The sequence below is a fragment of the Xiphophorus hellerii genome, chromosome 8 (assembly GCF_003331165.1).
Source record: "Xiphophorus hellerii strain 12219 chromosome 8, Xiphophorus_hellerii-4.1, whole genome shotgun sequence".
Taxonomy (NCBI): domain Eukaryota; kingdom Metazoa; phylum Chordata; class Actinopteri; order Cyprinodontiformes; family Poeciliidae; genus Xiphophorus; species Xiphophorus hellerii.
Window position 1 is genome coordinate 21,032,393 of NC_045679.1, and position 55,623 is coordinate 21,088,015.

The window sequence follows — 55,623 nt, forward strand, 5'->3', positions numbered from 1 at the left end:
TTAACTTTGTCAAGCAAAATCGCAAAAAGATAATCTTAAGCACAAACCTTTTGTTCAACCTTTTACTAAATTCAGGGACGTCAATAACTAGTTGCGTTCAGAAATCCGTCTGACAAATTTTAGCAATCTAAATCTGGTTTTGCGTGATTCCATTTTAAACCATGAAGCCTTTGTGAAAAACGTCACACACACACACAAAAAACCAACCCAACACTGGTAGTAGCAAGTTTATTTCACCAAATTCATTATCAGACTTCACATCACAACACACAATGACTATACACGTACCTCTTACAGCTAAAACGGCATTAAACACCCGCCGGCAACAGGTGAAACAAACGGGCGAATTGCTTGAACTAAATAAAGACAATAAATCAAATGCGTGTGGACAAGGAGAATAATCAGTGATGTTCCTTAAACATTCACCAACACCGGAGATTGCTAAAGTGTTTCAACTGGCTAAAGTGACATGGTAGTTTCAAAGTCGTGCAGCTGGCTCTGAATGATACCTGAGAGCTGTCCCTGGAGGTACATTAAATAAAACTTGATCAGAAACGGACAGAATAGAGACTTTTAGACAGCAAAGGCCGCAAGAGACACATGCAAGCAGCATTCGTTTTTCTGGGGCAAGGCAATAAAAACAGTTCAATCGTACAATCTCCGTCTCGCTTCAATATCATGACTAAGGTAAACCATCACTCTGCCTAATGAGTGGAATACACACCAAAACAGTCCCTGAAGAAAGACACTTCCCTCTATTAAACTGTTAATAATGACCTAATTCTTTTAAAGAAACAAAGAAATAAAAAAACCGTTACAAAATGTTTTACAAATGAGCACACATCCCAGCACCCGATAGGGAACACAGGCTGAGCTACACTAAATCAGCTTATCTGGGGATACAAAAAAGAAAAGGACACAAAAGTCTAACACAAAAATAATAAACCTCAGGTGTGGAAATCTTTGGATAAACCAGATACATTCAATCCCTTTTGCCTTTGTTCATAAATGCCCATAAGCCACAGTTCAGACGTCTTTGTGTGCCATGTTATTATACCTTAATACATCTTCCTACTATGAGCAGGTATGAATAGGGTTAAAAACCTAAGGAGATCAAGAGTCTGAAACTTTTAACAAAAATGGATCAAAGCCCATAAAGTCAAAACTGTTCAAAAAGTGAAGGGAATACAAGATTTCTCATTTGATCAAACAACAAATTAAAACAAAAGACGAAACTAAATACAAAAGCTGTGACAGAAGACAGTGAAAAGGTTAAGGAAACACTTTAGGTTTTATGAACAGAGGTCTCCATATTTACTTTCACCCCTAATAAAAATGCACTGAAAGCTTTAAGATATATTTTAATTATTGAAGAAGCATAACCTCACATCGGAAACTGTCCTGAAGTTCTCAAACACTTTGAATCAACAAATTGGTGGGAAAATAAACTTGGTTCCTCGTCTAACACAACACCGTTTTTTTTTTTAAACGTTCTAATTATTGTTCTCACTGTATATTTTATCCAAATTTAGCAAAGAAACCCACCTGCCTGACAGTATGTTTTCATGTTTTTTCCCCCCATTTTGACATTTTTTTTTTGTAGGAGACTATCGTGGTGCGGTAAAAATTTTATTCACTTTTGGGCTTTTTAAACATCGTTTCCTTCACTGCATCTGGTTTGATTGGACAATTTACAAATATCAGTTTTAAATAAAAACCGGCACAACAACAAAAACAAGGAATAAACTAAATCAAACATCATTCTAATTTATGAAATTGCACTGCTCTACTCCTCTTTTATTTTAAAATTGTCTTTTAGTTACAGAAAGCATCAAACATTTAAACTTCCATGTAGCGGGCAGACCTGTGGTTTCTTTTTGATACACTCAAACTTTATAAACAGAAGCATTTCTGCATGTGTACAATTTTGTCATTATCCTTCAGACTTTATTATTATTAATATTATATCCCCAGTAACACTCAGTAGTTCCAAACAACAGAATTTCATTTTCCCTAAAATGCAGCCACACATCTCTGTAGTTATGTGTAGCCTTTTCACGCAAGACCAGAACATTTTAACCTCCGCACCACGATCCTGGCTAGCTTGGCTTTTCGCTCCAAGTCAGGTGGAGGTTTCATGTAAAAATATATATTATACAGTCAAATTTGTTTGTTACAACTGGTGGGATAACTACCACTGTAAATGGGTTTTTCTTTTTCCCCCTGAAGAACATAAACTCAGTTCTTACCACTCTTTAACGGTCATATTGTCATTAGTGAATAATAAAAATGTCAAATCTTTTGCTGGTGAGCTTCTGCCCCGCACTGCATTGCTAATAAAAATGCCCAACTGCATGTCTCTACATTGCCTGAATAAGCTGAGCTCAATTATGTTTTTATCACAATCATTTCACGTGTAATTTACTGGAAGGCTTTGGGGAAAAAACTAAGTTTTTGTAAAGTAAATGTTTGCTAAAAAAAAACAAAAACAAAAAAAAAAGCAGAAAAAAACTAAAATCTAAAGGAAGAATTTAAAGCATAACGTCAAAAGCGTTGAGCCATGGTGATAAATTCCATCTTTTAGATTGGAGGTAAATAAATAAATAAATTTGTTGACAGTATTGGATCAGAACAAAAAAAAAATACACCAAACTAAGCAGTTAAATAAACAACTATGTAGTTTTGACAAAAGGTAGGTTGAACCTGGAGGTCCAAGTGTAAAAACTGCAAAACAAGATGAGGGGAGGAGGAGAATCAGATGCCTCACTCCGGAGCTCCATTTACTGTCCCTGCCGTCCGCTCTTCGTCTCCCTGCTTCTGGTGCTGTAGTCTGGCATAAGTCACAGCGTCTCCCCTGAGAGGGCAGGGGGGAAAAAAAAGAAGGAGAAAAAAAATAGAGGAAACGGGATGCGAAGGAAGGGTGGTAATAAAAATAAGTGGAAATAAAGAAAAAGCAAGTGTACGAGAATCAGAATTAGAAGGGATTAGTACAAAACTCACTCAGTTTAAACCTATTTGCATCACAAAAAGGGAAGGTCATTAGGGTGGCATTGTGTTAATTTATAAAAATGTTGTGAACTGCATTTAATGTGAGAGCCTGTTATAAGGTGAGTCATTGGGGGAAAAAAAGACATGTTTAAATATAAAGGTGTAACGTGTTGCATGCTTTTAACCTATAGAAGCCATCTCACTTTTTGCCTAAAGACGCAAGTCCATAAAGAACTCCTGTGGCAAAGGCGATGGCGTTTCCAAACAGTGTTGTAATGGAGAAGCTCAGGAACACGGGAAACAGAGCCATCCTGAAGAGAAGCGACCAAAAAGGACATTAAGCAAAAGACAAGAGTTTAGAACATGCAGAATTGTTGAAAAACAGCACTTTCGTGTACAAGTGTTTATGCTTAAAAGTCCAGATTTCTCAGATGTCAGCCGCTTTGACAATGGATGCTTGTTCTTACCCACAGTAGAAGAGGGCTTTCTGCCAGGGCTTGAATTTGTCTGCGCGGGCTGCAATCGCATTTGCAAACTCTATGAACTGGCAGCAGAATGGGACCTCACAAAGGAACAGCACAAAGGCATTCAACCTTGAGACGAGAGGGCGGGGCCACAAGCACAGCAGAACAGGGAATTATTGGGAGCAGCGCGCCAATCTCAGACACAGAAACACAAATCAACGAGAAGAGAAAATAACAAATAAGCTGTCAAAAAAAATGTCTTTAGCATAATATTAATGATGAATATGCCTCGCAAAACAGAGGCCGTGAACAAACTTACAAGTGACTCTGTTAGGGTGTGTTTGTTGGAAGGCTTTTTTTGTGATTTCAAACAGACATACTTTCCTGTTTGGTCGTGGCCTTAATGCTTAATATTTGATGTACTATTCTAAATGTGAGCCCTGAAATTAGAGGTTTGACTCTCAATACACATGAGATCGTACAATAAAGACATTCTATTCCATCTACGCTTCTCAATTTTTATGTTTTGACAATGAATCCCAGTTAGATTTAGGTCTGGACTTTGACCAGGCCACCCTAACAAACAGAATATACTTTCATCTAAAGCAGTGGTTCTCGATCCTAGTCGTCAGGGCCCCTTCATGTCTCAGACCTGCATCTGTTCCTGCACACGTGGTTTAAATAATTACACTACCTCCTGCAGAAGTGTGTTAATCAGCTATTTTTTCGTAAATCAGGTGAGCCCTCAGGGAAACACCTAAACATGAAAAGCAGAGGATCAACCAGCACTGATAAAAGATTCCACTGAATCTCTGGCTGTAGGTTTATTGACGTCCTGCTGGAAGATGAACTTTCACCCCAGTCTGTAACAGTTTTGAGTACTGGCCATGCTTGCTAGTAATGTGCAGAATGAGTAAATATGTGCATGAAACAGCTTTATTATAAAATTTTACCTGCCCAGTATTGGTTGGTTGGATTAATGTTTAGAAAAAAAAAAACAAAGATTTTTATTTTGTGCTCAGCAAAACAAAATAGAAAAGAAAAAAAAAAAAATCACATTCAGGTGAAAATTTCCAAATACACCTTGAGAAACTTACACCATCCATACTCCAGCAGCGATGTTTAAAGGGTTCACAGTGACGCAGTTCCACACTCCCGAGACAGCGCAGGCTGCATGCAGAGGAGACAAAACAAGACGGCTGTTTTTTGTGGTAAAACAGATGGTGGGTCACGGGATCAGACACAAAACATTACGGCGCACCACAAGACATTGATCTGTGCAGTAAACTCCTCAGAGGAGAGGGGATCGCTAAATGGCCGATGAGGCTATGAAAAAAATCAACGTCAGCCACTTTTGTGTTTAATAAAAACACGACAAGTACTGCAAACAGCAGGATGTCTCTTGAAATCAGCACATTTACACTCCAAACACACCTGGAACACACCGACATACATCATATGGGAACATTTTATCACAAATTTCACTTCAAATAACTATAACAAATAAAAAAAAAATATTACAACTGTTTCAGAGTCTAAATAGGTTTGTATTTTATGAGTAAGACTAACCACTTCATGACTAGAATGACAAATTTTTACTAACAGCTTTTTAAGCTTTTCTTATTCTTAGCTTTATTAGCAGAAGAGGTTATTCTAAACAAAATCTGAAAAACACAACATATATACCATCAGAAATGAATACGTGTTATAATATAAGCTGATTGAATGTTGAAAAAAAAGCTCATATGTTCTAGGAAAGCTGTGGAAAAAACTCTCAGAAACATGATCAGAGTGGGAATTAGAGGGAGAGGGTGAGAACTGGCATAATCTCACATTGCAGAGGCGTGTGAGATACAGCAAATAAGAGCAGAAAAAGAAATAATGAGATTGTGTAATAAACTCCTCTGACATTCAATTACTGCACTGCAAAAATGATAGTAGAGAAACTTCTAAATAAGGATAAGGCTTGAGATCAATTACGATTCAACATTTAGAAGGAAAAAGTCACTGTGTAAACCAAGAAACATGTATAATCTTAAGTATTCTAGCATAGCTGCATGTCTCCATCCGTTTTGGGGTGGAAATCTGAAAAATGATTCATGGCTTAGCCTCGAACGCGACTTCCGTGATGACAGAAAAAAAGCGCTGCAAAACATTTCTCAAAAAATCAAAGCATATCAATGGTCATTAAGGCTGCCATTGATATGTTTTTTTCCCCAACTGGAATTAAACAATCCAAATGCATATAGCTGAATATAACAATATTGCAATATGGATACAAAATAACTGTATGAGACTGAATCTGAATCGAAGTATTTGAAAAATGTTAAGTGATTTGAACTGAATCTGGACCAAATTGGAATCTACAGTATGGATCTGAAATGGACATGTTAGCCTTCAGATGACATTTGTTGTGAATTGGCAGAATATAAAGCAATTGGAACTAAGTGTAATTGAAGATTTTCACACCCTATTAAAAACAAACATTATGTACATCTTAATATTAAAGACATTTTAATTTACTTGAAAAATAAATGAGCCCACCTGCCACCTATCTTTTGTATTTTCACCATCCACTTTATTTGAACATATACTTTTATTTGCTTCGGCACCAAACCTCACACTGTCTCAAACACTGGAAAAAACAACGCAGCAGACCATTGCTCCCTTACACTGTCCATTCCTCTTAATAATACAGAAGTCATTGAATATGCAGTGGTTAATGTGATACAGGGACTGTGACTCTGGTGTCACTGGGGAGGAGACGGAGGGCTGCAGTGCTGCTGGAAAACTGCAAAGGCAGCTCCAAGTCTGTCTCATGCCGAGATGGATTGTGCTTTTCCTGAAGGGAATATTCAGCAAATTTGATTTTGTGTCACTCTTCTTCAAGAGTTTTAAGGCTGGGTGAAGGGGGAAAGCAAACAAAACAGGCGGCGCCCTACTGCAGTGAGGGGACAATGAACAAGCAGCAGGGACAAAAGATGAAGCAGTATTTACACGCTCAAATGTCAGACTCAAAACGGATCCTGTCCCAACCCGGCCATGAGTAAATACACAAAGCAAATATATCAATCATAAAGACAAGAATAAATTACCCGGAAAACAAATATATATATTGTAGTCTGGCAAATAATAAAACTACACGTAAAATGTATAAAGTGGAAGACAGTAGGACGACTCTGACAGCTACTTACATATTCCTCCCAAAACCCCAGCGATTTTGCAGAGCCATCTGTACCACCAGGTCATGCCATCATCATCCGGAGCGGCTTTGCTGGGCGCTGCTGTCTCTTCGGAGCTCATTGTGGGGTTTTGTTTTTCTGCTACGGTTTTCAAACACCCACAGGCAGATCTCACAGCCTGAAACAACCCAATAAAATCCAAGTTAAGTTCGCTCCAGGCAACAAAACCAGCTGCCGGCTAGCCTAATACGCCACTACGCTCCAGTTCGGTGAAACCAGGTACAATAACAACTTTCTAACCTTTATATATATATTCCTTTTGTGTGCTGGTGTCAGCTGACTGATGTTACCAGCTGCCTTCGCCCACGGTTCTCTGTCCCCGTCACTCCGAGCCAGCTAAGCCTGGGCTAGCTGACGATCACAAGCAGTAGCATCGCCACCAGCAGCCGCTAGGAGCGGATATCACCGACGCACATGTCTTGGAACTTCCAAGCCGCCTTATAAATGACTAAAATATCGAATGCAAACACCTTATTACATCGGATAAGAGTCAATTTAACGCGTTTGGATTAAATAAAAGCAGCTTCGTCTTGTAGCTCACGGTGGGAGCTCTGCCAGCGTCAGCTGTGCGTGGTGGGAGGGGCTTAAAATGCGTCATCCTTTGTTTACAGTCGGCACATTTCCAAGAGTAGGCTTGAAACTGAAGAAACCCCCAAAATGCAACATTCAAAAAATTTGAATAGTAAATAACACCATTAAAAAAAAATTTCAACGCAGAAATGTTAAAACATAAGGAGCTGCTCAAAGAGCGCTCCATCCAAGGATCACCATGGAAAGTTCAGTGGAAGGAAAACATGAGACAGAAAAAAGGTACACAAGCAACGGGGATTGTAGAGTGCCATGTCATTTGCTGATGTTGGTTCCCTGTGTTTCATCAAGTTCTACTGACACACTTTCTGAGGTCAAATTTGGATTTGTAAAATGTCAAATATAGAAATGTGCGTATTTAAAAAGGTTATTTTTAATGGCACTATTAGACTTTATTTTTTTTTAAATAACCTTGAAAAATATGTACATTTCTATATTTGACATTTTACAAATCCATTATGTTGTACTGGGGGGGAAAAGCAGTTCTTATGCAACATCCCTCTGTAGGCTTGGACTGTCTGAGATTTTAGAACAACTCTGACCACCATAAAGCCAGAAAGAGTGTCAGTACCACCCCAGATTTTTGTATGTGCACATGCCTGCAATGTTTTAAACAATCAAAAACATTAGTGATGCTTTAAATTTATTTTTTACTTTTTATATCTTAGGCTACTGAAAATAGCAGAGGTGTTGTAGTCATTCTGGGGAGAATCAAAAATTTTATCAGCTCTATGATTTAAATCAGTTCAGAGTGAGACTTCTGGCACATGTCCAAGCTCAAGGTACTTATTGATAATATTTTGCAACCTATCAAGTTTAATCCTCTGCATATGATTTTACACTCAGCATACAATGACACCAAAGAAATTCTTAATTTTTAAATTTTGTTCATTTCAAATCTATTTTATTATTAAATATTTGCTCACCTTTAATCACTCGCTCATACATCTACACCAAATATACAAAACACAACGCTCCCAATGTTAGGATTCTTGGAAGCAGATATAACACAAATACGGTTATACTTTTTCTTCTTACAGAAGTTTCAGCAAGTGGAGACATGGAGCCAAATACCTGTCAGCAGAGCATACATTTCTTTCAGAGATGGATAATCAAAGGTAATAGGGATGTGCAATGTATCTACAGATTATTGATCTGACTCCAGGAATTATCATAGTTTTGATTTAAACACTGTTCTTTTCTTAGAGGTACACAGCGGTTTCAAATAACCATTAGTTATTCTACTTTTTGTTGACAATAAGATCATGTCTGAGCTTGTTCCCAGGTCAGAGATGATCTTGATCCCAAGACCATGAGAACATGAAGAGATTTGTGTTTGTCAAATTTGAAAAAGCTCTTCAAAATAACATAATAATAGTAATACAAAAAAGTACTACTTCAGTTTTATTTTTAGAATTTAACACTTTCCTGTCTGCGTGAGGTAAACACCACTGACTTTCATGATTGTGCTGGTAACAGAGCCCATATTAATAGGGGGCAATAACATCCCAGAAATTTCACATTATAGTTCATCACCAGTGAGAGAGTTGATTCTAGGTGTTCGTCTCTGGCTTCACTCTGACAACAGATTGGACTGTAGAGACCTCCGAGTCCTTCGGCTGGTCCTCCTCACCACCTCCATTACAACCGGTTTCCTCTTCCCCGTCGGGACACGGCACAGCATGTCGTCGAGGGTCTCCTGGGTCACCTGACCGGCCTGTTGGAGCTGAGTCACCACCTGCTCCGCTTTCATCTTGAATGGTGTGCCTTCACTCCTCAAAACGAGCAAATCGACCTGAAAACCGGCCAACAGAAAAAAATAAATGCACATACCTTGTCACATTATAGCCTATCATATCACAAATCTGACACCGTTAGTAATCACTTACCACTTCCTTGGAAAACTCTGGCTTTTTCACAAAAAACGACCTACTGGGCGATATAGCTGCCGACAGCACAGAAACGGCCCCTAAAACGTCTCCTGACATGGTAAGTATCATAGCCTATAACATAAAAACAAATAAAAATATGTATACTTGACCAAAAACCGCCAATAAATATGTATACAGTGGAATGACAGGCTGCACACTTACGTTAAAGTTTTGGCACAATTTGCTGTCAGTGCTCATAATTTGTGAATACATAGAGTGTGCCTTTGCTAGGTCATTCTGACACAAAAACAGAAGAGAATAGAATGTTTTTCGAATAATTTGCACGTATTTCTGCAACATCATTAAGAGAGCACAGATCCAACTCACCCGTCTGAGTGCTAATGCTACAGCAAAGCAATATGCATGGCGAGTGATGAACTGGCCTCTGGTCTGTTCTTCTTCTATTAGTGACATACTGATTCTGTAGCATTCTGCTGTGTTCTGAGCAACAAATAGCAAATAACAAAAAGATCAAACTCTACACAGAGACAAACTTGGGATGGTAAAGTGCTAAAGCATGGTTAAAAAACACTCTTGTCTTGCAAAATCAATAATAATCCATTAACTTTTCCACATTTTGTGATCTTAAAAAGTAGCTTTGATTTATTTTAATTAAATTTAAGGTCATAGACAAACACAAAGTAATACATTATTGAAACATGTATTCAACTAATTATTAATTAATCAATATTAACTAATTATTATTTGTTTCCTCATAAAAACTGCTCTGTCTAAAATGAATTCTATTTACTATTAATGTAATTTTATTTTGGGCAACTGAGGCTGAGGTGGGGGGTCAATAAAAATGCATGCCGCACTTTTCAGATATTATATCGTCACTCCTCTTCACAATTGTAGATTATTAAATTTGTTCTTTTGCACTGCTCGATCCCATAAAATCCCAGTAAAGAGCACAAATTGCGGCGCTGATGAGACAAAATGTGAAAAAGTTTAAGGGGTGTGAATACTTTTGGTAGGTACTGCGATTTAATCATTACCAGTTTATAGCAGGTAGCCATCGCTAGTGTGAGTGTGTCTTTGTTGAATGGTACTCCTTGGCTCCTCATTGTTCTTAAAACGTCCATAGCGCCTAGAACAAACGCTTTTTAGAATATTGCCTCCATGTAATGATACATGTAGGCTGACCTGTTCCTTACTTTCATATGAGCCTTTAACAAACAACATGTTGATGGCGATGTTAAAAGAGGTTGAATCAATGAAAAAGCCTTCCATATTCTGTCCAGAGTAGAAAGAAAAACAAAAACATTAATTGTACAAGTTGTTTCTATCTTGTGTTGTAATTTAATATAATTATTTATCATTGTTTTGACTTGTTACCTTATCAGTTAAAGTTGCAGCAGCCATTCCCTCCATGCCAAGTTCATAGCAAAGTCTCATGAAAAGTGGGCCAAACTTGAAGTCTCCATACAAAAGGTTCCGGTTCTCCGCATGATACCTTTTCACATTTCACAAATTGGATTTTTAGTTTTCTAGAAACAGTGAAGGCTTCAGTCTAACTTGTGTCTGGGACAGAGTAGCACTTACCTATAGATGGCTTTTTGGGCTACTAGCATATCATCTGGCGTTTGACACAGGTGGAGAAGCAGCTTTAGGTCGTCTCGCAGAATCAGCTCATTTCTTTGCATCTTCTCTCTGAACAGCTCAATATAATTGCCTGTGTAGGTGTGTTGACAATTTTAATTTAAGCAAATTTCACATTAAAATTTCGGCATCAAACAGTTTCTCACCATCTGATCCCGTAACAAGGTGAGCCACAGCTAGCTTTTTTTGCTGGAAATCCTGCAGTTTGATAACATCTTCTGACAACAAATGCCTCTTAGCTGTGGATAGAAATGAAAACAGGTACAACTAAGTGTGGGGCTTTTTTTATTAGTAGCGTTTCCAGATTAAAAGAAGGTTGCAAAACCTGCCTGAATTTACAAGTGAAAGATCAACTGTTTTTCTGTTAGTAAAATTAGCAGAAAAATCCACGACTGCAATAAGTAATGCGGAATATTGTGTGTATTATTAGATGATATTGATTAGCAAATATTACCAAAGAAAAAGCAAACATATTGTATAAGATGGTTATCAATCACTTGGTGAAAAAATGTAAAAAATCTGCTTCAATAAACAAGACAGGTTTACAGATGCGAAAAATTCCACGTGAGGTTCCTCAAGGTTCAGTGCTGGTACTCATGTTGTTTCTCCTGTATACTTTCTAAACTATCATTTGTAGTGCTCAGATGAAACTGAATTATTATGCTTTCTCCACTTTTGCTATGGGGGAAGAGCTGAACAATATCAATAAGTTAACTTTAAATGTGTATTTGTGACAGAATGTTCAAAGGGCCTCCACAAAGGAGTGATGTTTGGCAACGCCATGCTGCTTAACATCTATGGAGAGGAGTACATCTATGGAACACTTTCAATAATTAAATTAACGAATGCAAAAGATTTCAATATACATTTTTTTTCAAGCATCGAGGTTTAAACGACAAAACAGAAGATGATTACTTGTGGCTTAAAGTCCAACCATAGGAATGTTTTAAATTCCAGGCCACTTTGAATTGACAGCTAACACATTTTACAATCACTCCATTCGCCTCAGCCAGTGCAGAACTTTTACAAGCAACTCAGGCCTGTAAGAATTTTTTTGAAATGCTAGTATTTCTGAGTTTACTATGAATGAACATTTGCTATGCTTTTTTTCATGGTCTACAGTGGAGGCGCTTGATTTACCCTGTCCTGTAAGTTTCTACATCCATGTGTAGCATGAAACAGGACAGTCGCTGTCGGGTTTCCCTTTGTTTCTCTTACCTCCAATGCAGCCCTGAGTCCAGCTTGGCCGTAAAACTCCACAGAACAGCCCTTTGCAGGGTTTAGAAACTAACGACCGACAACATTTAGCAGCCAGTGTCCCCAGCAGCGCCATGACACCAGCCGACCGAACCGTGGACATGAACACAGAAGGGGTGGTGTGTGGAGTCGAGTTCCGATAAGTAAGTTTACTTACGTTCTGAAAATTATTCATGAACTGCATAAAATAATTTAGAGATTACATTCATATTAATTCTATTTTTGAACAAGCAGTACCACAGTTGTTTGTCAGTTTCTGTTTTGCAGATAGAGGTTGGTATCTTCCAACATGGCGCCACACTCTGTAATGTAAATGTTCTTATTTCTCAAACTCCACCTGTAGATGGCGCAGTGATACCATTTCTGGTCATTTCAGAAAAACGTTACAATGTGCACACTAAACATCTGTATTAAATAATAATAAGAATAACTACGTAAAGACCCAGATTTTTCCTTCTTAATTAAATTGTCCAGATCGACAAAAATGCCACTTAGCCATTTAAAATGATAGACTTAGATGGTTTCATGTATTTAGAGCTTTAGAAAAGAAGACGTAAAAAAAAAAAAATCAAAACAGCAAATGAATCAAACCTATAAAAAAAGAGTATGAATACATTTTCCCCCTACATTTAAGGGAAATTTCAGAAAAATAAACATATTATATTCAAATGACTAAAGAAAAAAAAAACGTGTTAATTTTTTATTTCTTGCACCATCTGTGTTATTCTGTTGTGGAATTTCAAAGCAACGAACAAAGAAAAACTACACTTTTTATGATCTTTATGTTTAAAAACATTGATCTGTTATTTATCAATTCTAGTCACTTTCGAGAGCTACCCTAAAAAAGTAATGACATTACATACTATTGCAATTGAAAAGAAACTTCATGCCATGTATGTACATATCTATGAGTACTTTATAACTAATGATAATGCACAATAATTTATAATTCTTTTCATCCATGTTCAATATTTTATTTAATACTTTTTATAGTTTATCATTGTATTATAATAAGCTTATGTCTTTTATAAAAAGTAGACTTAATGATTTAAAAACTATGAAATAGGAAGGCTAACTGTAAATTTTGAGCTTTGAGATACAATAGTGGAATACAATCTGATACAAATAATTGTGTCAATCTGGTGTAGATCTACTGATACTTCATTACAGGAGGCTGCAGGAAGCAACACTTCCTGCCTTTTTAGGTTTGTGCCCCCACTGACCTGACAGGATTATGTAACAGAAAAGGAGCGTCCTTAAAAGGTTTCTGCTGTATTTTCCTTGTAACTGCTTGACGTCATCACACATTTAAAATGAAACCATGCCTTAAAACAGGTTGCAGTCTTGTTGTTTATTACTGCATATTTCCAGTATGTACGTCACAAAACTAAAATGTATCGGGCATGTTCTCTGCAGGTATACTGGAATAAAGCTGTAATATCTTGATTTTTTTTAATGCTTTCTATAAGTCCTGTACAGGCTTTGGTGAAATTACTATCAAATTTGCCCCCATTTTGAAAAAGCATTCTGGTAAGTTTTGAAGAATGAACTCTCTACATTGGATGCTTCCACAATAAACTCCTATGATAAACAACAATGCAGAGCGAAAGAACTGGGAGGTTCCCCACTGTTGCCCTAGCAACATGATCTCAGCCCATCCAGCTGAGATAGCTCAGCCAATAAGATACAGGTCCCTTGGATAATTTATGGCATCCTGGAAGGTGTATGAGCCTCTTTTTCTCCCAATTTATCCCTCTGCATAAATATGATTCCATACTAATTGCTCATCTATACCTAGAGGCAAACAATTCAAAAGAGAAATATCATCATTTATGTGGATATTGTAACACCTAGAGTCTGATTTGACCAGACAAGCAGCCAGGTTGAGCTGAGGGTCCGCAATTTTTAGATCTTTGATTTATCCTTACATGCACCTCCCTTTGGTTTTGGAAAGCGCCTTGGGTGTCCCGTCATCATTAATAAACGTCCCCACTGAAACGGTTTTGCAACAACCTGAAAACAGCTGGAGCTGACTATATCACTGCCCTTGAAAGAAAAAGACAAAGCCTCCGTCTGTAGAAAAACGGAAGATCTAGGTTTGTTGGCAGATGGTTTTGAGATTCACATTGATAATAAATGCCTGCTGGTGTATGCTTTATCTAGAGAAAGTCTGGGATGTTGTCTCATTCGTATAATTTTTTTTAGAATATTATAGCACATGAAAGGAAATAGAAAACATATTCACTTAATGTACCTGTCAAAATAGCCAGAAGATTGTAATTTAGCTTTCTAAATTTGCTGTAACTCTTATAAAACAAAATAAATAGAATTACAGTGATTCTCATTACTATCTGCACAACTGTTATTTTTTATATCTAAATCAAAATGTATGTCAGCTTTAAGCACACAGGAGCTGTTCAATACATCTCGAATTTATTAAAGCTTTATTACTTCATTTCCTTCTGAGCTTTGGGGGTCTGGAGCCTGTCTTAGCTGTCACCAGTGAAGAGGTGGGATACAACCTTCACAGATTGCCTGTCTATCACAGGACCAGAGCAGTCATGCACGTGACAAACAACCTGACTTTAAGGTCAAACTAAAGCTGCCAATTAACCTGACATGCACACTTGCAGCTGCATGATGAAGCTAAAGTAACAAGGAAATAGCCATGGGCTTGTCATGAGATTGTTATGGTCTGATAACCTTGACAAAAAAAAAATATGCCAGTTTCAAGATATGTAATGTAATGTAATGGACTCATTTTCAACAGTGGCATTTCGAATAGACAGTTCACGTACAGCTTTTAAAAAATATATTTAAATTAATAAATAAATGCAGGGGAAGACTTGCACATAGAGGTTTTAAATATTTACATTTTCTACAGTGCAAGCAGAATTCAGAAGACACTTTTAGCTCATCTGCCAGCAGTAGTTAGCGGAGGAAATTTAGAAGGAATGGACATGTTGTCCTTTTTACCAGATATAAAATAAAACTTTATCTCTTGATGTTAACTGTAAACTATTTCAATATTAGAAACGTTAATGGATAGTTAGAGTTATCTATTCAAATCTGTATCCTAATTACTTCCCAGTCTTTTCAGTAAAATTAATAAACTCATATCCTTGCAGTTTTTCTCAAATCAATTCCAATTTCTACTTTTTCTTTCTCATTTGTCTTCTGACTGTCTGTATTTTATTGTATACTTTAGGCACAGAGCCCTCTACATTTACTGGCACCATTGGTAAAAAAAAAAAAAGTATATATGCATAAAAATGCTTACAAAAAATATATATTTTATTGTAATACCATAAAGATACACTGAAAATTTTAGGAAAATCACATTTTTAGAGAACATTTAGGGGAAAAAAACAAAATTTAAGTTGCTTTCAGTGAAATCACCAGTCACACAATGATTCGGACTCCAAATAGTCAGTATTAACATTTGATAAAATAATCCATTGTTTAAATTTTTTTTGTGTGGTATGAGAATGACTTGACACAAAGTGACACTTGTCTTAGCTTAGGCCACTTTGGCTGGATGATAATGACGATAATCATCTCTATTCTGACCAGGAATGAAGTTCAATTAATGATAACATTACAGTAACTGTATCCTGTAAAAGCAGTAATATCAACGCTAAAGAGTTCAAAGTATGGCCCATGCCACCAGTAAAACAAAACCTGTGACTCTGGTTCATGCTACATCTCACAGTGGGAGCATAGATTCATCTCTGTAGGACTGTCTGGCCTTCATAGCTCAATTTATCAGGAACACTGGAAGAAAAACTCTTCCCCCGGGGCTACAGTGTCATGTACAGTCAGTCATCTTTGGCCTCATGTCATTAACCTGTCAACACTTTGGTTCTCTGACATTATACTATTACCAGCCATATAATTTAATTTAAATAGAATAGGAGGGAATGCTCTATAAATCACATTTTAATCACACACCTGCTATAAATACAGACAAATAGGAGACAGATTGATAAGGCAGACTGGCATGAGCACATTAGGATGCATGAAACTGGGGATTAACTCAGAATTTCATGTCAGATGAAAATTGCTTTAGTCAGTCCAATGTCTCGCAATATTCTTGAACAAGCATTCAGACATTTTCCGTTTTTCCATGACACCTATACGCTGTTCTTGTCCCCATCAGCTGGACAAGACGCTGTCAGAAATGTGACATGAATAATAAGTACTGAACAAGTTTTTTTGTTTTTTTTTGGCTCAGAAAATATATTTCCCTGAAATTGAAAAGTTGAAATCTGCCACCAATCAGTGCAAATTAACATCAGCTGGTCAATTGATTATATAAAAAGTTGTGACATTAACCAAGGCATGTTGGGTAAAACCTAAAAGCTTCTTTAAGATCTTTGCAACCGTTATGCTGTAAAACTTTTAAATGGTACTGGTTGCATTTCTCACATTCCCAAAGACGAAAGAACATAATTTTAACATAAACCAGCCATGGTCAGGATGGTGTTGTACATTTACTCATTTTCTCCACTTTCTTTGTATTATTTGTTAAGAAAAAATTGTCTTTAAACACTGAAAAAAAAAAACTCAAGAAGACAAATCTTTATTCTTTCACAACAGATTTTATTGTGGCTGTCCTTTAATTTGTGGTTACTCTTACATAAGATTTGCCATAACAGGTACTGTAGAGGACAGATAGCACACAAATATCTGAAAGCACTAAGGAAACTAATTGCTATAGGTTACATATGAGTCTGGGGAAAGGGCAGAAGGGATGCCAGAATCACAAGACAAATATATCACACAGCTGCAGACAAACATTTTTAAACTTCTTCCGAGAGAAAGACATGGTGGGAGAAAAGGCAGATAGAGAGTCAGAGAGAGAGAGAGAGAAATAGAGGAAGTGTAGGGAAGGAACCAGAGAACAGAGAAGAGAAAATATCAGTTCAGTTTGACAGTACGTTCGTGGTGATGTGGTGGTTTTGAGGTTCCCCTGCGGGAAAACCAGTCTGTGGTGGTATCATGAAAAACTGACGTCATTTAAGAAATACCCAATGAGATTTCATTGGATAGCCCAAAATACCAGAGCATGTAATCAGTATGTGGTTGCTTAAATGTTCCTCCATATGCTGGCCTGTCAGAGATGATTAGTGGCCAGTTTACTGTAAGCTTGATGTGAGCCATGTTTGTTCTTTAAAGTGTCAAGTGTTGAGTTTTACATACTTTTGTCAAAAAACACACAAGCCATTCACTCTCACCTCTGTGTGCTGCCTCCCTCGTGACCGAGATTCTTCAAGAAGTTGGTTTGTTGTCGTTCTCACCCATGTTTTTTTTTGGCTGAGAATGAAAATGTATGACACATTGTGCCCCAAGTCATGTTTTCTGTAACTACGGTGCCACTGGTTTTGTTGGAATTTGTGTGAAGCACATATGTCACTGAAAACTTGCAAAAATCACTGATTGAGTGCTTTTTTTCCCCCTTTTCAAAATTAGTCTTTTGTTCTCTCATTGTAATTTCTTGTAGCTCCTAAAAGCAAGTGTGAGCAAAAACCTGATTAAAAGTAAGAAAAGTTCCAGTATAGCATAACCCATGCATGCCTCCCAACCACTCTATTGGCCACAAAGCTATTTATAATTATAGTACAATTTAGAAAAACAAGACATTTGTAAGGATTATGAAAATATCCTGCTTTGCCAGCTTTACAATGGGAAAAGGCTTTAGCTCACTGATCACCTAAAAAAAAAACACTTCTAAGAAATAAGATAAGGTTCCCTTTTTCTTCAATTAACATAAAATCTGTAAGTAAAACAGATATTCCAAAATTAAAGCCGTTCGTCAACATTTCTTTTACAGACAAAGTCTATAAAATGATTTTGTACACACTAGTTTTCTGAACCCATTGAATGATGTAAAAAATTAAATAATCATAAACAAAAGTTTTAATTTACTGTTATAGCTCATTGCAAAACATATTAGTGGCATAGTTAAATAAATAATAAAATTCAGCTAACTTAAAAATTAAAGGAAAAAAATATTCTATTTTTAGCAGCTGTCATTATATTAATGATCATCAATCTCAAGCATCCCAGTCTATTATCATCATTTCTCACTGTAGCTATCACCATTTAGTAATTATTGGGTCTTCAGAGTTGTTCATCCAATCAGGTCTTCTACATTCACTGTGACTCTATAAGGCAGTTACAGAAAGACTTTTTCCTCCCATTTGGTGTGGGAGGAAACCACACCAAATATGGTTTCCTCCCACACCAAATGGAGCTTGTTAGAGTTAGAGCTTGCCAAAAAGCTCTAACTGAATATTACAGAGTTTTACGATAATACAACAGAATCAATAAATATTGACCAGGAGGCTTTGAGGAAAAAAATAAATTAAGTACTATCATTATGAGACTATATTAAAACCGGCAGGTCTGGACATTCAAGGGGTGCTGCTGGTTTATTTGGGTTTTCGTCTCTTTGCCATTTGATCCTTTTATTAGGATCAAGCCGAAACATGAAGGCCCTAATCTTCTTCTTTTGGTAACATTAGTTAATGGTCATTACAGGTTTTCATTTCATTCAGTGTTTTTGTGTCAGTTCAAGCTTAGTGCTACATGAGTTTGGTTTTCTTTGAAGACAACATTCCTTTCTGGTGTTTAGTACAAGGCTACAGCTCTATCTTACAAGCTGGGAATGACTCATCTTGCATGACAACTGTGCTGCTGCTGGCCAGAACCATGATGTTCAGCTCCTGCTGCTTGTCGTGGGTCTCCTGGTACCACTCCCTCATCACATCTGTGTCATGGGTTGGAATTAGAGTAACCTTAAGGAAGCAAAGGGAAATTATTTGATGAGAGTGCATTTCTCAATCTGGTCAGTACACTGATTGCAGGTTTAAAGGAATAGTGCATATTTCTGCTGCGGGGTTGTGTGGAGTAGTTTTGAGTTGTCAGTGACTTAAATGCAATGGACAGCACCTCAAACCTCAAGAGTGTTGTACTTGTTCGTTTTTATCATGAAGTTACTCCGAGTATTATTAATCTCGGAATTTATTAGCAAGTTTGTCATGAGACAAACACAAAATCGTCTCATTTTATGATATGCAAATTAAAAAAATCAATATTGTGCAGGACATTGGTAAAAGTAAGGAATATAAAACCACAAATTCAATGCATGTTTTTCAGTTTCATCTAAATCATTTGCCATGATTTTATTGCTTTCTAATTTACTTAACATTCTCATAGAATATTTACTGGACAATTATTCTACTTTGAATTTATAAGACTTTTTTAATGCCAAGGTTTTCCATCATTACACCACAGTTAATATTCTGATTAATCTTAATTAGTCCAAGAAAATCCTTCTTCAAAAACAATTTAGTTTTTTTTAAAATCAATGATGAATTTGTTCCAATTTTTACAGGTTTTAGCACTGAATATATTTACAAGCTCACTGGTTACTTAAAACTTACCTGCATGCCGTTTCCCCACTGGGTTTTTCCTTCAAGTAAAGCATCCAGGACAGCTCTACTGGGTTCCTGAGCTGATTGATTGTTGCCACTGACTACATAGTAAGAGGAGCGGACACGTTTAAAGAATTCAGCATCCACATTTTTGGCACTGCAGTGATTGGGAATGTAAACCAAATCCATGTACATAGGAGGGCAGTTGGACAGCGGTGGCACTTTCCCACTTCCGGTACCTGAAATAGATTTTTTTGTCAATTAATCAAATTCTCAACTGCATCAAATACTGTATGTAGGACAACACAAGCATAAAAGACGATTCTGATTAAAAGAATACACACCTAATGCAGAGCTTTTCACACCTTTGGATGCCGACGTATTGGTTGCATTTTTGACATCTTTTCCTTCTCCAGCACCCTTCTTTGGAGAAGCAGTCTTTGAGTCCTTAACCTTTGACAGACCACTCTTCCTGGCTGGCGATGAGGACTTTTTTGATAGCTTTTTCTTTTTGGTCTTGTCTCCGCCATCTGTATTTGCATTATGAAGGTTTTCTTCAGCCTTTAGGGCTTCCGGGTCCACCATACAAACATCATGATTACCTGAAGTTGGAGCAGAGTCCCTGAGTGTCAGTGGAGGTGGATCAGCATGCCTGTATGTCAGAGTTCTGTCACTGGGCAAAGTTTCAGAGTCATCTTCAGAGTCAATGTTTGCATCTGCTGTGATGGAAGGGCACTCTTCTGTTCCCGGAGGTACGTCTGAGTCTGTCTGTGATGGGGCAGATTCACTGATGGATGTGGGTGGGGTATCCTCACATTGCTTGGCAGAAAGCTTACCTCCTGGTGGCGGGGGTCCACCACCTGACTTGGCCAGGGGCTTCTCCTCATCCAAGGCGTTTTCTTCATTAATAAAGTATTCTAAAGGGTTTGGGTTGATGAATGACGGTGACAACTCAGTCTTGGGGTGACGGTACTCACAAGATTTCACAAGGCAAAGATCAACATCTGTCTTAGATGGAGCACAGGGGCTCTTTTTAATGGAGTCTGGTTCCCTAGAGCCACAGGGAGAATTGAAATCGTAAAGCTCAAAGGAGAGAGGTAGTTCGGATGGTGAAGGAACTTTTGGACTTGTAGAATTCTTTTCAAGTATAGAGTCATCACATTTGAATGGATTCATTTCTGTTTTGGGGGAAGGAATATCTTCTTTTGAAATATTGAAAGATGTAGATGGAGAAGGGACTTTGGGAGGTGATGGTGACTTGTCAGGTTTCTGCTCTGAATCCAATTCGGCTGTGGTTTCCAAGGCTGGACTTATGCTTGTATTAGCCGGGGGACCTCCTAACACTGGGGAGGATTCATTGGAATGGGGAGACAGAGTGAGAGATGAGGCCCTTGGGGTGGATGGAGACTTATCTGTCTGCTCCACAGCAGCATGTAGGTTCTCTGTCATTTGACATGGAGTTGTAACAGAAGACTGAGATGCATCTGAAGGGGTTGCCGAAGTGGCTCGGGCTGAATCACCTCCTTCTAAATGCAAGGGGTTTTCTGCACATTTTGGTTCTCTAGATGCCTTTACCTCTGTTATATCTGAGGGACTGTAGTCCACTTCAGTTGGACCATTTTCTGTAGCATGAGAATTGCTGCCCAGTGACTGGTGCTCTGGAGATTGCTTACTGAAATCCAGGGCTAAGGAATGATCGGGTGACTCCTGGCCAAACTCTAAAGACATAGTGGAATGCTCTGGAGATTTTGTGTCCTGTGTCTGCACTTTGCTTTTAGTCTTAGGTGAGATTTCTGGGGAGATAGACATAGGTCTTGGACTGTCTTCCTTAGTTGGTGATCCCTCTGCCTCATGAAAGGTGGTTGGAGTCTGAACCACTGAGACAGACAAAGAGTCATCAACCTCTGTTGAGTGAGGTGAGCCTACCTCAGCATGCAGAGAAGGAGAACCAGTAGTCGGTTCTGGCAACGAACTAGTGGCCAGAGAAGCTGTGGATGCTGAGGCCAAGTGTGAAAATGTATCTTCTGCAACCACTTCTTCCAGGGGAGTTTCAGACTTGTCTGATGTAGTGCCCTCCGAAATAGACATTTTACTCTCTTCTTTAAAAGTTGTAAAAGCCCCAATGTCAGATTCTTGTTTGTTCAGTGGTGCTGAGGACAACAGTGAATGGCTGATCTCTTCCTGTTTCTTAGCTTCTGCATCGATGGGTGATGACTCCTGTGGGGATTCAGGCTCAGGTATAGATGGGCTTCTTGGAGCGGAATCTGTCCTATCTACTGGTGATGATTGTTCTACTACTGGATCATTAGGCTCAGGAGTAACTCTACTGTAGGAGTCTTCTTTATCACTTGTGACCTCCACAATAACTGGACCCTGTGAGCTTTCATCTGAAAGAGGTGGTACAGTTTCTACTTTCTCATCAACTGGTGACTGATAGTAAGGTGTGTGACCAGAGGACTGAGGCGAAATAGCTCCTTCCAAAGGTTTGTCATCAGGGCTCTTGTAGGAATCAGCTGCGGCTTGGGTGCAACTTGCCAGGGTGGATGACAGTTCTATTGGAGCACCCATCATTGAAGAAGAATGAATGATGTTCTTCACTTCCACTGAGGGAGAACGAACAACAGGAGATGTTGTGGATACCAAACTAAGTTTGACTGAGTCATGCCTTTCATTTAACTCTTGATCAGATGGAAATTCTTCAGCTTTTCCACCTGATGGAAGCTCTTCACAGAATTGATCTTCTTTTAGAGGTAAAGGGGGGGATACTGTTAAAGCAGAATGGTGGTAGTCTTGGCCTTCTGTGACATCACTCTGAGAAAAACCTGTACCAGGTATATCTTGAAGTGGAGAGAGGTTCTTTTTCTCAAACTCTCCTGACTCTGATTTCCCAAACCTTTCAGCATCCTGTGATGGAGATCCTGTCTCATCATTGGGTGTTTCATCACTCAAAATGTCCCTGGGAGTCAACATCTCATCCATGGGAGTGGGCAAACTGGAGATTTCCATAGTGGACTGCGTGTAACCTGATGTGACTGTATACTCTTCTGGTGGGTCATCTCGGTTCTCTTCATCTGAAGTTGTGAAGCTCTCAAAGCCAACAAGAGGGATTTCATCCTGGGTACATGCAGCAGGAGAAATTGGGGAAGACACTTTGGGTGAAGCTGATTCAAAGAGTTTTTGCTTCTCTGTTGTGTTAGGACTTAGATGCTCCTCTACTACATTTTTATTTGTGATATCATCATCGTCCTCTGCTTCATCTCTTTGTTCCAGTTTATCATATTTGGCTTGGTGCTCATTTTGGTGGTTATTTTTATCTGATTCTGCTTCCTGTGGCGCATAAGTCTCCTCTGTCTCTGCTTTGTCATCATAGTCCCCTCCCTCAGATGTCTCCTCCATTACAGTGCCCTCATCCTCAAACTTCTCACAAGCATTGCCATTGAGCTTGCCTTTCAGGACTTGCTCATCTGGAGTCCCTCCACTGTCACCTTCTGCCTCTGTTGTTGTTATGCCCTCATCCACAGACTCTAATCCTTCAGGGGACTCTTTGGTCTGTGTCACTTGTTCATTTTGGGCCACCAAAGCTGCTTTCTCCTCATCTTGCTGTACAGTTGCATCATCCTCAACAAACTCTTCAGCTCTAAGTTCCTCAAAGTCTTTTGTGAGGTCTTCTGGGGAGGACATCAGAAATCTTTCTGCCTCTGGGTCTTCTGCAACAATGGCAGTACTTACTGCTAGTTTGGTTTCTACCTTCATTTCTTTTTTTATCACCTTCGACTTTCCTTTATCTTTTAACTTGGATGGAGCTCCCAGATCTCTCCTTGAAGAGTCATCCTTTTTCAGTGGCTTTGGTTTTAGATTATTTTCCTCAGCTGCATTGGAAGTCTTTTTAACATCTTTGGAGAGTCTTTTTGCATCTTTCTTTTGTTCCTTCTTTTCTTCCTTCTTCTCCTTCATTGGAGAATCTCTTCTTGTATCCTTTTTTAAAACTTTCTTTGTCTCGTCCTTCTTTATTTTTTCTTCCTTTTTAGCTTCATCCTTCCTTGCTGCTTCTTTTTTAACCTCATTTTTCTTTTCTGCTGATGGTTTGGCCTTTTTAATTTTTTCCATTTTGGACTTTGCTTCAGATTTTTTTTCGGGAGTTTCATTTTGTCCAGTTTGATCTGCATTTGCTTTTGGTTCTTTCTCCTGCGGCTTTGCCTTTTCCTTTTTCAAGGGGACCTTTTCCTTTTTATCTAACTTCAGTGTTTTCTCATTAATTGATTCTGTGTCTGTCTTTGCCTTCTCTGGTGTTTCCTCCTTTGAAATCTTTCGCAAGACTTTGCTTGGTGATGGCTTTGGGGTAGACTTTAAGCTCTCTTTACTGTCTGTTCTGTGTTTCATCTTTGCTTGCTTCAGCGTTGGTGTGGATGGGGTACTGGAAGGCATAGTTTTTTGAGTGACAACTGGCTGTTTCAGGAACTCTAAATGCTTTAGCTTCTCTAAGCCTTCAAATATGTGGTCCTGGATGGCATTTCCAGGAAATAGAACCCGTACAACCTTATCGGAGGGATTTGCGGGATGCCACACAATGAGTGAAGAGATTGAAGTCAAGTAGGAAAGAGGGAATTCAGACTCTTTTCCATTTGGTAGAAGAATGGAGGTAGTGTCGTTTTCACTTCCTGTCCACTGCTTCATAAAGTGCTGCATCTCCTTGCTGTTTTTTGAAGGATTGAACACATACATTTCAAGCCTCCCAACACCCATTTTCTGAAAAAGTGTGATTGGTTCTATAGAGTTTCCTACAGGCTTCTGCAAAGGCTCGATCCTTAAATTTAGCTTGTTGAGGAACAACTGGGTGAATGCTGCCTCCTCAACATTCCTCCGCACTTTGTAATCAGGTTCAGGGTTTTTCAGGTTCTCGGGAAAATTCACGAAGACAATGCCAATATCTGGAGAAATCATGTTCTTCACCCAGTCACTGTTAGCTGTCGAACCCTGCGATTGCTCCTCCTCAAGCTCTGCAATTTTCCTCTGCAGCATACTGTTGATGCCTGGCAAATTGTCTTCACCAATATGAGTCAAGAGGATGGAGTCTACCCGATCTAGATGTCTCACCAGCTTCCAGAAGCACGACCTCCTGTCAGAGCCACCGTTAATGAGCATGTTGAAGCCATTTACAGCAAAGAGAGCAGAGTCTCCTCGACCACCGGGGAAAATATAACAGCATGGCTTAGAAAGTTTGAGAAATCCACCTGAGGTTGGGGGCTCCAACATGTCAAAAGGAGAAGGGATTTCTACTGATTCTGATAAATACTCAGTGAACTCTGAGAGACCCTCCATTTCTGGGAGGATGAGAGCCGAGTTTAGTTTCATGTTGATGAAGTCCTGTAGGTTGTGTTTGTCCAAGTTGGAGTTTTTCCAATCTCCTTGTTCAGGGCAGGAGAGTGTAAGGTTGGCTTTGTTTGCTGGAGGGATAGTGCTGAGTAATTCACCAATCTGTGCAAGGAAAATAAATAAATGGAGTTTTATTTTTGAACAAGAAATGAATCCACATTGTATACCTCAGTAAATCTTAAAACAAACACTACAATCTTTTTCACAACATTTGAATTTAGACTACATCTGATCCTCCAACTGTCATCTATACTTTTATAATTATAATGCCACTGTTAGCAGAGTATCACTGTAAAGATTTTTGGTGATGTTTGGAAAGTGTAGTGATCAGTTTTACTGTCAAGCTACTGTACCTGGTTCCTGACCTACTGTCGTACAATATGGTCTGAAATGAAAAGCATTCATTTTTATCACTGTCATGGCCATTTCCACATAAATGAACTCTGCCAGTCATGATAATCGATGATGTCCACTGTAATAATTCTTCTACATCAATGGTATTACTCAATACATTTTTATTTTTATGAATACATTAGCTGAGTTTTGCTCCATTCACTGTTCAACTCTATCTTCAAAACAGTTTGATAATGGCAAGTACCAAAGCCACTTTAATAGTTTTTTTAAGTTGCTGAATGCTCTTTAAGCAGGTTAGTGCATGTTTTACTTTACCCTAAATAAATGCTTCAGGAATAATTTAGACCCACCTGTGTATTAGATTTTATGTAGCATGTCACTGCTGCCCATTTGAAACACATTGAGGCATGCAGACTTTAATATCTCAATAAATAATATTGAAATCAAGCAACAAGATAAATAAAACAATTTCATCATAAATTTCCAAGATTTCTTCTTTTATTTATTTCCAATTGAGTCACATCATATTTAATATAGACAATGAACACAATGAATTATGCATTCATTGTAATGATTTTCGTCTTGTTTTAGGTCACCTTAGCCGTGCAAGACATACGTCATATTGATATGTTTTTGCATGCAGCCTCACCTCTTGATCAGTGAATATGTCTATGAAATTGCAGAAAGAGAAAGATCCAGACTGAAGAATCAGTTCCCCCGTTTTTTCTGAGCACTGCCCTGAGAGGACCAGTAGCTTGTGTCTGGCTGTGTCAGAGATCATTAAGCGAGCCTGCAAATTGAGAGAGAGAGAAAGCAAAAATAACAGCTGTAGTGATAGGAATATACTTTGGGAGAAAAAACAAAAGATAAATTACAACATCTTGAACTGCCTAAGTAACAATGGATTTCCACTTACTTTTTTTTAGAAAGACAAGTGGTGACACATGCAAGCATAACAGGCAGGGGTACATTAATGCAAAGCCTTATTGTTGCTAAGCTTATTGCAATCAGCTTAGCAGTGAGGTTTGTCTTAGACACCACCAGTTATGTGTCAGTCAGATCCATTAGCTAATTAGCTGACACACTCTCTCACTGTCCACTCATCCGTCTACTGTATCTGCCTTTCCCTCCCTCCTTGTATTTTGCGCCACCTCAGCAGCATTAACCACTCTGGCGACAAGCCCAGTCATTCTTGCAGTGCTGTGGCATATTATTAATGGATATTAGACTATAGACATAGATGAGGGGCTGGAGGCGCCAGTTAGAGCAATGACACAAAACAAACTCACGTTTGACCTCTGCTCCTGACTGAAGTGCTAAGAACCAAAAACATAGATAAGCTGCATAATGAAGCATTAATCCTCCCTGTAGATTTAATTTCTCCCGTCTTTTTCATACCAGCCACCAGCATTAACTACTAGAGCAATCATTCTTGTCGCGCTGTAAATCGTCTGTGAATGCCTTAATGGACAAAACAATAGGCAGTCAAGCTAACTATGTGATTCTTTTTAAATAAAAAAAGACAACAGAGGAAGATAAACGGAAATGAGACGATGCCAGCTGCGGATTTGGCTCATTTTACCTCGGTGCTGACAGCTTCATCTGAAGGGTTAATGAGCACAACCGTCTCGAGGATGTTACTTTTATGGTGAAGAATTCGTTGTCCTGAAAAGAACCAAATGACAAAATATAATCAGTGAAGATTTGGGCTATATGTATTTGCTTCCTAAGAGATTCATTCTCTGTGTTTTTGTTGATGTTTCAGATAATCCGTCAAAGGTTAACATGAGTAAATGACACATCATATGAAGTGAAAAAAATATTCTTCTTGGTTTCCCATGCATCATCCACAAGGTATTTGTGTTATTTCTGAACTGTAGAGGTTGTTGCTATGGCCGTTTTGGTCCAGTTCTCTTTCTATTTCATGAACACTTGCCTTAACTGCAGCAAGTGAGGCCTGCAGTCCTTTCGATGTTCTGTTTTGTTTTGTTTTTTTTACCTCCTGTATGAGCCATTGGTTTTGGAGTAATTTTTGTGAGCCTGCCACATTTTTAGAACGACGCTCTACATTCCCGTATTTTCTGTAAACCAGAATAATGGTTCACTTTGGTTCTCTGGAGTCCTTAAGAATGGTTTGTGAATTTTTCCAGGCTGATAGATGTCAATGACTATATTTGTCATCTATTCTTTTGCTATGATATTTTTGCCTACTTCATGTTATCAGACTAATGCTACTTTAGTGATTTCTGGATAACAAAAACAGTTTTTTGTTCACTTAAGTTTTCTTTGCCTGGTTGTATTATTTGTTTGATGCTACCTATCATGGGAGATTCACTTTAACCTTTAAGTCATGTAAATAGCATTCAACATCTTGACTTTTTGTACTTTTGGTTTGATAATTTAAGCAAACATTTTGGTGATTAAACAAGAAAATAATCATGACTCTGTTTGTTTCAGAATCACAATGAACAAACAAAAAGCCTTTCAAAGTCACATTGAACTCTGTTATTGTTAGGAGGAGCTGTGCCCAAATGAGTTTATCATCTAATTTATCAACTATGGTTGTCCTGACAGCAACAACGTGACTGTGTAAATGTTAACGGCCTCTGCAGTGTGAAGCTCTTCATCAGCAAGATGGATGAGATCTCTGAAGGGGGAAGGACAGCACATTTTTTAATATCAGTTCTTGACATTAAAAACTGTCTCAAGATTAGATTTCTCATGCTGTTGAATGACAAAATTTCTCTTAAGATTAATTATTACAGCGGTTTAAAAATCTGCTAGTATCAAACATTTAATATTTCAAAAACAGCTCTGTAAATGAAAAAACAGGACAACCACACAATGATGCTAAGATATGCTACAATAAAATTGCAAAAAAAAAAAAAAAATCATAAAATGTAATATTTTTAAACAAGTTCAAATACAATAATTTTTATTTTGGGAGTTTTTTATTCAATATTTAGCTCATAGAAACTCCTTTAGTATGTTCACAATGTACTTATTTGGAAAAAAAATGTGAAGAAAAGGTTCCCATATTAAAGCTGTAAATAAAATCATATTACTATATTTATCATGTAAAATAAACAGCACAAAATACCCTTTACTCATTGCAATCTTAAAATTACATAAACACTGGAAATTAATGTTTTAACTCATAATAGTTAAATTTTTGGACCAAGACATTTTAAATTAAACTAATAAAGAGAAAATAAAATACCAGAATGAAAACAAATATCAGAAACAAACATATAAGGAATTAAGCAAATATTGTTGATTAGAAAAGATGTAGGAAATGCAAAGATCTGTGTTTCAGCCTTTGAGAGTATCATGGCAAAAAAAAGAACAATTTCAACAGTTTGCCTCGTTTTAATGGTTTAATTTTAAACATCAATATAGTTTCTCCTTTAGGGATTATCTAACATTTCTTTTCACATAGCAAATCTGTCAATCTGGACAACAATGGGACTATAAGTGAAAGGCTCTCAATCATCTCTGGTTCTTGGTGATTGATTTTGATAATGAATGTGTTGATTAGGGGTTAGTGGGGGTGGGTGGAAACAGTTCCTAGTGAACCTTTACTGAATCAATCCCACAGTCCCTCTTTTTATGTTTGAACTCACAGATCAAGCATACAAAGTAAAAACAATGGCTTTTACTAACAAATTATGATGAAATGCACGTAAGTGATTGTAATATTTTTACTCTTTATATTGGCCATTATAATTGATGCAAAACAGGGAATGTTTAGTATCAGACTATGAGAATGACAAAAATAACTTTATATTCAGTGTATGTAAAGATCTGTTTTCAACTGTATATATTTTTTTGCTTTTCAAAGTCTATACCAGAAGAATATAGCTGGACTAGAAATAGGTTGGCAAGCTATGTGACCACAGTCAGTGTTTGGGAAATTAGTAGTAGTGTTTTTGGGTGTGGTTGGTGCTCAGCAAGATCAAAGAGCCAAATGTGAGAGTATCATTTTTGCGTCAGTGTGATGAAAGCTTGATCTCAACTGGAGTCAAGTGTCGGGTCGGCCAGGATCGCTGTGACTTGTTCTGAGAAAGTAGCAGTCCAAACTGATGATCTGAGCTCTTCTGAGAACAAACGAGAAAACTCTTATCACAGTGTCAGTGAAATAGGAGAATAAGCAATCTCCCTAGGCTAATTTTCATCCCACTCATGCTTCTATACCCAAGCAATATATAAATCTGTGATCGATAATGTATTTATAAGGAGCATCTCATTTCCCGATGCCTCTCGCCGTTAGTTCCGCACCAGCTACTGGTATGAAACATAAAACACAGAAACACTTAAATAACATGGAACGCCACAAGGCAGCCACCATCACTGTTAGTCTGAGTCACTTCATCAGAAATGACAGATTCTGCCGTGAAGCTCGTTTGACTCTGCCATTACTTTGATCAAAATAAAAACAACCAGAGAGACTCTGTCTCAGCAGGAGTCAAGGTAATGCGACATGCATCGCCAAGCATTCTCCTTCGGGCTGAATAGAAAATGCGAGGCTGGCACAGCGATCCGGCTCCGGACTGAACCGGATGGGAACATTGATCAGGATGGCACCACAACAAAAAATAAAACCAAATCTTACAATAGCTTAATTGTAAGATTTGCCAAACAGAAGGCTGCTTCTGTTTGGCTTTCTTACATGTTTCAGGATGGTAAAGGAAATTCATCATAACATCCACTCAGATTCATTCTCTTTTTCTTTGGCTTTATCCCAACGGACTTTCAGTATCGCTTGTTCCTGTGTCCCCAAACAACCGGGTTACAAAGAGAACCAGCACATCTAACACGGCCAGTTCATGGAGATAATGGCACCGCCGCTGCTTTTGAGTGGCCTGACTTACTGATCAATCCATCAATCCACTGCACCATGTTATTGAAGCTTATCAAGAGCATCTAGAGCAGTCATTGTCGTTTGGTGTTAACTCATTATATCCTATCAAACCCTTTTAGAAAAAGAAAAGCAAAGCAAAAAAATGATCTCATTTTTGTTTTCCATCATCTGGTCACAGTTCCACAAGCAATTTTCATATCCTCTAATGACCTATTTTCAAACTAACTAATTATAACCACAAACACTTGAAATCCCAGAGGCAAGCAAGCATCCTTAATGGAGTAGAGGTATAGAGACGACGCTGAGGTTTCATTATTTTCTCCACCTAAAGCACAGGGCTGTGAAATCTATAGCTGAAGCATCTAATATCCAGCAGGAGGAGACTGAGGGGTTCCTGGTAAGGGTCAAGGCTTCCTGCACACATCGTAATGGATGCTCTGTCCTCCGTCAGGCTGATGGATGGTTGCAGCTGATCCCTGGGTTCTTCTAAATACTGTTCCTGTATCAGTGAAGGTGCTTAAAGCTATATGACTGCTGAAAAACGGGAAGATATTAAATAAAATTCTTGTTTTTGTTTTTCTTTATTGGGGTTAATTGCTTTTCTTCAGATGACTATAAGTGAGGGATGCAGTGGTTGCTTGGAGACTATTTGGTTGACATTTTGGGATAAGCAGATTTACACTTTGGCTTTTAGATTGATGAGAAGCTGCTTCCGTAAAAGGTTATTATGGATTATGCTAATTTATTTAAAAACCATTGTGATTAATGTTTTTGTTTTGTCCAACAACCTTTTTCTTGTGGAATACACAGCACCCTCCAAACCTATTGACATAAAATAAAACATCTCACACTGATTTGTTTTAGAAGATTACAGCAAAGAGTTGCATCTTGCTGGGGTGTCACTAAGTCGCCATAACAACAATAAGATACAAGCTAAATGTTTCTTAGCTTGTAAAATATAAGCTAAGATACTATTTAAATTATTTAAACTAAAGAATGAGAGCCTACAAATTTCTAAGTTCCCATAACCATGAAGTATAACAGAAAATATTTCTGCACCATTTATTTTGCCCTAAAAAATAAAACAACCTTGTTTTGTTCCTTTAAGCTATATTATTATGGCATGAGATCACAACTGACTCAAGTGGCAAAATTCTCCTGTAATTCTCAGAACAAAGCAAATTTTAAACAAAAGGTTTTAAGAACACGATTTAATCATTTTAGAGTTGAGTTCAAATTCAATTTGAGAAAAGATTTGAATTTCCACAGTAAACAGTACAAGAAAATATATTAATCCGACTTTTACTCTTAGACAGCTATGGGTGATAAAGCCATGGCTTCTTTATCAGATTTTAATCTGTCATTTTGTCTTCATCTTCATCTTTCCCCCTAATCTTTTGCATTTTATCCCCCTTGCAGTCACCTCCCCCTGGTCCCCTGCTCGCCTCTTCTCTTGCTTTTACAACCTCCCCCTCCCTCCTTTATGCTCACGGACAGACCCTCGCCACTGGGGATCCCGCGCTGCTAATTACTCCCAAATCAACTGTGCATCCAGGCAACAGCACATCGGGAGAAAAATGGAGAGCAAGGAATGGAGGATAGGATGGGGAAAACTGGAGCGCCACTAAACTTCATTTTAGATTGATTTCTGCATTTGGTGTAGTCTAGATCTTTAGCAATAATTTCAGGACAAAATAGAACTTGTCCTTTCATCTGCTGCGTTTGTTGGCTGGATGAGTGTAGGTCGCGTCAAGGAAGTGTTAAATCCTGCTGGTCATTTCCAGCGTGAAGCAGAGACAGACAGAGGCTTTCATTGCCGCCGAGGGTCAAGGCCATGCTACACAATGACAGACCATATGTCTGGGTTGGTTTAATGGAGCTGCTCTGTCTTTGCAGTGGCTATTTGATTTTTACTTTGCAAAGGGTAGAAATGTTAAAGCACTACATCACAAAAAGTTGAGAGGGCAAATCTGGGTGAAGGTTGCTTCTGTTTCTAGCTGAAACAGAAGCATGAAATGATGAGAAATTAGCTGTTTTGAATACTTTTATGGCATGGGGGTTCTCAATCTATGTCACTGGACTTTAGTTAAAAATATGTTATCATTAACACAACTACAATCAGCTGGTAATGATTGTAGTCACATTACAGTCTGGTAATGTGCCTTTTTTTGTGCTGAAAGCTCTGTGTTCTGACAGTGTGTCCCTCGACCACGCCCTTTTTCAGACAGACCTCAGTTGCTTAGAAAAGACAAGCCAACGACATCAATCAGTTGTTTTTTCTTGGTTTTCTGTCCAATCCACTTAAGATGAAAAAAAATAAATAAATAACTAAATCCACATAAGAGGTTTGTTAAGATGTCTTTGCGGTCGTTTTATTAAGACACCGAAGATTTCATCACCAACGCCTAACACCTGGAAAAATATGTTCCCATTAGTTATTGTGTTACTGTGCCAAGAAATAAAATAGACAGAAAGGTAACGGCTTGGGTGGGATTCACTAAAGAAGGAGCTTTAGACTGAACAGAGGCAACACGGCTGCACTTTGCTTTGTACTCATCTGAACAGCCTACCCCTGCAGCATCCAGCAGCAACGGGCGTGGCTGATCAGCCTCTCAGATTCACCTTGTAGAAAAATCCTAGATATGCAAAATCTTCTCCCATTCATCTCATTTCCAGACAAACAAACTCTTTGTCCAAAACGAAAGAGAAAAATATTGATGGATATAATGTTCAATTTATGCATCCCCATGGCAAATTTAGATGTTTTTTTTATTCAACCTAAAACAAAACAAAAAAAAATCTGTTTTCTAGTTACATTTTATTAAAAACAAATAAAATGATAATTGTTTATTATTCATTTAATTCCCTTCTCAATAATCAACAGGCTTCCTCCAAAGATTCTCTGTCAGGTTCATTTTTGGACCCTGCCTAAATCATCCCAAAAAGTTCACATTATTTACAATATAAATGAAAATATGAGACAAATTAAAAGACTATATTAAACTTAAATCAGCGTGGGATGTGAATGATTTTCAAGTTATCTATAAATTGGAAAAGCTACAAAGACTGCATCTTAATTACCATTTTTAATTTAGTAAGATTTCAAGTTGAAGATCTTTTCAAAGACATAATTTTTTGGACTCATTCATTAAGTTCTCAGATGAACATTTTTCTTTCTTGGCAACAGCTTTTGGGAAGAGAGACTGACCTCACAGAAACCCCACCTTCCTTGATAAAAATCTAAATCTTTCTGTTCATCTACAGCAATCGATCCCTCTAAGAGGACAAATGGACACAAACCTTGCCAGTAAAATGCTGCCCACAGAGCCAGCAGCTCCCCACACAGTAGGGAAAGATTGGAATTCCCGTCTTTTCCCTTTAATCCGTCTCCCATCTGTGCAGGAAACTAAGCAGCATGTGTGAAATTATACCAGCACACACTCAATCTTAGCTCCAGTTTACCTTTGACGTCTGCGGAGAATCGAGCCGAGTGTCTGGAGACAAACAGCTTGAGCTCCTGGTCCAGGTTGCAGTCGATGAGGTTGGTGTCCCATGAACGGATCCCTGGAACACACAGAGAAATTGATCTTCTGCGTAGGAATCATTCAGATCACACAGCATGTATAACACTTAGAAACCTCTCCACCCACACGTCTATGATGTTGATCCTCTGCTTCCGGTTCATTGGAAAATCTTGGAGCGATCGTGTCTAGACTTGCTACAGATTTGGCATGAGCAAAGGGATCCATAGTAGGAAATATCTATAATGCCCAAGGCGATGATGGCCTCAGTTGTGCTGAATCATAGTATCATCCGATCTACACTACTGAATGTACAGTATGTATATATATATATGTATAACATCTGAAACAGGTGCTGCCAAAGGAAAATCCATTTAACTGGTTGGATGCTGGAGAAAAGGTTAATTTTACCGTATTGGAAAAACAGATTTCAAAAGCTTATTACCATTTCAGAGACATTTTCTGTCTTCGATGCAAATTTATTCTTACTTTCTTGTTTTTAAGATGGGAGGACAAATCAGAAAATCAAATATATTTCTAACAAGTATTTGGAATTTGATGAGTTTACCTCACTTCTATCCACAAATATTAATTGAAATAACCCCCCAAAAAATGCAGGCAAATTGTTGCACCAGTTTTATTGCTTAGCTTGGTCATTTGTTTTCTAAGTGAATAAATTATGCCTTGCAATGACCTCATGATTAAAAAAAATAATTAAAAAAAAGATGTTTTTGGAACTCAAATGGCAAATTTGTTTGAGGAATGAGGCTCTATTTCAACGATAGTTTGTTGGAACACAATGATAACATCATTAAATGTGAAAAATAACATAAGTTTAACATAGGAGTAATTACACTGATGAAACACATGGTAAGAATTTTACCAGTTAAATTGATGTAACAATTTATACATTATATTTGGCTAATAATCAATATTCATGGATGACCTATAACATGTGAAAGAAATGTTAAATACACATAAGCATTAACATTAACATCATATGGCTGGGCAGTAGAATAACAACAATTGCTTAATTAAGACTTAAAAACCCAGCTTGCTAGCAAATTTTACTTTAGCATTAGCATTGTCGCTAAGCTAGCTAAAGCTGAAGAACCAACTCAAATTCTTCTTGTAGCACAGAAACTCTCACAGAGAGTTGTTAACTTAGTTGTTAATTATCATATAATATATTCCATGATAATACAACCCATACAGACTACCAGCCTAAACTTTGACTATAAATTCTAATCACAATGTTTATAAAGGCTTTGTTTTAAAAATGAAGTAGCTAAAGAATAAAAAAATAAATAAACATAAAATTCACAAACAGGAATGCATTATTAAAAGTTCAACAAGTTTAATATCCAACATTAAATACAGTCCAAAATTCATCTTTATAGTGCACACATTTTTTTTTTCACTCTAATTTACCAAGGCCAAGAAAAAGCTTTAAGTGTCCATGTTTACAATGAACATTACCAAAACATAGAAATTTAGGGTGGCACTACCACAGGTTATCCAAATTTTAAAAAAGGCGTTCCTTATGAAGAAGCATAATCAGCAATCAGAAAGTCAGGATGTCCTTTATAGAAAGCTCTGTGATGGTGTTAGTGTATAAGAAGAACTTGATCTTCCTCCTACACAGTTACTGCGCCATATTGTTCTCCTCCTACTCCTCTTCAACACAACACAATGCACTCTGACCCAGAAGGCAGGCCTCGGCAGCAACTGTATTTCAAAAAATAATAATAATTTAAAAAAACACCCGCCCCACTCAGCCCAAAGATGGGTCCTCATGGCTTTCCGTAGGGACCGCAGTGCGGACTGAGCCACGCCCACAAGCCGGTGTGGGGATGAGAGAGCTGGATGCGGGATAAGGATGATGATGATGATGGAAACATGCTCCCGCAGGATGCACGAGGGGATTGATTGATTTACAGGGAAATCAGATCAGTCTGAGGACACAAAGGGTAGCGCAAACTCCGAGCACAAAATGAGCGGCCACATCCCCCCACCACCACCCTGCTGTCAGCTCTGACTGTGGAGTGAGGAACAAAAGCCTACGCATCTGCAAAGAGCCCCAATAAGGGGACATAATCGCAGCTGCACTGGACTTGTAGCGATGATGCGCTGATTTCTGACGCAATGTCCAGATATGGTGCTGAATCATTACCGTCAGCTGTCTCCCAGGTGTGGATGACAACAACCAGGCCGAGAGGGATACAAAGGAAACCCCACTGATGCAAACGGCTCAGATTCTATAAGGTGGTGCGTTTGATATCTTGAGTAAAATCATCGTAAAATTAAACCCTAAGAGAAGTGGGTGAGGGTCTTTACATCCGCGTAATTTGCGCCGTGCGTAAAGTCCTGCAAAGCAAACAGATGGGGAAAAATGTAAAGTCATGAGCTCCACCTCACCTTTCTCTATGTCCGCAATGGCACACTTGAGGTGATCCTCTGATATGATCTCCCCGATTACCACCAGCAGGTAAAATTTGCTGTCGTTGAAGTGCCGTGAGGGGCTGGAGGACGTCGGAGAAGCCCCGGTGGTGTTGCTCTGGGCGGCCAAGGTCTCCATTTCTGCAGATTCTACTAGCGTGGCCATCCTCTCCTTTCTGTTTTCTATACGTGTCTGCGCTAATCCTATGGATCCCACCAGCAGCCTGTCCCCTCCCCTCTTCTTCTTCTATTTTTTCTATCTTAGCCTACTCCTCGCAAAAGAGCCAGACATGCGAGTGGAGCGCTGATAGGAGTGGCTCTAGCTTTTTATACCGGCAGACATTGTGTCATGCTCAGTAACCGGGGAGAGAAGAGGGCGCCGGGGCTTTTCTTTTTTTCTGCACACTCACTCCACAGCTGATGTCATACGCGACGAATCAAATGCCGCCGGAAGTCAGCGAGATGATGGTTTTCGCATATTCACCGTGGAGCTGGAGTTATCATTTGTCCCTCACATACTAACATTCCACTGGCAGAAGACAAAAAATAATAAAAAGAATTTCCCCAACCAAAAGCGCCATCAAAGAAACAAGAAAAGCAAAGTTAATACCTGAAAGTCTACTGTTCAACAGTTTAAACAGCAGCTACACTTTGACATTTGTATCATTTTATTACTTTTTTAATCATAACAGACAAAAACAAAACATGTTAGAACTATTATCAGATCCTTGGGTATGTGATTTATGTGTATGAAAAAAACCCCCAAGTTAAATCGAGACATTTTTAAAAGTCTGAAAGGGAAAAAAAAGGAAAAAACAAAAATGGCAAACAAAATGCCCTGAACCGAGGCCCCACTCGTAAACGGCGTTATGGGAATTCAGTTTATTGCTTGAAAAATCATTGATTTTATGAACTTAACAAAAAAAATGTGTTGAAATTCTTAATATTTTATGCTGCCGAGTTTCTCAAAAAGTGTTTTCACACCTCTCTAATCCCTCTTATTTTAGACTACAAACCACAAACTTCAAACTATTTCTTTTAATCAACTCTGACCAGCTTCCCCAGCCCTGTTGAAGAACAACCTCACCACGGCATGATGCTGCCACCACAATTTGGGTGTGTCATGCTTAGGTAATAGCGTTGCTTTTCCAAGCATATATACCAAAAACTTCAATTTTGGTCAATTTTGAGCACTTCATAAATGCCAGATTTGCAAAGTGTGCAACTAACAGTTATACCGATTTTCCCACCGGAGCTGTAGAAGAAGTGATCTCTGGTATCCATGATGCTGAATGAAAAAGCTCATCATAAAGATTCGGTTTACCAAAAGACTTATGAAAACCGCAAGAATTCATAACTATGCATTACATTGTGTTGTTTTTTTTTACAAAATAAAATACAGAAATTGGGAAAATGTTCAAGGGGTATGGTGACTTTTCCACAGTTACTTAAAAATATTCTGTTCTACTAGATGTCCTGAATGATGATTTTTCCTTTTGTTATATGTTGTAATGCAGAAAGACATGCAGCATTGTGCTTCAATCCCCCAGTCTAACAGGGAGCTTCGAGAGATTCTCTTTGATTGTCGAAAGCTTCCTCCCAGCACACAACAAGTGTTTATATGAAAGAAACATCTGATCAGAGAGAAGGTTAAAGATGGGCAACTACAATGAATTGCAAATGAAAAGCACTGAGATCACAGGCTTCTCCTCTGTCATGTTTCATTAGACAGGAAGTGTGTGAAGGCGTGTGTGGGGGTGTGTGTGTGTATGTGTTTTCCTGTCTGTAGATGGTAAAAGCAGTGAAATCCCAGCCTTTGATAAGAACCTTAAAAGTTTCTCAGTTTTTCCCAGAGGAGAATGGAAGAGCACTGAAAAAAAATAAAATAAAAAATAACACTTCTCGCAGTGTAATAACCACAACTGTCATTGTATTTTCTTGAAAAAAAAAAAAGATAATAATCACAGTATGGGATAAATTTGAAGCGAAATGAAAATTATATATTGTTTTCAATACTTTGAAGAAATAAAAACTATAATAAATAAATACAAAAATAAAATAATATAGTATTTAAACTGTGGCAAGCCTCCTTTACTCTGATACCTCACATTTCAGTCCAACCAATTATCACCTAGATAGTAAATCTCGGTATAAATCCAGCTGTTTTGTGAAGGCCATAGAAGTTTATGGTAAAGCAATAGAAGACAAGCAGCATCATAAAGACCAATACAGATTTCCTTTACAGCCGGGTAAGGCAGTTTAACAATATCCTAATGTTTGAACGCCGAAGAAAAGGAAATAAGAAGTCCCGTTTAAAGTGTACACAACCTATATTGGAGACGATGTGGAAAAAGGAGTTCCAGTCAGATGAAACAGTCATCCCGAGCACATCATCCACCATCCACACTGGTGGCAGACTCATGCTCAGAGCATCCTCATAGAGGGAAAACGGTCTGAGTTGATGGGAAGATGGGCAGAGTCTGAAGAAAAGCTGCCAGAGGCTGCAAAAATGTTAGAGTAGGGTGGAGGGGTCCACCCTTCAGCAGCACTGCCCATGTCGGTGTTGTTAGTGAGAATTAATTCTCAAAATGTCACTAAATGTCAAACTAAACATCCAGCCAGAGCTACTGTTAAAGGTTTTAATCAAATCACTTTCATGTGTTACAGTGCCCCAAAGTCATAAACAAAATTTCTAAAGAATCTGTGATTAGCCTTGAAAACTTAAAGGCAACGCTGGTGCGGAGAAGCTCTAAAAGACTTATTTGTGGAAAAAAGTATGCATGTATCCCTTTCTTTCTACTTTACCAGTCATACGTTTATGTTGATCTATCACACAAAACCCAGCTAAAATACAATAAAGTTTTCTGGAACGTGACATGTGGTTTATTATTCATATTGTTACACAGATAACTGTCTCTTCTCCATCAGCCTTAGAGATGGGAATGGTTCATGGGGAGTTTGTCTCTGAAAAATCAGCAGCTGATCTTCTGAGTCTTCCTGCAGAGCATACCAGGGATGCTCGACGGGACTGGGAGTTATCAGGAGGAATCAATGCCTTAGGCATCTTTAGCTGTGCACAGGTTTTGCACAAAGAAGGGCTACATAATCCTGCTGGGGGGAGTCCAGTAGGAGACAGTGTTCAGGGGTTGTGGTCGGTCTCGATAATATTGATGCTGGTGTTAAAGAAACAAGATCAAACGAGTAAATGCAGAAAATCTTAACCAATGAGTTGGCATAATCATACATGCAAAGATGTGCACATGAATCTTGACTTTTTCTTAGGTTTTCTTTGGTCCTTTGTGTTGTGACAGAATACAGATGGGGGATTCACTGCTGGTGTGTTATTGACTTTGCAGTGCAGGCTGCTGAATGTGAATATTTCACAGCCTGTGTGGCCTGGTGGGCTGGGGTTGCTCTCAGTCTCCCAAGGCCATGGGGGGTTGTATAAAACATTTATTACACACCTCTGGAAAATGAGGAGACATTAAAAATACAACAAGGTGCCACCAGTAGTCTCTAAGACAGAGGCAGGGGTGAGGTGGATGTGTGAGGATGGGGGCTGAGGAGTGTTGTTGATTTTAGGTCAGTGGTTGATAGACTGAACAGTGAGGGTTTTGCTTACACATCTGCGTTTGCTCAGAGACACAATGTCTTAAAACTGAAATGGAGGGATTTTAATAATTCAAAACAGCTCAAAGTCTTTTGGGTCCATCAAAAAACATCAACCAAAGCACTTTGGTTCTCTGCCCTGTTCAGTTTACAGTTTATTGTGCTGAGTGAGTCAGGGACACAGAGAAATTCAATACACCAGGAACATCTCTGAGAAAATCTGTATAAACATTACAATCAACTCAGTTAAAGGCATTTTAATAAATACTTTTTACCTCCTATTTTTTTTAGGCATAGATTACTAATATTTCATTTATTTTTTCACATGCAGTCCCCTACTTTAGAAACATCACTACTGAAAGTAATGTTTGACCCAACTCTTCCTGCCAGCTAACTTTGCCACATGTTGAGTATTTAAAAATGTTCTTTATACGAGTCCAAAGGGAGACTAAAGAATACTTTATGAAAACAACTTCTGTCTCTGAAGTATGTGTCACTTCTTCTAAACATGTGCTTTGAACATGACATGAGTGTTTTAATGAAAGGGTGGTTGCAGTGTGACATCATCTTACATTTGCTGGTTTTTCCCATAGGTAATGAACACCTCACTATCAGGGAATGATCAGTGTATCAAATTATTAGCTGAATTAATCAGAAAACAGCTCCTGCAGCTTCTTAACGCATTAGGAATGCTGAGGAGAGTGGATCTTCATTAGTGCAGACAGAATGCTGGCAGAGTGCAGAAGGAGATTGAAAACATTTTTTTTTTTTTGCTGCAACCATTGCGTCGCCCTTGCGTAAATTATGCGACAGTCATAACTATGCAGGATTCGGCATGGAAGGGGGCTGGTGGCTATCTTCAGTGGTCACTAAAAGAAGTGCACTGCTGGCAGGTTGCCGGTCCATCAGCAGCAGCAGCCCAACCCCATCTCATCACAAACAGGCAACACAGAGACAAACTCCCGTAGAGAGACGGATATCAACTGTCTCCGTCTTTTAAAACCATGAAGATTGATTTTAAAGTGTTCTTTACCAAAAGCAATGTACCGTTTTCTCATTTCTATATACCTTTGAAATGAAGGGCAAATATGCAACACAACAACGTTGAAATGCAAGTAAACTTGGGACAACTTGGTTACACAAGTTTAATGAGGGTCTTCAGAGTTAATGCTATTTTAGTTTATCATTTTGCAATGCTTTGGCTCTCGTGTATTTGGATAAATAAAGATTTCTGACTGGATGAGAGATATGTGAAAACCTAGCTTAGGATATTTTACAAGCAGCTTTGACATATATTCAACACATCATTAAAAATATCAAAACTGTTCAACTATTTGCCCTTTTTTAATACATAAGCCTATTGTTAGGCTAATGCACTGAATGATTTACAAATGCCAAGCAGAAAAAAAAAAGAGTCTGACCTGCTTTACTAGACGTGCTGCACAGAGACAAGCTAACTGCACAGTTAACAGTGTGCGTGTGTGTGTGTGTGTGTGTGTGTGTGGACACACAGCTAAACCCTGTTCTATTTGTGATTGTCGACTCCTGCGCAGTAAGACACTGGCTGCCTAGCAGACTACTTCAGCCAACACATTTCTGCTCCGTTGCTTCTTGGATTTAGTTTAAACTTAAACGCCTCAGAATCTGTTTGTCTTACTTTTCAAAGTGCAGATAGTTTTGCTCCTCGGAGAGCTGGGTGTTCCTGGCTCTCTCGGACATTTTGGTGGGAGCAAACATTTTCCTTATGACATTTAAACATCTCCTCAGCCCATTAGCACAAAATGCTTTCCTCCACTTACAACTCAATTGACTTCTTAATCTCTTTAAATATTAAAAACGTCTTGGTTCAGCAAAAATCCTGGCTTTGATTTAATACTTTGATGTAAAATTATAAATGTCAACAAACCATCCCAGCTGTTAGATCACATCAACATGAGAAACAATTAAAACAGAGATGCACAACCGTAAAAGTTGATGAAAAAAATTACAATAAATGCCTCAGGAGAATCTTGTAAAAGATAAGTTAAAGTAGCTTTTCTCGATTAATTCATTTTTTGATTAAAACAGAAAGAAAGAAATACCCACTAGCTCACAGCAGGCCAGTGGGTCAAAGGGTTTACTATGAGGTCACATATAATTATAATGAAATTACAAAAAAAAAAAAAAAAAATAGTTGAATGTTTTTAGTGATGAAAATAAAACAAACCCCCTTACCTCTAAATGAAAATATTTCCCTTTTACCCATAATCTGTATAGTACTGGTAGTTTTGGTGGTACATGTTCAGAATCAACGTTTAATAACAGCACCCTCTTGTGGTAATCTTTAAGAACTGCAGAAAAACTATACGTTCTTTAATAGTAAATTAAATCTCTTTCGCCAAGACAGAAATATGAAGAGCATGACACATACAGTATCAATTCAGGCTGAAAACTTGTGCATCGTGCATCATTGTGTGACTTTCTAGTAATTTCTTTATCTGACAAGTCTGTTCAAAACGTAACAAAACCCTGGGGAAGAAAATAAGAGACCACTGCAGAAAATATCAGTTTTTGCTTTTAGCTCTATAGCCTTTTGACAATATTTCCCCTAAATTCCAGATAAAATCTTGACATTTCACACATGGTCTTGAATATTGCAAAAAATAAATAAATAAATAATAAGAAAAATTCTAAATCAAGTATTGACTTGTCCCATGAAGGAGCTCATTAATCAGCATGGGGTGGATAACCCTAATTTTTGAGGAACTCACCCACATATTGACCTCCTCTCCATCACTGCGCAGCTTGTATCCAATAGTCCTCAGAGACCATTATTTGCATGTTTTCGTTCTCTCTCTGGTACAACACACCTGAACCAAATGATGGTCAGTAGCAGGCCATTGCAGAACTTCATTAGGAGGGAGTTGGGCCATTTGAATCAGCTGTGTTGGAGCAGATAAACATCTAAAACTGGCTGGACATCGGCCCTTGATGACTGGAGCTGGACATCTGTGAGCTAAGCAGTGCCTTATTAAATAGGAACAGGTGTGCTTGAGTTGGTATGCAACTGATTCCTGAATACAAACTCTGTCATTCCCTGTAGAGATCAATTACATTGCGGTTTTACCAACGTTTTTATTTTTGATTACTTTTGGCTGATTCGTCTTTGAGGAACATCAGTTTTTGTTTATGAATTTTGAATCAAAAGTTTTTTACTTTTTCCCCCTTTTGTCACCTTTATGGAACAAGGTTTGACTAAAGGAGGAAATAAATATTATTTGGGTCTTTACAATATTGTCAGCTACCTTTATTTCACCACAAACAGCCACTCAGAATATTACTCTTTTTTTCAATTTATTTATTTTTTGACTCAGACATGAGTTTCAAGCAGAGAAGACCTTATGAGTTCTTGATTGTGTAAAAGTTTGGAACTACCACAGGGGGGCGCTGAAGCGCTGCAGCACGAAAAAGGAACAAATTTAAATTTACTGTCTATGCCAATCCCCATCAGAGCTCTAGGGGCATCACCACAGTGCTTTAATGCCTATTATGATGACACATCGGCGGGAAACTCAAGCACGATAAAAATCTTCATAATTAGGATGCTTGGGGGAGAAAAAAGCCTGTGCAGAATTACTTATTTATGAGAATAAAATGTACCTATAAAACGATTGCAGGACAGAATTCTCTGCATGTACTATAACTCATATTTATTTTTTTTTCCTTTCGTGTTCTACGCAAATAAATTATGAATGATCCTATTCCATAATTTACTGCCATTTATCTATGTCACACATGTGAGTCAGAAAACCCTTGGACTCATGTGCAGCGCCAAACTTTGTTTCCAATTCAGAAAGCATCAAATGTTGGTCAGGTTTACAGAGTGATGACACATTTCCACCGTGGCCGACAGCTAACAGTTGATGTGAGCAATGTCTAAAGTGTTTCAAAAATGCATTCACCATTGTTGTAGTAATGAGACACTGCTCCACATGTTTTTGATCAGGGGTCCTCGAATATCAGGTCTCAAGGACCAGTGTCCTGCAACTTTTAGATGCATCCTGGGTACTAAACTTTGGTTATGGTCCAAAGTTAAAATCACTTAATACAGCTAAACTTACAATTATTGACCTTGATTTACGCAAGAACTTGCATAAATCAAAAGTGAGATTTGGTTAAGCATTCTTTATTTTACTGCCAGATTTTATATCCTTTCTGTCAACACGGATATGGACAAGTAGTCTAAATGACCAGGAAAAGTGAAACCTTATGTCACATTCAAAGGAAATGCCAAATGAGAAACAAAAGTCACTAACATCTGTCATTTTGGAAAGTGTGAACAATAATGAACCACACCATCATCTAGAAATAGAGAAAACATGGAACAGTGGAAACTCTCCCAGGCTACGGCCCCCAAGCTGACTCATCCAGGAGATGAAAAAATAACCCAGTACATCTCAAACACAACAGGACCCACTTAATTCATTTAAGCTCAGTGATCATGATTTGAGAAAATCACTGCTGATCAAAAAGATCACAAATTTAACAAAAAAAACAACAAAAAAATGGATAATTCCCAAGACTTTATTGGAAAATATTCTGTGGCTTTAAGAGACAAGAGTGTAACTTTGAGGAAGGTGTTCTTACAGCTATATCTGATATGAAATCAGAGCTGTCTAAAAGGTCAGAATAATTATGACCCAACCAGATCACGTATTGGCAGGATACGTCTCCCTCATGTCCGTCAGTCTGTGGTTTTTAGAAAACAAAACCATATGGAAATTCCTTTATTCCTTCAGCTTCCAAGTTATTGATTGCTAAAGCAATTGTAGTCAGTTGCTAACAGGGTTTTTAAACTATTTATTTGCCTTTCATAAAATCTTCCCCATTGGGTTTTAATCTCCTACCACAAACTCTATGAGCCCTGCAAGTCATATATTTCCTGTTTACTGTTTTTTTATTAGTGTAATTGGGAAACCTGACACTGGACTCATCTGAGCTGCACTGTGTCACTGGCATGTTGACGGCATTGCTAGATTTCTGGCTTGATGTCTTTTTAACTATGATGTAGTCTTTAGTCTTTGTAACAAAGGGGTTTAACTACAATTGAATCGCCTTCTGGGATTAATAAATTTTTCCGAATTTCTGGATCTAGTGTGATGTTAATAGCTTCATCTCACTTTTTCAAAGGAAGGGGCAACTTAGTGTACAGAAAGACAATTATATTAGCAAACAATTTTGAAATATGAAATATGAAAACATAGAAACTATTGTCCATTGCTTTTAAGACTCACCTTTTACTCCTTTTGCTCTTCCAGGTCACAGCTCTTTTGTTTGAGCTGGAGTCAACAGTTCCAGATAGCGAGGCCTCACAATGTTCTCCTTCTTCTTGATATCTGTGGACATGTACCAGGCTGGCACTCGGATGACATCAGAGCGTTGCACTCAAAATAACATACGGGCACAAGGAGCAGACCTCGTCTGCTTTTTTTGTACCAAGCTGGCCAATTACGGCTTTTGGCCAGTTGGTTTGGAAAAGTAGTTTTTTCTTTTCCACTTAATAAAACTACATTTATAAAACTACATTTTGTATGAACCAAATTTTCTTTGTTAGGTATTAAAATTTTATTGTAAAACCTTAAATATTTCACAAAATAGCAAAACCACAAGACATCCGTGAGAGGGCAAAATATATTTTCACTCACAGCACACGTTTCCCAAGCCTTTTGAATTTTTATAGAAAATAGTTCAAATGCATTCAGACACACATTCACACGCTTATGGTGTGTGTTTATTGTTGCCACAGCTGCCCCTGGGGCAGACTGACAGAACGGAGGCTGCCATGCGTCGGCGCCTCTGACCTGCACCAGCAGCCAGTGAAGTGTCTTGCTCAAGGACACAGCTACTCAGATCAACAGAATGGGGGTTTGAACCTACAACCCAGCAGGTACCGGATCACTCCCTTCTTCCTCCTGCACCTCTGCCTCTTTTAAAGAAATAGCCGTATCAAATGCATGTATTAAACACTATATGTTTGTTAGTTTATGGTTATAACTTTGCTACACTCTGCAAGTCCTCCTATTTATCCGCCCAGATCCAACTGTGCTTATCTCACATACTTAAAATACGTGTTGCTCTGTTCCAACACAACATCCATTCTGTCCTGCCTGCCGCTCTTTGGCTCTCCATCCTGGTTCCTATCACTTCAAAGGCTCAGCTGTATCTTATCTGACTGCTTTGCTTCAAGTTATCTGCCAACAAGCTGACTGATGTTCATCCAAAAGTTTCCTACAAACCTCCCACTCACGCATTCACACGACGTGGGTGCACACGCAAAATAAGCTTTCGTTTGGAAAACTTTATTTCATCAACCTGCCCAATGAGGCTGTTCAGGTAGCTGTCAGCAATGCTCGAAGGTTCACCCATCGCACGGTTGTAGCAGTGAAAACCAACGCTTCAGACACAGCCGCCTCTGTGTGCATCCCCTCTCTGTCATGGATTCAACAGGAAGAATATGAAATGGACAGAGGTGCTTATCTGGTAAAGCCAGAGGTCGGACACCAAACTGCAGAAAGTGCACATCTTGCTGTAAAAAAAAAAAAAAAAAAAAAAAGCACAATCTTCAACGTTGTAGATAAAATTATCGACGGAATTTAAGCTACTCAATTTCTCCTGACTACAATTTTATAGCAGAAACTGTAAATTATCCTCCCTTCTACCTAAAACCGATTTATTTGCTCGATTAAATGTTTATAGATTTCCTTCTGCAGTGCGAAGTCCCAATAGGAGGGAAGGTAACATTCTGCTTGTTCAGCATTAGGCAGCACCTCAAAGGATATTTGAATAGATTTAGGTTACTGGTAATGCTCTGACACTGAAGCAGGCGAATGGAGTTCAGCATCTGCATAAATTAGCAGCCAGAGCTGACCTCTCAGTCTTTTTTAATCGCTCTGTAATGTTTCCTAGTGTCTGAAAACAGGAAAAAAAAAACTGAAAGTGAAGACTTTTTAGGTGGAAAGCACAACAAACATGTGGTCTGATGAGACCAAAATGTAACTTTATTAAGCCTATAAGAAAACTCTTTGTAAAAACTAACAACATCTACAGATCAACCCCAGAATGAAACATGATGGTGGCAGCATTGTGCTTTTCTTCTTTGTGAGCTTATGGGAAGATGCATGGAGCTAAATACTGCAATGAAAAAAAAAAAATCTGCTAAAGGCTGCAAAACGATTTGAGAGAGGAGCGAAGGCTCAGCTTCCAGCAGGACAGCAACACTGAGCATACTCTCCATCTACAAGATGGAACCACTCAAAGTCAAGTTGAAATTTGCCAAATGTTTTCAGTGTCAAGGATGTTAAGACGAGTTGAAATGTGATGTGCACAGTTGCTTTGTGGTATTATACACACGTCAGTAAGACTGTCATACGCACATGTAAGCAGAGAGAGCATTTGTATGAACTTTAGATGGATCCCGCTCTTCCGAGGGCCATTGATGTTTCTGACAGATGACCTGCGTCTCACGTCTGTCAGCATTTAATAAGTCAAACTGACCTCTTCAATGGTCAGTTTGACATGCAAAAGTCACATCTCTTGCTGTACTTCCCCCTCCGCCCCCATCATATCCCCAAAGCAGCAACGCAGGATCTGCTTTGTGCACGTTTCATCCGTCTGGACCTGCCAATACGTGACGGAACTCTGTTTATTTCCAAGTCTACAGTGGGATTAGTGCGGAGGGATGTTTTTCTTGTTGTTTTTTTTATAAAGATAAGAATCACTGGGAATAGTTTTTGAAAAACAAAATGTGCACTCTCTGACCCAAGACAAAAAAAAAGAAAAAAAAAGCTGATTGGCGCATCATGTTTTCAAAGTTTATCCTCAAGAACCACAATTATGCTTCTCATTAATCTCCTGTAGCTCAAACTGAGTGGGACCACATCAAGCATTGCTGGTAAAGAAGAGAACATCGTTTGTTACAATCAAAATTCCTATGTCAGGGTGACTGGACAGGTAAATACTGGTGTAGCGCGTCTCTAAATGCATTTAAAATAAATCCGGAGACTTTGGACTGGGCTACATTTCTCTGGAAGTACTCCATGGACAAAATTAGCTGAATAATAACCTTAATCCATTAACAATAACACATACACTGTATATTACATAACACATTCCAATCCCTTCTGTCAAAAATAATGAACAGCACCATGCCTCTCCAACAATCTTGCATAAATTTTCGCCCTCCGACACGCAGAGATGTCGGTCTTAAAAGATCTGTCATCAGACTCAGCCCCAAATGCACTCGGCCGCAGTGGCATTAAATTTCCCTCCCTTCTCTGGGAAAGCATTTATCTTTCACAGATCACAAACAGAAGGTTAGCTTGGATATTTTTGTGGCTAGGAGGGGGCATCAGAGCCTCCACCCTGAGTTTCAACCCCTTTCCCACAGATAAATGGAACAGATGTGGTCTGCTGCTCGATTTTGTACTAATGGCCCGTTTGTTGTATCTGATCGACTGCGCAGCACATGAACAGAAAACAATAATGATGCCAACAATCAACGTTCACAAATTCAGCTTGACAGCTGAATTTGCACGGACACTAATTTTCACAGATTTGTTGTTGTTTGCTGAATAAGTCTTTAATAGCAGGGAATTTTTGAAACAATAGGTATAAAGAGAACATCAGAAAGCCGCAGTGTCAATAAAAAAGAAGAAAAAGAAAAAAAATTCAAGCAGATGGAAGTGTGATACCCAAGAATAAATGGTGACAAAATGTTATCTTGGCACTATGGAGGACAGTAAGAGAAGAAAACATGTCCAAAGCTCATACTTAGAGATCTACAGCGCCATCTTTGGGTCAAGAAGTCTCCATAACAATCATTAAATAAGGGGACTCATACTTCACGAGTCAAGGGCTGGTGTCCTGCATCTTTCACATGTCTGTGCATCGGCACACCTGGCTCCAATATTAGCTCACTTGCATAGCTCTGTAGAGCTTAACTGGATGGTAGTGAGGCAGGTGAGTCATTTAATTCAAGTGTGTAGGACAAGGGACACATCTATAGATGCAGGACTCTGGCCCTCAAGGAATGCAGTTTGAGTCCACTGATAAATGCTATCCACATGCTAACTGGTTGTCAACAACAAAACAATTTCTGTCCAACCATCACAAATGTAAACATGCAGAGTTCGCTAAGCTCAAATCTAACTAGATCTGTGTGCTGTGGTCAGCTGAGACTGAGTTTAAGTTTTTGGCAACAAACACTCCAGGTGGGTTTGGGAATAATATGTTTGCAAGCATCGCATGCCCACTATGAAAACACAGTGGAGGATCTGTGATGCTGTGGGCCTGCATCACTTCCAAAGACAAGAGGTATTTTTATTTATATATTTTTTAGAATACATAACATCATAGACTCTGAATGTTACATTTTATTTTAGAAAAAAATAAGGCACATTTAAATTGGAATTTGGAAAATTTCAGTACCACAGATTTTAGCAGTTCATTGAAAGCAGGGACAGGTTTGTTGAGAGGACAATGAAACAAAATATACAATAATTCTAGAAGACAAAATGGAGCAAGCTGCTACCAGGGATTAAGGTTCATTTTTCAGCTGAACATCACTAAACATGTCGCTACAATAGAAATGCTCATATGTTTGAAATACCCAATAAGATTTACGTTTAACTGCACTCAAAAATCTGGCAAGACTTTAACAAATGTTGCTCACACCCAGTTCCCGTCCAGTTTGACCAAGTTGATTTGAAAAATCACAATGGAGAACAATTTCCAGATGAGCGAACCTCACAGGGACACACCCTGAGTGACCTACTTATGAAGAAATGTGGTTCACACACCACACCGTTCAGATTTGTGTTTCAAAAAACAAACAAACAAAAAGAAGAACACTGAATTATTTTCTGTTTTATTCAGTCCAGTTCAGTCATGCAGTACATGATCTTGGCGTAAAATACAAATGCAGCACATGAATAGAATAGGAGTGATTGGATTTGATCTCCACTGCTCATTCTCTGAAATGGATTTAGTCCAGAACCTGCTCATTGTCTCAAGGGATTCCTAATGTTCCAAGATTAGTTCTTAAGAAAAGGTTGATGAGAACAATTTTCTTTGGAATCATCAAACGTAATGAGTTCAGCAGAAAGGAAGTCTTTTTAAATATAGTCTCGCACATCCATTTTGATGGATGTGCGAGACTACACATCTCGCACATCCATCTACCAGTGTAGATGAAAAACTGGGAAAATTGCAATTTTCTGCTGTTAACAATAAAATGTTCGTGGCTTCAAGCACTAATTTTGCTCCTTATCAAGCAAAATAAACACAACCTCAAACCCTGCTCATCTCTCATTATCTCTTTCCTGGACTGCAAGTGCTGATGTGATTCTCACATGTAAAAAAACAAACATAAAAAAAAAGATACTTTAGTGCTGAAACAAATCGGACATGCAGTCTCATGTGTTCTGGCGCTGAGAAGAATCTACTTAGAATCACATTTTCTAAAGAAAGAAAACACAAACAAACCAATCTAAGAGCGTGTTTGTGGTCTTTGTAAAGTCTGGCTTATCAATTAATCTGTTTAGAGCCTTATCACGGAGCAGTTCTTTCCATTCTGCTTTTGTTAATAAACAAGGACATTCCTTCAAAAAAAGGTTTGACACCAGCCCATCTACAGCAACCTATGGGTCTGTTAGCACACTTGGTAAAGACATATAAAAGGCCATAAATTCACTTTTTACTGCAAAAATTTAGATTTTTGGATCATTATTCTGCTTATATACTGAATACTGACCGAGATTCAGTTTTTTTAACAATATTTTCAACTTTCAGAGTTCATGAAGCCATCCATTCGCACAAGATTTCCAGGGCACTTGGAAAAAAAACAAAACCACACCATCACAGTTCCTATGTTATACTTAAATCTTTCCTCTTTTGGTTAAAATCTGATCAATTTGGAGTCAACGCTTCTAAAGTATAACAGTACATCCAAGATCAAAAGCTGGGTCAGCACTGGTAACGATGCTAAAACCTGTTCCATCAAATATGCTAATGTGGAAAATCAGCTTCAGTTTGCTGAGGTTTTGTTCTTTGCAATATTAAAATCAGGTGAAGTTTATGTACATGAAGGAAGAAATGTGCTTAACCAAACCTTGATGATTTTAAATCAATTAACACTTTTGCTAAACCTATTCAAAAGAAAAATTAAGAAATGCAGCAGAACAATATGGCAATTATTCAATCGGGTAAATGTTGCACAGCAAGACCTGAACATGTGAGGACATTCTGCAAAATATAATTTATTCCACACAGTATCATTCGCTTCAAGAATTCCCAAGAGGTTAATGAAAATCCTTTAAGTGAGATCAGCTGTCACCTAAGACAGCCCGGCTGCTTAGTTTGAACATAACCTGCTTCAAAACGGTGTCGATTTCAAGCATAAGCTGCCATGCCTGTGTACCCTGATGAAAAGCGAAGCGCTTTTAGGAGAAACTGGATTTGAAAGCCAAACCCGCTGCGCTAAGCCAGTAATCCTGCTTTGTGTCCGAGTCCTCCCGTTCACCCAGGTGCAATGACGTATACAGACATATACGTTTCGGCCGTGTTGACTTAGCCTTAGTAAGAGGAGGACACAGGAGCAGTCAGGCGGAAACACAACGGTGAATTATGATGTGAAGAGGGGAAAGGACACCAAAGACATGTTGAGCTTCCGGCAAACACAGGAGCAAGGAGGCGTTTCACAAACTAAGAACAAGGCAAAGAGAATTTGGCAAATGATTAACAAAAAAACAAACTGGTGATTATAGGAGTACAAGAGAGGTCTCAGTGGGTTTACCAAGTGTCCTCTTCAGCACACACAGTGGACATTTTGACCTTAACCATCTGGATAACTTGTAATTAAATTAATCAAACATCTAGAAAAATCTCAATTAACTACACCTACAAAAATATTCACACCTATAAACATTTTGTCATGTTAATATACACAATCCCCTTTGTGCTCTATAGGGATTTTATAAGATCATTTAAAACACAGTAGGATACACTTATGGAGTGGAAGGAAAAGGATGCATTAGCTTAAAAAAAATTAAACTAGCAAACAAAAATTGTCCCCCAAGAGTCAATGCTTTGTGCAACTACTAATCTCTGCCATTACAGCTGGAAGTGTTTGTGGTGTGCGCTTTCACAAGTTAAGAATAAATTGTAAACCTTTCCCGCTGCGTAAAGCTGCCACCATCTTATTTCACTACAGTGGTAGCTTGTTCAAATTTCCTCCACGCCGTCTGTGTGCCCATGACTTTCTTGTATCATTTTTCAACAGAGGCTGGATTTCCCCACTAATAGTTGTCCTCTTAACAGAGAGCTGTAGGGTTCCACCTGAGCTGTGGACCTTTACAGCTCACCCACTGACACTATACAGGATGTTTCTCTGATTGTTTTTATTTCTGCCCAGTTTGTCAGTGCAGGCGGATGCGATTCCTCCCCGACAGGCTGATTAGCTCACTGCTCTTCCTGTTCCTGCTGAAGGCTAACATGTGCTTCTGTCTGTATAAACTCCTGCTCTGCGCTCACTCAGTTCAAGATCGTATGTCATCATCCTTGTCACAGCCTTTAAGAATCGATGCCTGATATCCTCACCGCGTGCCTGACCTCTGACCCTTACCTTTTCCTGCTCCCTGTCTGCTCTGATTGTATCTCTGCCCGTGTCTTCGACTCCTGTTTCATGTCACCAGATTTCTATCTCGGCCATATTGGATTGTTCTGGCTCACCGCCCTTCTCTGTCCTCAACCCGAACTGTTTATCCGACCGCTGTACAAAGGATTACGAACAAAGTGGCCATTCACTTTCTCATGGTGAAACCAGGCCATTGCAGTGGCGAGTAGAAATAAGCAAATCTTGTTACCTGAGTTCCTGCCGTCTGTGGATTCTCTGCCCCAGTTTCCATCGTAAAGAGTGTGCTTCTTTGTGCTGCCATTTCTTGTGAAACAATCCCTGATAAACAGACACGTCGCTCTCAAAATGTAAAGTATTCCAATCCAGTAAGGTTCCGATTCTCAGAAAAGGAAAGCTTGGGAAACCATCTCTTGTTGGTGGCCTTCACTTCCTGTTTGTCTTACGAATCACTAATTGTCCTGTCTCTTTTGCAGAGTCTGACCTGAAAGCTGCCCCAAGAAGCAATCACGTTTCTTTTCACACATTATCTCAGCTGTTGCCAACAAAGACTGTTTAACATTTTCTCAGCCGTGGCGTCCCTTTTGGGTCCAGAACATACTAAAACTTTTACATATCAACTTCTCCGAAGGGATTTGGAGTTGTACTTTTACATAATTGTCTGATTGAGATGTTCAAATTCTGAGATGTTGCTTCACAACATCACCCTGCTTTAATCATTTCTGGTGTGTTCTTTGATCTTTATGCTGTTTAAACACCAATGCTCTCCTTCAAACCTCTAAGGCAGTGGCCTCAAACTGCAACTTTTAGACGTGTTCCTTTCCTACACGATTGAATTAAATGACTCCCTCGCTAGCATGTGGTCAAGATCTACAAAGCCCTGCTAATGAGACAATATTGGAGCCAGGTGTGCTGAAGCAGAGATGCATCTAAAAGTTGCAGGACACCGGCCCTGGAGGACTGGAGTTCGAGACCACTGCTTTAAGACCTCCACAGAACAGCTGTGTTAATATTGAGAATAAATTACACAGAGGTGAACTGTACTTACTTATCGGACTCCTGAAGGTAATTGATTGCACTGGATTATATCTGACTTATTTGATTTTTATCTGCATATATAAAAAAAAAGATTTGTCTTGAATTTTTCATTTCAGAATGATGTCGTGCAGGTCTGCCACAGAAAATCACACCGGTTTAGTTAAGCAATTCAATCTACTTAATTTAGTCACTGAGGAGATAGAGAGAGAAATATTCAAAAGTAAAGCACCTTAGAACCAAAATGTGCCTAAACTGTCCAAACAGGAAATGAGATCAAGGAACTGAAACAAACTTAGAATCCACTGGGGATTCAAACCTGAGACTTTTTAACTCTTTAATACTTTCACTGACATCCGCTCTCTCCAGGTTAAGAGAAACTTGTAATGCGAATATAAAAAAGAGAAAAAGTCAAACAGAATGATCAAATATGGAGCTTTTGCAACAGATGCATCAGGGCACACTGAGGGCTGTGATGTAGGAATAGTTTCTCTTGATGCTTCTAAATATAGATTGATAGATTTAATTATATGTTATGTTCTTACAATAAAAGGTGCCGTGTTTAAAGTGAAGGCTTTATTGTTCTTTTAATACAATTTTCATGTTTGGACAATGCATAATCACTTTACTATAACATATTTAATTTGTACAAATATAATAAAGTATACTGTTAGAAGAATAAAATGAACTTTTCCCCTTAAATCAAATCAATATTCAAAAAAGGAATTTTTAATTTACTCTGTGTATATTTGTTTGATTGTTTGAAACCTGTAAAAAAAAGTCAAAAACAGAAAATATAAGGAGAAAATTAGTTTTCACAGCATTGTGCACATCAATCTCAGAAGAGTGTCAGATGTCATCCTAAACGAGGTTTCCATGAAGTGTACAATCATGTTGTTATATTTTTGCTAAGAACATACTTATGATAAAAAAAAAACTATAATACAATACTTAATGTTTTGGAGATTAATGAACAGAAAGCAAAGTATTTCACTCCGTCCTCGTTACGCTGGGTGCTCTGACGCACTCAGGACCGTCGTGTCGGAAGTTTCTGAAAGTGATCCGACTATCTGAGACTCACTGGAAGAGAACCAACATGTAGCCCAGGTTGGAACATAAAGACATCTTTTTTACCAGGTGAAAAACAATATATGGAAAAAATACCACAGTCATGAAAGTACTTCTCTATTCTCACAGTATATCACTAATTGTAGCTGTTCAAATTTGTGTAAACTTTCATATTTGTTGTGTTTTCCTGTAGATTGGTGAAAGGAATAAGTTGTTCTACCTTGTTTTCCTGTGTGTAAAAAAATATCCACGTCCTTTAATAATTTAAAAACCACCATCTACACTTGGATTCATTTCTTATACAGAGTGAGTGGTTCTTATACTGACAGGAACTGAAAGTTTCTGTGAGGAAAAAAAAAAATCTCTATCTTTTGTCACTTTTGCGCCACTTCTGTTTGTGTCAGAACATCTTTGAGAGAAAAAAAATAACTTTGGAATAACAATTTGCACCAGCACTCAATCAGAGCTACCTGCTTTGTGAATTAGGTGCAGTTATAGGGCAGGTGCACAAGATGCTCAGGATGGATCTACAGCCGACATAATACATTATAGTGAATTAAAACCATGAGACTACTCAGTTTTTTTTAAGTGTAGTGTCATGATGTTGTTAAAGACAGCATTACATTTGTCTCCATACCCGACTACTGTCTTACATTTAGCCTTCATGTCAGTCAACATCATGTATTTAGATTTCACACAAACATCAGTTGATCCAGCTGTGTAGTAATCTCAAACAAGCTTTCTGTTTCAGGCTGTTGGATTCAGTGTGAGAACCAGCAGGTGGACTGCGCAGATATTCCCTCCAACATGACCTGCACGGACATTAGTAATGTACTAGCAGCGCCTTAGCATCTGGGGAAACAGTTGAAGGCTTTGCATATATTTTTGAAAGCTATCGCTGAGTTGCAAAAACAATCAACACAGCGAGCTGTGTATTGGGGGAAAAAAAAAACCTCCTGATAAACTGTGACGGTGCGCTGCTCTAACGCTATCTCCTTTCACGCATGAATGCCAGTGACACAGGTTGGACATACCGGGAGACTTTCATCAGCTTTCAGTTTTCCATACTGCGGTGCTTGTTTTTCTTGCAAAACTTTTTCAAGATCTGAGAGATACCGCTTCAGCAGAACTGTCCCTGAATTTTGGGTTGCTGCGAACAACCTTTGCAGGCCGGTGTCATAGTCA

General features: G+C 38.5%; 3 protein-coding genes across 5 annotated transcripts; all 3 read right to left on the minus strand.

Moving 5' to 3' along the window:
- Window positions 1–212: 212 nt before the first annotated feature.
- Window positions 213–7,282, minus strand: cacfd1 (calcium channel flower domain containing 1). 3 transcript variants are annotated; one of them, XM_032569421.1, is made up of 6 exons: window positions 6,985–7,281; window positions 6,647–6,812; window positions 4,550–4,622; window positions 3,456–3,581; window positions 3,192–3,299; window positions 213–2,854 (listed from the first exon to the last, which is right to left on the minus strand). In XM_032569421.1, exons 2-6 carry the CDS (start codon window positions 6,753–6,755, stop codon window positions 2,764–2,766), a joined length of 507 nt encoding a protein of 168 aa, XP_032425312.1. In that variant the 5' UTR covers window positions 6,756–6,812; window positions 6,985–7,281; the 3' UTR covers window positions 213–2,763. The 3 variants fall into 3 exon arrangements, with proteins under 3 accessions (XP_032425312.1, XP_032425311.1, XP_032425313.1); XM_032569420.1 differs by having other exon boundaries at window positions 6,935–7,281; XM_032569422.1 differs by lacking the exon at window positions 213–2,854 and adding an exon at window positions 2,861–3,097 and having other exon boundaries at window positions 6,935–7,282.
- An 864-nt stretch (window positions 7,283–8,146) lies between these two features.
- Window positions 8,147–12,319, minus strand: ptcd2 (pentatricopeptide repeat domain 2). The gene is made up of 10 exons (XM_032569419.1): window positions 12,034–12,319; window positions 10,962–11,054; window positions 10,759–10,888; window positions 10,552–10,669; window positions 10,371–10,449; window positions 10,212–10,303; window positions 9,541–9,654; window positions 9,376–9,450; window positions 9,172–9,285; window positions 8,147–9,077 (listed from the first exon to the last, which is right to left on the minus strand). Exons 1-10 carry the CDS (start codon window positions 12,254–12,256, stop codon window positions 8,856–8,858), a joined length of 1,260 nt encoding a protein of 419 aa, XP_032425310.1. The 5' UTR covers window positions 12,257–12,319; the 3' UTR covers window positions 8,147–8,855.
- Window positions 12,320–16,653: 4,334 nt separating this feature from the next.
- Window positions 16,654–38,063, minus strand: map1b (microtubule-associated protein 1B). The gene is made up of 7 exons (XM_032569655.1): window positions 36,039–38,063; window positions 33,562–33,663; window positions 26,821–26,903; window positions 25,888–26,028; window positions 19,856–24,986; window positions 19,521–19,750; window positions 16,654–18,872 (listed from the first exon to the last, which is right to left on the minus strand). Exons 1-7 carry the CDS (start codon window positions 36,223–36,225, stop codon window positions 18,717–18,719), a joined length of 6,030 nt encoding a protein of 2,009 aa, XP_032425546.1. The 5' UTR covers window positions 36,226–38,063; the 3' UTR covers window positions 16,654–18,716.
- Between the last annotated feature and the right edge of the window lie 17,560 nt (window positions 38,064–55,623).

What these genes read in the sequence shown, in the direction of transcription:
- ptcd2 (XM_032569419.1), bottom strand. Translation starts at nt 12,256, where the DNA reads ATGCAGTTCATGAATAATTTTCAGAACGTAAGTAAACTTACTTATCGG. An exon ending in CTGCAACTTTAACTGATAAG is followed by an intron (nt 10,450 to 10,551) that starts GTAACAAGTCAA and finishes TACTCTGGACAG; the next exon opens with AATATGGAAGGCTTTTTCAT. An exon ending in TGGCTACCTGCTATAAACTG is followed by an intron (nt 9,655 to 10,211) that starts GTAATGATTAAA and finishes TTTGTTGCTCAG; the next exon opens with AACACAGCAGAATGCTACAG.
- map1b (XM_032569655.1), bottom strand. Translation starts at nt 36,225, where the DNA reads ATGGCCACGCTAGTAGAATCTGCAGAAATGGAGACCTTGGCCGCCCAG. An exon ending in ATTCTCCGCAGACGTCAAAG is followed by an intron (nt 26,904 to 33,561) that starts GTAAACTGGAGC and finishes GGTTCTTTTCAG; the next exon opens with GACAACGAATTCTTCACCAT. An exon ending in AGTGGGGAAACGGCATGCAG is followed by an intron (nt 18,873 to 19,520) that starts GTAAGTTTTAAG and finishes TGCTTCCTTAAG; the next exon opens with GTTACTCTAATTCCAACCCA.
- cacfd1 (XM_032569421.1), bottom strand. Translation starts at nt 6,755, where the DNA reads ATGAGCTCCGAAGAGACAGCAGCGCCCAGCAAAGCCGCTCCGGATGAT. An exon ending in GCTGCTGGAGTATGGATGGT is followed by an intron (nt 3,582 to 4,549) that starts GTAAGTTTCTCA and finishes TCTCGTCTCAAG; the next exon opens with GTTGAATGCCTTTGTGCTGT. An exon ending in AAAGCCCTCTTCTACTGTGG is followed by an intron (nt 3,300 to 3,455) that starts GTAAGAACAAGC and finishes GCTTCTCTTCAG; the next exon opens with GATGGCTCTGTTTCCCGTGT.